Raw genomic sequence first — 72,089 nt, forward strand, 5'->3', positions numbered from 1 at the left:
ATAGCAACACTGGTGTCAAATACCATGAGGCGATCTCACAAAAGGGTGTATTTTTATAAGGTACTTTTCAATTGGTTAACACACTTACAGTCATTTTGTAATTGGTTACATTTCAATATACACTTTACATAACTCATAATGGCTTATTGGCTAATTGTCAATATGAGTCCAGCTTATCTAATTCTAACATAAATAGACTTGACAGGCATATTGGCAAGCACCCATTATCATCTCATAGTGGTTTATGCAAAGTCATTATCCTCTTAACCCCCATCTTCAGAGTAGTTATTAGGTACTTAAGACATTCAAACATTACACAATATTAATTCTGCTATTAATTCTTCCACATAGGGTAGTTAAAGGGATTTCCTTCACATTCTGAATTTTTAATACACTTAGGCCTTATTCACACATCTGCATATCATGTACGTGTGGAGTTTGCGTTTTTTGGAGCTGCATTGTGACCTAGATGATGTTATGACTTCTATTCACCAATAAATTACACTGGGGAACACGATTTTCATTGAGTTAAATTTCACACTTGTTTTTGACTAACTTTTGACATCTGAATCCAAAAATGACCCCAATTTTCTCTATTACGTCAACTTTTTAAGTTACAGTATAATCCTCCTTTTGTCCCAAAAACATACAAAATGTATATACAAAGGAAAATAAAGAAAACATTACCTGAATATACTATGTAGAGGTTTTTTTTTATTACTTGTATTACTTATTTATTACTTTAAGTCAAATTATGTATAAGTAGTAAAGTTTCTTCATTATGGTAATGAGTTTTCTCCCCAGCGCCGCCTTCTTCTTATTCTCTGCCTCTTCTCTCCTTTTCGGCCACAGGAAAATGGCTGACTGAACCCCCTGCGCATGTCCGTCGGCCATTTTCCTGTGGCCTCTTCCGTTTGGCCACAGGAAAATGTCCGACGTTCATACACAGGGAGCGCAGTTGGTCATTTTCCTGTGGCTAAACAGGAGAGAAGAGACCACACACATGTCATATGCCTGTCACCTTCTCACATCTGTAATAAAAAAATCACTACAGCTATTGTAAAGTAGTTCAATTGGTTTTGCTGTGCATTTATTCTGATACTATGTTCACATTTCAGTGTGCATCTAAAATCGCAGGATGAAAAAGTTGCGTAAGACCAACTTTTGTGTCCATGCAATTCAGTTAAAAAGAACGGACTTTTGATGGATCCCATTCCAGTTAACGGGGTCCGTCGAACTCCGCATGTGAGCAGTGTTGTAGTGGCTCGCCTATCAATTGTCCTCCAATGAACTAGAACAACAGATAGGCCACCATTAGTGTGAACCTAGTGTAAACTTGCTTTGTTAAATAATGCAACTAAAAGTCTGTGAGTGTTGTGAGCCCATCTATCTCCCTGACACTCCACATCCTGTGTAAGGGTAAATATACAACCTACATATATTACAACAGTATGAAAGGCAGACAGAGCAAATAAGGACATGCTCAACTTGCATTATCAACAAAAGCTCAGGTCAGAAAATCTTTTTGTGTTTTCCATCTTTATTAATGTTCTCCATGTATATACAGTCATCTCTTTTTCCACAGGACTATCTTCTCCTCAGCTGCCCTTTCGCAGCAGCTCTTTATCATGACCTGTCTGGTTTTCCTGTTGTGTCGGCAATCATTTTTCTCCTGTCATGCCAGTATGAACATCTGCACTGGCGGAATGGCTTGTGGCAAGCTCTGCTCAACTGTGGAATTCCTGTGGGTATTATTCAAAGCTGTTGATTCATGTGACTTCTCTTACAGCGCAGTCCATAATTCGAGCTGGTGCTAGTTTTACAGCTAACAAACTTCAATTTATCTCTTTGTCCCAGAATTGTAATGATAATACAATATCATCTTTTTTTCTTATAGTATCCATAACTGATGCATATATTAGGGACATCCTACCAAATTCCTAATTATATTAATGACATAAGTACTGTCAGAAAATCAAAAGTTGTCTGAGAGCTTAGTTACACTTTAACACACTACAGCGGGATAGAATTCCTTGTTCTCCTTTCTCATTTATTTTGATGGCTGGCAGTCTGTGCATTGCAAGTATGACCCCTGCCCTCTAGTGAGCTGGTCTAAGATTTATGTTACCCAGACCTTCTGTCAGAAAAGAGTAAATTAACCATTTAATGGCAAAAAAACCAAATAGCAGTTGGTCTGCAGCATATAGTCACATAGGCTTTCTATAGGGGAGGCAATGACACAAAAGGGGGAATAATTATTGTTATGTATGGCCTATCCTAGCACAAGGCTTGGGTGAGACTGTCAGGGGATCAACTCGCTCCACTTACTCAATCTTCAATGCGATCATAGAGCAACAAAAGCAACTTTAAAGAGGACCTTCCACCATTTTGCCCACAGGCAGTTCTATATACTGTCGGAAAGCTGACAGTGCACTGAGTTCAGCGCACTATCGGCTTTCCCGATCTGGGCCCAGTGTGAAGAGCTTACGGTCCGATACCGTAGCTCTTCTATGGTCAGAAGGGCGTTTCTGACACTTAGCCAGAGACGTCCTTCTTCACAGCACAGCCAATCGCGCTGTGCTGTGAGAGCCAGGAGGAACTCCCCCCTCCCTCCCTGATAATGCTTGTCTATGGACGAGTACTGCGAGCAGATGGAGGGGGCGTTCTTCCCGGCTCTCACAGTACAGCGCGATTGGCTGTGCTGTGAAGAAGGACGTCTCTGGCTAACTGTCAGAAACGCCCTTCTGACCATAGAAGAGCTACGGTACTGGACCGTAAGCTCTTCACACCGGGCACAGATCGGGAAAGCCGACTGTGTGCTGAATTCAGCGCACTTTCAGCTTTCCGGCAGTATATAGAACTGCCTGTGGGCAAAATGGTGAATGGTCCTCTTTAAATGTAACAATTTAATATCCAAAGGGTTCAGTGATATGTCTGTAAAGATAACAAATTACACAAAATGCAAATAGCCTTAAAATAATGGGAGCATCGTTCCTTCATAAACCTTAAACTAGTAGGTGTACCCTGATCTGCTTTCGCATAGTTTGTACAATTTAATGCCGTGCCCTCTTCCTGGGCAGATATAGGCAGAATTTCAGCCTCCCTTTGAAACTAATCAGATATTCATCTATAGAAATGTTCTGATCAGGGATGTATGGTGCTCGAAATTTGGCACTGACGTGGTGAATGGCAAGATTTTGAATATGTGGTCAAAGTTTGGGGCATCTTGGAATGGGCACTGTGTATTATTATCATAAAGCAGAAATTTGGGGATCGCTTCAAAGTGTGTCCTGGTTATGGCCATTTTAAATATTGGAGTGTTGTATAAAGTGTCTGTACTCCAACACTGTCCAAGCCTTCAGTCTCAGTTTGGATTCCTGACCTGCCCACAAAGTCAGGAAGCTAAGGCTCATATTTTTCTGGGGGAGGGTTCCACATTTGTTCCACATTTGTTCAGCAGTTTGAGAAGTTGTCTCAGCAATAGTTCTGGGGTGCCTCCTTTGGGGTTGTCCATCACTGGATGATGATGAGAAGGAATAGGAGAAATAGAGGAATGGGACATCTTCCTCTTCTCTCTCGATGGCCAGTTCAATGTCAGAGGCCAATAAGGCATATGCCTCTTCTGCTGAATATCTTCTTTGAGACAATTGGGATGTTTGGGACATTTTGGTCATGTGTGTGTTTTCACACATGTATAATAACATTGTTTATTGAACCTGAAAATTTGGGGTATATGTTATACTTCAACATGTGTGTGTATACTTGAAAAAAATGTAACCAGAAAAAATCATATCTGGTGTGCTAATGCCTCCTCTTCTGGTGGTGACTTTAGCCCTAAATCGGGGTTGAGGGTCCACTACTAGTTTTATTTTCATATCAAATATGAGATCTTTTCACTTTCATCTTTAATACTGTTTAGAGTCATGATGGCAGTAAGATCTAGGTGTCTATTCACACCTATGAGTGGCCAGCTTGCGTTTTTTCAAGGAGCTATACTTTATTATAAATAAAATTACAGACTGATTTGTGCCACTTATCCATCTGTACATTCGTGAGCTATTGCACAGACCGACCAATTGTAGCGATCAGGGGGTGGCACCACTATACGTCCCCCTGATCCTCCTCGGCACTGACTGGTGATATGTATCTGGGCTGGCAAGCTGCTATTGGCTGATCAGATTTGATTGGCCAATAGCAGCAATTGCCATGCCTGGGGAGTAAAGATTTCACCATAGACATGGACATTGTCTGCTGTAATAGGCAGAAGAAATCCTTTACTGATCCTTGTGTCTGGGGACACAGTGACCCCCAATCATTTTGCCATACTATTACAGTGCTCTGCCAGGGCAGCTGCACTGTAATAGTACAGTGCATGTCACATAGGGGTTAAAAAATGCATGCAGCTCTTAAGAAGGGTTGATGGAAAAAAGAAACACAAGTGCAACAGAAAGGCAGCAGAACTGCACTGTTGTACTTTTGCTTTAGCCCCCTTGCACATGACCATATGAATGGTCAATGTGCTATACGGGTATTTCCCAGATAGCACACTGACCCATTCATTGGTCACATGGGTGGGCCGACAGTCCGGGCTACAAAATATGGAACAGGTCCAATTCTTATCCAATTTTGCGGCTCTTCTTCCGCGACTCCTGTTCATTGAATGAAAGGGGCCGTGGAAGCACAGCGGCACATTGATGACATCCATGTGTCCCCCGTGCGCTGCCCGTGCCATTCATTAACGGCAACCGGTTGCACACGGTCGTGTGCAAGCAGCTTAAGGTTGATGCCCCACATTACAGAAAATCTGCTTTTTTTGTTGCAGATTTTGCTGCGGTTTTGTGAGCTAATGCCAGGAATAGCCTAAAAAGGAATGGGAAATATATGGGAAGTACTTATCACTTCTCCCTTTTACAAATGTTGAAAAACAGCACATGCATTACCACAAGTGAAAACCTGTTGTGTTATAGCACACTTTGGAACTGATGACTAGAGATGATATCATTTGGTCTCAGCTGCCTCTCTAATCCTCCACCGCCCCCTCGGCTTTCAACCTTTCCATTGCAAAGGTTAAAATCTGCAGTGAAATTTCCAGCATAATTCACATGCCAATGAGTTTTCTGCAGCATGGGGATCCATTAAATCCCTTTCATTATGTTGCTAATACATGGTGGCTAACTTTCCCACTGTGCTCCCAGCCAGGAGTAAATGAACAGGAGTAAATAAGAATGCTTGTTGGATAGAAAAGATGGCCTACAAGGGTCCCCATCGTGATAGGTGCCGTCTGCCCGATACTATTGATAAATTAGGGGGGTTAAAATTGTTGTTTAGATAAAAATTAAAAGCAAGTAAAACTGCTGCATCTCAATTATCACATGGTGGACGCGCATGGGACTCAAAATGTAACAACAACCTTATAGACCTGCCCCTGGTCGTCACATATAACCCCCACCTGGAGACGCTGAGAGGAATCACACGCAAATTACATCCACTACTGCAAAAAGACAACCGTCTAAAATCCATATTTCCAGACCAGCCCTCTCCTGTGCTATAGACAGCCACCAAACCTCAGGAATATGGTGATTAACAGCTCAGTGTCACCTCCAACTAACACAGGAACATTTCCATGCAGACAGAAAAGGTGCAAAACCTGCCCTCACATACTGACCACTGACAGGATAGAGATACCAAACTCTAACAGGGAATATAAAATCCTAGGTATGTTCACCTGTAACACACCTAATGTAGTGTATTTAATAATGTGCACCAAATGTTCCACTGAAAATCTCACATCGCCATACAATTAGAGAACAAAGAATGGACTTTCCTGTGTCAAAACATTTCTGCAATGAAGATCATAATATCACCAATGACATGAACATTTTGATTTTAAGAGGGAATTTTAAATCCAGAAAGAACAGACGGATTTATGAATACAAGTGCATGACCTTATTTAACACTCTGGAGAATGGGATAAACCTCTCACATGGGTTCATGGCATCCTACATAAATCACTGAACTGAGACAGCCATGAAGACACTCTGTGAACTGATAAGAACCTGGAACTGTGGAATTGTTTATGTGTATATACCAATAAGCCTCTTCCCCTCTTCCTCCTAAAATTCTATTCCTAGTGTCCTCTTGTACATAAATATGCAGCCTTCAGAAATTGTTTTTAGATATATCTGAAGAAGAAGCCAAGAGCTTCGAAATGTTATAATCTGTCATCATTATTAGTTAGCCATTAAAAAAGGTATCAACTACTGAAGACTTTCAAGTTTTTTGTTTTTTATATTTCCTACCCACTGGCTAACACGGTACAAGAACAAACATTTTCCTTCATATAAAACAATAAAAACATTCTCCAGTGCTTGAAAACACAATGGTATCTCAAGGTGTGATGTCATGAGTAAGTATGGGTATATAGCATCCATAGATGGCAGCCATTGTGCCCTGGTGTATGTATTAATATCTGTGATTTTATTTTTTCACTAAAGCTGGAGGATCAGGTATTTAAGTGCTGAACTAAACTAAATAATCTGAATTCAGAGGGTCAAGGGACATGTAAAAAAGTCCTAGTCATTTTCTAAAAGCATTTCTCTGGTCTCACAATAGGAGCAATGTTTTCCAAGATGTCTTCCGTTTTACTCGACCACTCAAAAGACGGCTTCCCAATTGGAAATTCTGCTGCCTCTTCAATTAGATCATTACAGAAACTCTGAGCGGTCATGAATTGCATGCACAAGTCTTTCTTTGCCTTTCACTACACAAAGCTAAAGCATTTGAAACCAAATTTGTCTTCATCAGTTTTGCAATGCTTGACAAGAGCATGTATTTTATCCAAATGAAAGTTTTGGTCCATAAAATGTCCATATTTTGTATCCTATGAAAAAGTTCTGTCTTTTGGTTCAATATTTCATTAGATTACTGTGATAAATTTCAAGACCACCTTATGCCAAAAATTGGATACATGTCCTAAATTATTCTGAATTCTTAGATTCAGGACCACTTCTTCTTTTGACAGATCATCATGTTGATCATTTTAAGTAATTAGTATGTGAATACTCCCACATGGTATATAGTTATCTGTCACGGAGCAAAGGTATACGTCCTTCCTCCGGGAGATCTTGAATCAACAGGGGCGCAAGAGGACGGGAAACAGCAGCAATTTATTGTAATCCACAAAGTTAGTAGCCGGCAGCGGTCACATCAACCGTAATAACAATAAGTCCACGGAAGTCACAATCCAATGATAGCTTTGGTTCCTTGGTCCTGTAACTAAATCCTGGCTCTCTGCAGAGCTGTTCACAGACTGGCTAACCCATACTAACTACATACTATATACTAACACTGTTACATCCTATATCTGTGGGTGGGGAGGGCTGAGTCACAGATCCTTCCCCCTCACCTATACCAAGGAGAGCAGACTCCCTGTCTCCTCTGGACAATGCACCGTCCAACATCTTCTTGGGGACACCGATCAGATTATCTCCACCCATTGTCCTCACTGGTCCTCACTAGTTAGAGGGATTTGCATACAATGTGCTAACACACTAGACCCTAATCAGCCAACTACACATTGATGTATACAACAGGTTAGAGAATACATTCCACACCAAATATATATTACACATTGCCTATGGTATAGACTCTAAACATCCCGCGACAACCCCTCCCCCTCTCAAAACATTTGCATGACACAATTGGCCTACACAGGTAAATTGGGGAATGCACATCAGTCTCTATAGCTCATATGTCCTCCTGCCGGGATAACCCATCTGCGTTCTGGTGTTGGCTCCCTCGGCGGTACTGAATGGTAAAGTTGTAGGGTTGAAGGGCCAGACTCCACCTCAACAGTCGTCCATTGTCCCCCGAGACTCTCTGCAGCCAAGTGAGGGGTTTGTGGTCGGTAACTACGGTGAACTCCCGACCATACAGGTACGGTTGTAGCTTCTTGAGGGCCCAAACTACTGCCAAGCATTCCTTCTCTATAGTGGCATATGCTACTTCTCAGTCCTGCAGCTTCTGGCTGAGGTAGGCAATGGGGTGCTCCTCCCTGCATTTGCTTGGCTGAGGACGGCTCCCAGACTGCGCTTTGTCCCAAAGTACAGGATTATTAGCCCCGCGGGAAGAGTCACTCACCAGTTGGGAAGTTGAGGCCGCTGGGCTGGCATCTGGCAGAAAATCCGGTCGATCCATGTTGGCTTCTCTCTGAGCTTGGCTTCGGGTCACTGCTCCCACAAAGTGGCACTGTAGATTTCCAACATCATTGCCTAACAGAACATCGGCCGGCAGCCCGCTCATCACACCAATTGTGCATTGTTTTGGTCCATAACCATAGTCGAGTTCCACGGTAGCTTTAGGAATACATCTCTGAGTACCCCCTGCCAACTCGATAGAAAGGCCAGGGCCCTCCTCTAGGGCCTCAGGTCGCACAACTCGGGGGTCCGCTACCGTTAGGAAAGCTCCCGAGTCCCGGAATCCAACAACTGTTCGGCCATCCTGGAGGACCTCCTGCAAGTGCTTCCGCTGATCGTTTGCGGGATGCGTGGCAGAGGGCTGAATCCCATAGACCCCTGGAGGTGGAACAGATGGGTCATTCATGGAGTCATCTGGAAATGGGGCCAAACTTTCTGTCCTAGGGGTGGTTCCCAGGTAGTGAATAGGCCGGGATGCCACGGTGGCCCGTGCCCCCATGTTAGCAGGGCAGCTAGCTTGCAAATGTCCAGGCCACCCGCACCCAAAACATTTGCGCTCTAGAGTTCTTCCAGCAGGTCGTTGTCTAGTGACAGGGTTGTTCAGATCTGGAGGCCGATGGGCTGGGGCAGGGGTAGAGGGGGAATTGTAATCCTGAGGCCGGACACGAAAGGTGGGTGGCTGGCTGAAGGGTGTCTGGAGGACTGTGGTAGTTTTCTGCTCCTCTGCAAACAACCTCTTCCACTGCGGCTTGATGGTCAGGCCCTCATCTGCAAGAGAAGCAGCTTGCTCAACTGTGGCTGGGTTCCGTTCCAGCACCCACTCACGGATCTCAGCGGGGCACTGGGAAAAGAACTGTTCCTTAAGTATGACTTGGAGGACCTTATCGACTGTGACAGCCCCCTCTCCTTCTAGCCAGCGCTTGCATGCTTGCTTCAACTTGTGGGCGAACATGTGGAAGGAGCTCCCCCCATTGTAAGACAAAGAGCGGAACTGAACTCGGTAGGTCTCTGGAGTGACTGCATAATACTTCTGCACCGCTCTTTTAATGGCCTCATAGTCCCGCTGATCACTAGGGTCCATGGCTCTGAGAGCTTCCGCAGCCCCATCTCGTAGGTGCCCCACCAGATACCGGACCCAATCCTTCTCTGGGACTTCCATCAGGCGGCACTGGTGTTCGACGTCCTGAAAATATCCATCAACATCCCCAGCCGCTTCATCAAAGGTCTTGAAGTGTTTATGGGACACATATGGTGGTTCTCTCACTGTTGGGCTGGGTGTCGGCGTTTGATTATAATTCCCCTTAGTTATATCAGCCATTCGTATTTCATGCGCCATTCTCTGTTTCTCCTTCTCCGTTTCCTGAGCCCTCTGTAATGCTCTACTCCTTTGCTCTGCAGTTGCTTCTAGCCCCAGCACTGCCAATTCCTCCTCATACAAAACAACCCATCTGCTCTTTTGGGTCTGTACCTGCCGCTCCCATACCTCTACTGTCTCCTGGGGGCAGCCCTCCTCACGGTCGCTTTGCAGGGTCATCTCCTCCAGTGCCTCGATCAGTTGATCTTTCGTTCTTCCCTTATAACTCAGGTTTAGTTCCCGGGCCCTTAATTGTAGACTTGCCATAGTCCAGTTCCTGTATTCTGAGGTTGTGGCTCCATTAATCGCTGGGCTGTTGTAATCCATCTCGCTGTCCACTGTTGATCCCACCGCTGCCAACCAGTTGTCACGGAGCAAAGGTATACGTCCTTCCTCCGGGAGATATCTTGAATCAACAGGGATGCAAGAGGACGGGAAACAGCAGCAATTTATTGTAATCCACAAAGTTAGTAGCCGGCAGCGGTCACATCAACCGTAATAACAATAAGTCCACGGAAGTCACAATCCAATGATAGCTTTGGTTCCTTGGTCCTGTAACTAAATCCTGGCTCTCTGCAGAGCTGTTCACAGGCTGGCTAACCCATACTAACTACATACTACTGTATATACTAACACTGTTACATCCTATATCTGTGGGTGGGGAGGGCTGAGTCACAGATCCTTCCCCCTCACCTATACCAAGGAGAGCAGACTCCCTGTCTCCTCTGGACAATGCACCGTCCAACATCTTCTTGGGGACACCGATCAGATTATCTCCACCCATTGTCCTCACTGGTCCTCACTAGTTAGAGGGATTTGCATACAATGTGCTAACACACTAGACCCTAATCAGCCAACATTGATGTATACAACAGGTTAGAGAATACATTCCACACCAAATATATATTACACATTGCCTATAGTATAGACTCTAAACATCCCGCGACATTATCCATTTATTTTTTTAGAGGCTCAGGGTAAGGGGGCATTCCCACGATGTAATGTGATGTTGATTCTGACACGTAAACTTATACCAGAATCAGCGCTGCAAAACAGAATCCCATTGACTTTAATGGGTTCCGTTTATCGCACGTAACACATTGAAATCAATGGGTTAAAAAGCCTCCCATTGATTTCAATGTGTTACGCGCACTAAATGGAACCCATTGAAGTCAGTGGGATTATGTTTTGCAGCGCTGATTCTGACACGGGTTTACGTATCAGAATCAACGCCACGTTACATCGTGTGAATGCTCCCTTATTGTTACATGTGCTGGGACTTTATTATGGGTGATTTTTTAATCATTTTTTTTAATGCTCCAGTTTATTCCAATGCTTTATTTTATTTTATGTACTGTATTGTGCTTTTATCTGTATTTGCTTGTCATCCACTGATATGTATATGTTAGTGGCTAGTACTGCCTCACTCAGGTTAATAAATATATACAATTTATAAAGTTCATTTCGTATTATCCTATAAACCCAGGCACACTCACAGGGCATGAGTTGAAAGTAAGAAAGAAGGGAGATCACAGGTGTACCAAGTGGCTTGATAAGGTGATATCCTTCACAACCTCCTTTTTATGGACCCCCAGACAGTTTATGACCCCTTTTGATGGCCCCCACAGATTTTACAACTGCCTTTTATACCTCCCACACAGTATATAACCCCTTTTTATAGCCCAGATGCAGTATAAGGCTGCATTCACACTGAGTAAACGCTGGCGTTTTTTGTCCGTTTTTTGTGTGTATTTTTTATGGCCGTAAAAAGACGTTTCCATTGATTTCTGCAGTAAAATGCTGCCGTCTTTCCGTTTACGCGTTGGTTTTTACGGCCGTGTTTTTACGGCCGTAAACTAGCGTTCACGCGACGTTACGTCGCGTAACGTCGCGTACACGTACCGCATATACGCCGCGTGTACGCGGCGTTTACGCGGCATAACGGTCGTAAAAAACGCGACCTATGAAACTAACCCATATTCATGGCCAACGCCCAAAAGGGCTGGGCTGTGGGCGTCACCAAAAGCCAGCGGCCATTTTAGGACACACAGAATCTTCCACACATCAATTGATGGGAGAAGGAGCTGCAACTGTCTGCTCATGTAAGTATTGGCTTAAAAGTTGTTGAAATGGCTTTTTTTTGGGTGGTTTTGTTGTTTTTCAACTTGCACTTATATGTACTTTGTCTTTTCTTAGTGAAGGCTAAATTTCCAAACTTTGGGTCAGAAAATTCACCTCACACTGCCTGCCTACTCATGTAAGTATAGGTTTCTATACATTTGTCTTGGGTCTAGAAATGTTTTTTTTTTTTTTGCTCTTAAACTTTATTTTTTCACTATATATTTTTTTTTCAATAGTCAAAACACCGCTAATTCCAATTTGCCCGCCATCCTCACATTGCCACACCGTGTTGCTGTCTCTTCATGTAAGTTTTTTTTTTAATTTACGCGGTATTTTTCAAAAAAATTTTTTTGGTTTTTAATTAAAATACTTGCAGTTATCGTATGTGTATTTTTGAATATGATTTTTCACACAAAATAGCAACACATTTCATGTTAAGGGTCAAAGTGTAATGTACAATAGCAGTCGATATAATGTCCCATAGTAGCCTGTTCCTTTTTTTTTTTGGGTAGACAAACAGTGATGTCACAGTACACAGATTATACACACAGTGATGTCACAGGACAGAGATAATACACACATTGTGATGTCACAGTACCTGTACCTGTCTCCTCATGTATAAAAGTCTATTTTTTTTATTTTTTGTATTTTTTTTGTATTTTTTTTTTTTTTTTGGGGGGGGGGTATGTTTTTTAAGGTTATTTTTTTAAATTTTGTATATTTTTCTTTCTTTCATAGTCCAAGGGCCCTATTGACCTATTCCACAAAACTAACCAGACAGCATCCAAATAGGACAAGTGCCAATACACACCGAGCTGTGTGTTCATGTAAGTAAACCTTTTTTTAGGGGTTTTTTGTTGGACAAATTTGGTTTTAATAATGTTAGCAGAATTCATTGCAGTTATCACATGTTGTTTTTTTATTTAATAAGATTTGGTACATAAAATAGCAACACATTTCTTGTGTACTGTACTGTGTCCTCTGCACATAGTATATGGTCCAATAGCAGTGTATATAATGTCCCATAGTAGGCCTTTTTTTTTGTTTTGGGAAAAAAAAAATTTCTAAAAAATTCATAGCACACATTTTTGTAATGGAGCTGATGCTGTGTCCCTTTGTACCTATATGCATGAGTGCTTCAAAACACATGCCATTCACTTCTATGCTAGCACATGTTAACAAAGGATGCTTTTTTCAACGTGTGCTGCCTTTTTCAACATGGAATGGCATGTTTTTTTTAGCAACTTTGTCATGCGCACACTATATATTATATATATATATATATATATATATATATATATATATATATATATATATATTGGGGTTTTTTTTGTTGGGGGGGGGGTTTATGATTTCAAGTTCTTAATTTTGTTAGTGATCCTTTCACCTTTTTTGTAAAATTTATGGGGGTCCATTCAGCTGCTGTTTGATGCGGCGCTCATGTATTCATTTTATTTCCCGCCAGTCGCGTGTTACAGGAGCATGTACGCAACCTTTCAATCCCGCGCTGCTTACGGTTGTCTGTAGCCGCCATTAAACGTTTCATAAACGTCACTGTCAATGCAGATTGTTAAGACCCCCAGCGCAAAGGCACTGTACATGCTCCTGTAACATGCCGCTCCCCATATAAATCAGGCACAAATGAGTGCAACATTTTAATATAGTTTTAATAATGGCTTTGCAAAGGACCCTTTCATACACTTTAATTACAGGTAGCATACCATTTTGTTGCAACATGTATTTCAAGGTTTGTTATTTGGATTACATGTTTTTTAAAGTGCCTAAAAGTTTTTAATCTTTGAAAACATTTTGTCATACAGATCAAAAAACATGTCAACCCGCCCAAAACAACCGGCTCCAAAGAGAAGTGGGCCCACCGCATCCCCAAGTTACCACCGCATGGACATCAATGTGAAGCGTTTCATCACATTAGTAAGTGCGATGCCTTCCTTTTTTTTTTTTTTGGTGACTAATTTTTGTTTTGGTTTGCTTGTAAACATGCAGGTTCACCAGAAGCCACGATTGTGGGATAAAGCCCACCCGCTTTATGGGGATCGCCATGCCCGTGACGCCGGGTGGTTGAAGGTTTGCGCCGAACTCTACCATGAGCAATGGGCCAGCTTCCCAGCTCGGCAAAAGACACAGATTGGTGAGTATATATCTCTGTAGGTTTCTTCAGAAAGCTTAAAAAAGGGCTTGTTCACATGGTGTCACGTGCCGCCTGATGTTGCACATGTATGCTGTGTGACCCTTTCTTTGTGTGCCGTACATGCTCCCATTCATTAGCATGGGAGGGTTGATTGTATGCGGAGCGCTAGTTTGCAGCAGGGAATAAATGCACGGCCGCAAACTAGCACCATGCATACCATCCCCGCTCCCATTCAACTGAATGCGAGCATGTAGGGCACGCAAAAGGGTCAGGCGGCGTACACGTGCCACATCACGCGGCACGTTACACCATGTCAGCGAGCCCTTAATAAAGGGTCCATTCACATGTAGTCAAGGTGTGGTTTTTTATTTTTGTTGGCCTTTTTTGGGTTAATGTGGTTTTTTTAAAGAAATTTTAGCCGTTTTGAACATTTGTAATTTAGGTTGCGGTCATCTTAATAACCCGTCCCTTAACGAAACCACAAACAGGAACCCTATTCATATCAAACTTGATGATAAAAAGGAACTGAAAGCGCCAAAAAGCCACCACAAAAATGAGTGCCCCATTACTCCATGTGAATGGACCCTTTTAAATATAATAATGTTGGTTGTGTGTTATTTTTTAATTGTTAATTTTGATTTATGATTGCAGAACATGATGTCCGCACACGGTGGAAGAGTGTGCGGGACCGGTTCATGAGAGAGCTGAGGAAGGTGGAAGCCAGTGGGGCCTCTCCTTCAAAACGCGCCAAAGTGGCGTTCCACGACGAGCTGCAGTTCCTTGTAACTGGCAGTGCCTCCCGGGAGTAAGTGTCTATATGTCTCTCTCTCTCTCTATATATATATGGTTTTTTTTATTTTTTGGTATTGCTAACATTTTGAATCCCTTTTTTGTCTACAAAACATTTAATAGAGACATACTTAATCCTATTATTTTCCTCTTTTTCATTTACAGATCTTCCGGCAACACCCCTGCCACGGGTTCCCAGGAGCCACCAGCCAGCCAAGAGGAGCTGCAGCCGGAGGAGAGAGCCCCATCGAGTCCACTGGAGGGACCCTCTCATGAACCGGAGAGGAGGGCCCGAAGTGCATCCCCTCTACCTGCCTCCACAAGGGTGGCTTCCCCAGCAGCCTCCCAGGTGTCTACACCAAGTCAGGCACCTGAAGAGGAGCTGGTGGGAGCCACCAGGCGTATGAGGCGGGAGCGTCGGGACCCTCCTCCCCCCACACCTTCCACCCAGGAGAGGCCAGGGAGTACCCTCCGGGGAAGGGCCAGCCAGGTTGACCTGGAAAGCCAGGCCCTGGCCCTTCTCCGAAGGGTCAACAGCATGGATAATGCTAGTTATTTTGCCAATGACGTGGCAGGTTTCCTCCGGCAGCTGCCACGTCATCGGCAACAACTTTTTAAGGCATATATCCATGCTGTTGGTGTCGACATTCTGGCCTCTCCTGAGCTTCCGGATCTGGCTTGCATGACAAGCCAGTTCCGGAAGCTGTGTGTTAGGGCATCTGAAGGCCACCTCTCCACTGCAGAGGAGTATGTCTCCTCCTCTGCTGATCCCGCCCATGATGGGGACACTACCCCACTTTGCCCCAGTCCCGCTTCCCTTACCCAAACTCCTCCCCATGAATAGTCTTCCTTAAATCCTTTACCCCTCCTTTTCCTTTCCCCCCACCCCAACACTTGACATTATTTATGTTGTCCCATAGTTTTTTCATGTTTTAATTATATTTGGGCCTGGTGGGTGGGGGTGGGTTGGGGATGTCTGGGTTTTGTAATTTTGTTTTGTTTATATTTTTTTGTTTTCTTTTAAAAAAAAAAAAAAATTAAAATTTTTTTGAAATCAAAAATGTTGTTTTTGTTTTTATTCACTCTCAACACTCACTTAAGGGAGCATTCACACGGCGTAACGTCCCGCGAGATTTGGCACGTATACGCCGCGTGACCCTTTGCGTGCCGTACACGCTCCCATTCATTTCAATGGGAGCGGGGAGCGTATGCGCCGCGCTAGTTTGCGGCCGTGCATTTATTCACGGCCGCAAACTAGCGTGGCGCATACGCTCCCCGCTCCCATTGAAATGAATGGGAGCGTGTACGGCACGCAAAGGGTCACGCGGCGTACACGTGCCAAATCTCGCGGGACGTTACGCCGTGTGAATGCTCCCTAAGTAAGGGGCCATTCACACGTAGGTAAACCCCTCGCCTGTATCAGATGTGTACACGGCGCCGTTTACACCAGGGCTTAAAAACAAGTACTTTGCATTCACTTCAATGGGAGCGCTAGTAGCACCAACATGACGGGGGCGATAACTAGCGCTACCATTGAAGTGACTGGGAAGTGCTTGCCAGTCCGTCGGTAATGTCGCCGTGTCCACCTGTGATACACGCTTATAGGTGTCAAATCAGTGTTCATTGGGCCATCAACTAAAACGGGTGTTTCAACATAGTGGGGGAGTGTGACACTTCACTTGTTGGTGGGGCCACATAATGTGATTAAAAAACAGGGTGTTGACTTGATGCCATTGGTGTTATGTTTTCACATTATTATGTGCCCCCACCAAAAAGCTACTGATGATGTTCACATATGGATTGACTTACGCTAGGTTCACACCTGCGTTGTGATCTCCGTTCTGTGTTTTCCATCTTCTGCATGACCAAAGACGGAAAACACAGTCCGGGTCCAGCACTGAGCTTTGCATGCAGTACCCTGAAAAACAGGTTTATGAAATGGCGACACAGAGTACTGCATGTGTGACTCTCTGTGTAGATTCCAATACTACATTTCTGCACGGCGAGCCTTCAAAAAACGCTGCCCGCGGCTAAAACACCCGCACACCTTTCTCACCCATTCAAAGGAATGGGTGATAAAGGCTCATGCAGATGTTCCGTCTCCTGCTAGGCGCAGGGACTGCTAGGCGCAGATGTGACCGAGGTGTTTAGGGGGCGTTCACACTACCGTCGGTGTCCGACATGTAGTGTCCGCTCCTAGTGTCCGCTCCAAATCTGTCACGGACACTAGGAGCGGACACTAGATGTGTCCGTGACACCTGTCATTCACTTTATAATGGGCATCGGGTGCGTTCTTTTGCACTCCGTGCCCGTCCTTTCCTGTCCGCAAGAGAAGATGTCGGACTTCTCAAGCAGACAGAGGAACCCTGCATGCAGTTGGACATCTTCTCTTGCGGACAGGAAAGGACGGGCACGGAGTGCAAAAGAACGCACCCGATGCCCATTATAAAGTGAATGACAGGTGTCACGGACACATCTAGTGTCCGCTCCTAGTGTCCGTGACAGATTTGGAGCGGACACTAGGAGCGGACACTACATGTCGGACACCGACGGTAGTGTGAACGCTCCCTTAACTGATATGACATTTATTTAAAGGGGTTGTCCCGTCACAAGGATCCTATCTATACTGCTTGTAAATGTGAATGTTCAAGACTTTTCCTAAGTACATTGCTTCAGCAAAACTGCTTTGTTTGGCCACTATCTAACTTTATTCACTTTTTTGTGGCCACAGCCCTGACCTCAGTCAAGTGATCTGTCAGCCTGCTCTCAGGGGGGAGTGGCTAAGTACACGGGAGCGAACCTGGAGGGGGGGGGGGGTAGTTTACCCTTTGGGGGACAGGTGAAGCCAGCAACATCTCTATGCTTCTGCCCTGCACGAAGACAGCAGCGGCAGAAGCGATGCTGTTCCGCTCCGGGGTCACATATGCAAAGCCAAGCGGCCAGATGCCGCCGGCCCTGCGGGCAAGCTCATACACCAGTCTAGCCTTCACAATGCTAATCCAGACCAGCAGGGTGTCGGGTCTGTATTGGCATTGTGAAGGGTAGACTGGTGTATGAGCGCGTTCACGCAGGGCAGGCGGCATGTCGCCGCTTGGCTTTGCATATGTGACCCCGGCCACCAATGACGAGACAAAGCCGGAAGACAGAAGATTTTAGAGGAACGCACGCAAGAATACCGAAACCACAGAGCGGGTCTACCTATTCAGCGCTGGTGGTCGTTTGCTGCTCTCCCCTGCAAACTGTCATTTCAAAATCCGGAAACAGTACTACAGGTGCTACTGTGTGGCCATATTGGCCAAAAACAGCTTTCTAGGGGGAGAGCATCAAACGCTCAACGCCACTTTGCTGTTTACACAAAAACCCCCCCAAAAAAAAAACACACAAGAAAGATTACAGTTTTTGTAACAAATTTTTTTAATGCCAAAACTGTAAATTTTAATAAAGGATATGTGACCAGATGAACCAGCACTGCTGCATCACACACTATAATAAACATTCATAAGCAGCACCAAAAATAACATAATTTGGGCCCTCCGAAGCTTGCACACCAAAATACATCACATACTACAGTACACAAAGAAAAAATGACACCACGATGAGGAAGGTCTTCAGTCCGGGTCAGGCTGCTCATCACTGAGGCGAGAAAAAGGCCTGGGCACGGCACCTTCGGGACTCACGAAGTAGTCAGCAAAGGCATCTCGCACCTGTACAGCTGCGTTGGCTGTCCGACCTGAGGACCGAGATGGTATGAGTGGGTGACCCAAAGCTGCCTGTGGCTCCACTCCAATGTTCGGCCTGTCATAGTCCAAAACAAAGTTGTGAAGCACACAGGCAGCTTTGATCACCAGGTCCACAGTATCGGGAGCCAACTGCAGTGCACCGGTGAAGACCCTCCACTTACTACTCATGATCCCGAAGGCGCACTCCACGAAGCGTCGTGCCCGGCTCAGCCTCATGTTGAAGACCCTCTTCCGGGCATCTAGTCTCGACTGTGGGAAAGGGTGCAGCAGGTTTTCCAAGAGGGGAAATGCCTCATCCCCCACCATGACGAACGGGACTGGATGCGTGGTACCCGGAAGCGGTCTTGGTGGAGGTAGAGTCACCTGATCTCGCAGTACTGTGCGGCCCAAAACCGATGTCAGTAGCGCACGGGAGTCCCCAGTACTACCATAGGCACCGACTTCAATAGCACGAAAACGGTACGTGGCATCAGCGACCGCCATCAGGACCACGGAAAAATACTTCTTGTAGTTGAAGAAATGTGATCCTGAGTGCGGTGGCTTATGCACACATATATGCTTACCGTCGACGGCGCCTATGCAGTTGGGGAAATTGGCCACAGACTGAAAGCCTGCTGCTGCCTGCAACCAAATCTCCTGTGTCGGACTGGGCATCGCTATGGGTTGCAAGTGCTGCCAGATCACATGGCATGTGCTCCTCACAATTCCGGATATGGTGGATATACCAACCCGGAATTGGAGGTGCAGGGATGCAAAAAAGTGTGCGTTGGTTCACCAGATTCGCAACCACAGACACAAGTAGGGCAGTGTCCTGGCTGACTGGCGCAAGAGTCCCCCCCTCTGGGTCGTCATCATGCTGCAGCAATAAAAAGAAATGGCCATAAATGTCAGTGCAAAAAGACTCCTAGCCACATCATAGAAACCAGAACCTAATCTGTATTTGTTAACGTACCTCCTCTTGTAGTGTTGCAGGATTATTAGAAATATGGGCTAGTAGGCCCAGCTGCAGCGGGGTGACCTGGCTTGGGGCAGCAATTTCTGAATTTTGGCTGTGGTCAGGATTCTGTGAGGGAAATGCAAAAATAGCTGAGCAACAGTACCAGAAAACTCCTGACAAAACATTAAGAAAAGATGTATTTATGAACGTACCTCGTGTTGGAGTGTGCGTTGGTTCACCAGATTTGCAACCACAGACACAAGTAGGGCAGTGTCCTGGCTGAGTGGCGCAAGAGTCCCCCCCTCTGGGTCGTCATCATGCTGCAGCAATATAAAGAAATGGGCATAAATGTCAGTGCAAAAAGACTCCTAGCCACGTCAGAGAAACCATTAACAAATCATTATTTGTTAACATACCTCCTCTTGTAGTGTGGCAGGATTAATAATATTATGGGCTAGTAGGCCCAGCTGCAGCGGGGTGACACCAAGTTCCGCATTTTGCCTAGTGTCAGGATGCTGGGAGAGAAATGCAAAAATAGATCAGCAACAGTACCAGCAACCTCCTGAAAAAACATTTTTAAAACACATTAATTTATGAACGTACCTCGTGTTGGAGTGTGCGTTGGTTCAGAAGATTGGGCGCTATGCCCAGCAGGAGTGCCGTGTCCAGGGTTGATGCTGCAATGGGGGGTTGGTTTGCCATTGAGAATTTAAAACCAAATGTGACCAGAGCATACACAGCTGTGTGTTGATTAAATAATGGCCTGTTCTTTTTGGGCCGGCCCAGTGGGCTTGACTGGAGTTTTTAATGAGTTGCCTTGATTTACAGCCGTTAATTTACGGAAGCGTAATGGCGGCGTATTCGCGCCCGAAAGACGCGCGCGTATACGCTGGAAGTGAAATACGGCGCGTATACGCGCCCTTCGTCTTTTTACGGCCGTAAAAAAACACACAAAAAACGGACAAAAAACGCCAGCGTTTACTCCGTGTGAATGCAGCCTATGACCCACTTTTGTATTCACCCACACAAACCCAGTTAAGGATCCCGTTTTATAGCACAATATATATTTTTTTTATATCACCCCCCTCCCCACAACCAGTATATGACCCTCCCCAGTATATGTTACGCCGCTACCTATTGTAATATTGCAATAGGTAGCGGACAATAATTTTTACTCACCTGTCCATGTTCCTGTCCAGGCTGCCCTCCGCCATCCAGTCACGGCCGCAGTGAGCGGAGAGACCACGCAGTGGCATAGCATGTCTTGCCAAATGCCAAAGCTGTAGTTGTTTCACCTAATCTTCTGCCTATAGCAGAGGACGCTGAATAGGTGGTCTGTGTGAACCAGGCACGCCTTCTTGTGAATGTCAGATTGAGCAGGACTTCTTCCCAGCCTGGCTCTTCCACTATCCCCCTCTTCCTGCCAACCCTCACTTGCCAAGGAGCAGGTGAGGTGTTGGGAGGACCACATGACCACACCCTGCCTGGAGGCGCTAGGAGGTGCAAGCTGAGTTAGCTCTAGCAGACAGAGAACCAGGAATTGCAGTAGTAAAGACTCCAAACAGGGTTACAGTTGCCGTGATACTAATCCTTCCTACTCTGCGTTTTCCTCTCCAGGTGGCTATTCTCGGCATTGTTATAGGTCTACGAGGAAGCACTGGTGTGAAGATCGTCATTGTCACAGCGTTTCCATGTGAATTAAAAGTTATTGTGGGAGTTGTCGTTTGTCACAAAGTAGTTTTTCATCCACAATGGTCTCGCCATCCTTGTCATCCAGTGGAAGTGCCTCACAGTACTCGGAAACTCGCCGCTTGTGGAGTTTTTCTGGCAGAGACAGAATGGCTTTATTGTTTCGTAATATCTGTTTCTCTTGCAGATGATATTGTCACTATTATCCTTCAACACTCTTAGGCTTGTTCTTGGACTCATACGTTATAATCTTTTGCAGCCTACTAACCTTAGCATTCTCACTGTATCCTTTGGAGCTAACTGTGACGAAGATCCTCAAGTCTCCCCTACGCCTTGAGCGTTATAGGGTTTGCTACACACCACTACTCCCCGGGGTGTACACCCTAGTTTGGAGTTTATTACTTTTTTATTGTTTCCTATAAACTGCTATGTACATTATTATGCCTATGATACCCTGCAACTCCTGCCTAATGCGCCTCAATTATTACCTGATACCCCAAGTCTTTCCAATACGATTGTCATTACACGTTATCTCAAGTTTTTCCTATGTGCAAGATTATCTCTTCTTAATGAAAAACCCCATCATCATCATGGGTGATTTCAACATCCCCATGAACTCAAACCAGTCCTCCATTTCCAATCTCCTATCCCTCACTGGTCTCTCTCAATGGTTCTTCTCTGCCTCTCAAACAAAGCAGCATCCACTGGACCTCATATTCATCCGCCTCTGCTCGCTCTCCAAACTCTCCGAACACAACTTATTAACATTCTCTTCCCTCTCCTCTGTAACAGACCTTTCAACCCCAAAATCAACACGCTCCTGCAGGAACCTTGACTACTTTGACATGTGCATGCTCTTTAACCCTCCTACCACCCTCTGACAAATTTTCATTCCAGGATGCAGATGCCACAACTGCTTTCTATAATTACACCACAACTTCAGCCCTTGACTCGGTGGCCCCTTCACACACCAACGCTTGACCGATCAACAGGCAACCCTGGCATACGATACTGACAAAAGTTGTTGCTGAGACAATGTTTTTTCAATTATTGCACAGGCTGGCTTTTTATGGAATGGCATGTAGGTTGGAGATGCCATTCCTTCCCTGCTCAGGTATAACTTTTCACCTAACCAGAGTTGACCCCAGATGCTGACCTCATTATCTGGGGGAATAACTACAAGCTTGGAATGCTCAGTAGTTATCAGAGCTTGCTGAGTGCATAGACTGTGCAAAGCCAGATTCCCCTGAGTCAACTAGGTGAGGTAACCTGTATGTAGAGAGAACAAGCCGGCATCTGACTGAAGTCTAGTAAAATATAACTTTTAATCCATTCAAAATAAAAATAAAAACATAAAGTTGAAAAAAATATTTATATATGTATATATATATATAAATATATATATATGGGAAAAGAAAGAAAAACAAAAGGACCCCCTAGAAACCGCTTGCGCATTTTGAGACACGGGGTCTCTTACTCATAGCGCTATGAGTAAGAGACCTTGTGTCTCGAAACGCGTCAGTGGTTTTTAGGGGGTCCTTTTGTTTTTCTTTCTTTTCCCCTATTTATATTTATATTTATTTTTAATGGATTAAAAGTTATATTTTACTAGACTTCAGTCAGATACCGGCTTGTTCTCTCTATATGCATTGCTTCAATTCACTCAAGTCTAGAGTAGCCTGTGGACCCTGAAGCTGTTTCTATATGGATAATCTTCAAATGATGAGCTACAGAAAACTTTTTCTATTGAGGTAACCTGTGTTTAGTTAGTGCCCAGATAGGCAGGTATATTATTTTTCATTCTGTTGCTTTGGATGTTACAAGTGTCTGTTTGACTTGGATGCAACTGTGCCCTTACCTTAAAGGGGTTGTCCCGTCACAAGGATCCTATCTATAATGCTTGTTAATGTGAATGTAAGACTTTTCCTAAATACATTGCTTCAGCAAAACTGCTTTGTTTGGCCACTATCTTACTTTATTCAATTCTTTGTGACCACAGCCCTGACCTAGCTGCTCAAGAGTTAAGTGATGTATCAGCCTGCTCTCAGGGGGAGGGAGGAGGGGCTAAGTGCACGGGAACACGCCTGGAGGGGGGGGGGGGGTAGTTTACCCTTTGGGGGAAGGGGCCGCCAATGCAGGGTTAGACGCCAGCACACGGTTAGACGCCGGCACAGGTGAAGCCAGCAACATCGCTATGCTTCTGCCCTGCATGAAGCAAGCAGCGGCAGAAGCGATGCTGCTATTCCGCGCGGGGGGGGGGGGGGGGGGGGCGGAGGAGCGGAATAACAGCATCGCTTCTGCCGCTGCTTGCTTCATGCAGGGCAGAAGCATAGCGATGTTGCTGGCTTCACCTGTGCCGGCGTCTAACACTCCCCGGCATCCGCTATAATAGAGAGTGATGCTGTTGTTCCGCTCCGCTCCGGGGTCACATATGCAAAGCCAAGCGGCGAGATGCCGCCGGCCCTGCGTGCACGCTAATACACCAGTCTAGCCTTCACAATGCGAATACAGACCCGGCACCCTGTCGGGTCTGTATTTGCATTATGAAGGCTAGACTGGTCTATGAGTGCGCACACAGGGCCGGCGGCATCTCGCCGCTTGGTTTTGCATATGTGACCCCGCCCACCAATGACGCAACAAAGCCGGAAGACAGAAGATTTCAAAGAAACGAAGACTGGTGCGTATGCGACGTGGAACAACCCCTTTAAGAATAAACAGGTTTGTTATGGACTTTGAACTGTGGGAGCCTGTGACATCTGTCATCGCTGACCCTACCCAAATGTACAGTTCTCGACAATGGGAATGCTTTAACTTACTTAAGTGATTTTCAGATTGCTCTTCATGTCAGTGAAGTTTGGTTAATATTTTTTGCATTGTCAGGGTCTGGGTTGCTAGGTGGGGTGGCATATAGATGCACAAGTCCAGTTTCTTTAGTCCAAAACAAAGGTAGAGTTTTATTTTCACTCAAAAAGGTAGTGCAGCAACAAAAGGAAACAATACAAAAATAAATACCTGCCCGGCTAAGCTCTAACTAAACATAGAATAGGTTACCTCACCCAGAATAACAGAAATCCAAAAGCCAGTGGAATCATTCAGGACACAGCTCCAAAAATATGACCTCTCTGTTGACTCTCCAGTCAAGATCAGCCCGAAAGTCTGCTGCTAGAGCTGACTTCTTAAGCCTCCCTTGATGAGCAGACTCTCTGCAGCTGAGTCGCTGCCCGAACATCCCCAAAGTGTGGACTGGAGGGGGGTGGAATGACAGGTCCCACTACCAACCTACCTGCCAATCCTAAAAATCCAGCCCAGTAACCAGAACTCTGAAATAACCCTCAGCAGACAATAGTTATCTGCTGAGAAACGTTCTTTCTGGAGTTTTCTCATCTCACCCACCTTAGAAGTCTGGGTGGGATGTACACCCCCTCCATTACCTGACCAGCCATCAGCTTACAGCATACAAAACCATATTTTGGAACTTTGTTAACCTTTTAAGCATTTAATGGGAATTACAACAATTCCCACAATAGGCTGATATGTCATCTCATTCATCCTGCTAGAAGCAGAATAGCAACAACTGGAAACACAGGCAGACCCAGGGTCATTGAGCAGTACCACCAAAGAGGAATTTTCATTAGGCTTTTGCTATAGTTCAAGCACACTCATTTAATATAGAAAAAAGATCCAGCACCTCCCGACGTCTTAAAAACTTCCAATCTTTATTTTCAATTATTGGTAAGGGAAGCCTTCTGGATTCTTACCCTGGGTACTAGATATCCACTTGGACTCAATATCCGTTCTGATTTGTCATACATTTATTAAGTAAAATAGAACTAATTACCAGTGAACTGGTTGCGATATAATGAGTTAAAAAATAATATACCATGGAATAGTTCATACTAACAATGTAATATAATGAAATACAAATAACTGTTAGAGATAAAAGATATTACAGAATAGACGGCATTGATGAATAGGAGTATTGATGAATAGGAGTATATGATGGATTGGTCCGGTCATGTGACCATATATCACATGATTAGAGAACTTCTTTTATACGTACCTTATGGGTATCAGGTTATGTGACTTGAAGCGATGAAACATGGGAAGTCAGGTGATCCCAGAATGAGGTATTGTGGGAGGTCACATGAATGGAGGACATATCAATGCTGGAGATGAAGAAAATTAAACAAGGTAATTCTATAGGAGGTTTTGTAGTTGGTAGAATTTCGGAATGGTAATAATTGTATGCGATATATTAGGAATGTTATTTAAGTATATATAATACTGAGCGATGAATCGCATGACGGGTATGTTTAGGAAAGATAGGAATCTCATAATGTGTACGGGACAACAGTGGGAGAATATAAAATATATGATTAATAACTGAAGTGGTTTTGATACGGCTGACTATTGGAATACATATGTATGGTGGATGATATTGTTATACATGAAACATATGTTATGTTTAAAAGAGGAATGTGTATGTATATTTAAGGGTTAATTGTTCTTATGGGAGGAGTTTTTTAGGTTTGGGTGTCTTTATAAAGGAAGTTGGAAATCATTGGGGTATGCCATGAGGAAGGGACCAGACGTGTCCCGAAATGCGTAGCCATATTTCACCCTATGATAGTTGCCATGTTTCCATTTTAATGTATTGAAAATAAAGATTGGAAGTTTTTAAGACGACGGGAGGTGCTGGATCTTTTTTCTATATTGGGATACCTTGCAGCCGGATGAGTCCACCAGCTTCCGTGCACACCGACACAGGATTCAAGGACATTGAATGGGGTGAGCTGAAAAACTTAAAATTTTTTTCTCGTGTACACTCATTTAATGTATTTCCTCATTTTTCATGGATAGGAGGTTCACACTTTAGGAGACTGTGATGTACGGGGGATTCAGAAGCTCTGGTTTCTTTCCAAAAACAGTCTTTATTGTAGCATACAGGATTGGTGTACAGTTTTGTGCTGCGCAGCTGCTAAGCATATCAAAACAAAGTAAAATAAAATCCTACGCCTCTCCGGCGGCTAACTAAACAAGATATTCCCTCACTAACCAGGGGGTCAGCCTACAGCTGGCCTCCTAATAAACAGCATTTCCACCTAAACAAGAGGTACACATACCCGGAACATTAGCAGCGTCCTCTTTGGCAGAGCTTTCTCACAGACTGGTTGACTGTGTCAGTGTTTCAGTCTCTCTCTCGCCTCTCTCCAATTAAACAGCACACCTGTGCCACTTACAAACCCCTGCTGGTCTGTTTTTAAGTCTGGAGTGGATTGCCCTGCAGGACTGGCCCGAACTTTTACTCCAGTCCAGGACCTAAAAGTTAAATGCCTGCGCATACTGCAACAATCTGGGGGAAATACAGCGGTTTTCCAAGACTATACCTTCCTTTACTTCACAGAGACCAATACTTTTTATTGTGTTTTATTGCAGCAGCCAGGCTGCTGGACCCTTGGATGCGCAAAAAAGAATGTTCACAAATTAATTAGCATATATGAGAAACATAGGCAACTTGGGTTTATAATGGATGATACCAATAAAATCCTGACAAACCTTCATACAACATTGATTTAGTGAGAATAATGTGAATGCAGAACATGAGCAGTTTTGTTTTTACTGAATAGCTAATTCTGGTGTTCCAGGTAGACGTTTTAGTTTTAATTTTAATGTTTAAAGATGTAATATTTTTGAATTGCAAATCGAATAATCTATTTAGAAATACTATCTGAATTAATTATATCTGAATATATTTTATCTTCACAGATGTGGTGTGATGGGGCAGGTTGCTTCAAACACCTTTTGTTTCACTTCTCTATTGGCATATAGGCCACTTTCATCTTGCCAGGTGTTTCTTCCATGCCTCCTGTAGTCTGCTGTGTCTGTAAACTGGGAATGGCATTTCTTGAAGGCAGAAGAATAGTCTGGAGTTTTGTGTATAGTCTGTTGTGAAATACAGAAACATAATTTAAAGTCAGCATAGTTATATTTAAGAAAATATTAGTATTATATATTCTTATAATGTTCAGGAGGCAAAGTTACAGAAGGATCCATGTTGAGAGATTAAAGGGGTTGTCCCTATCTATACTGATAGTTTATATAAATTTTGCTAAATATATTGCTTTCGAAATGCTGCTTTGTTTGCCTGCTATGTAGATTTATTCCTCTCAATGTTTACACAGCGTTGCTATAACCATGGACCTATAGGACAAGTGACGTCACTCACTCACTGATCTTGCAGGCAGGACAATTGGTTCAGCTAATTGCAGTTTGCTAATAAATCCCAGTCTGTTATCTATCTATGTAAATACACAGACTGAGTTTGTTCTGTACAAGCATCTGCATATTATCTGATCTGCATAAGTGTTATGAGACTTCTCAGGTTGCTTCAGCAAGCTGGGAGGAGGGTGGGGAAGAAATACAGGAAGTCAGAAGAAGAGACTGTAGGCCGACTGCTGGAACACGGAGATGGAAAAACCCCTTTGAAACTTGTTGTTCCAGACTCTCCACTGACATTACCTGTCTACCATTATGCGCTTGGGTGTTCTGCTAAGTGATTATATTAGTCCCATTTTGATCGGAGGAAGTGCTCTAGAATCTGAACTCTACAAGAGCCTTTCATAATAAAAGCAATTTTCATCCATTTTCAAAAACTTTTTAGTTTATCTTCTCTTGTATGAGAATTCATTGATGTTGCAAAGAATACGTATATGAAGAAATTCAAACTTTAATGGTCTATCTATATAATATACTATAAAATACTGAAATAGCATGCATACTTTAAAGAAGAACTATTAAAGGGGTCTTCAGGAATGGGAATAACATAAATATAATGTCATTATAAAGAAATTTCTAAATGCCTTTAATTAGCTATTAACTTATTTTCCCTAAGGCACCTCTATCTGTGTCCTAAGAAATTAGAGAGAGTTGAATCAAGACATACAGCCGTCTTCTGACTAGAGTGTCACAGTACCCCAGTTAGTTGGGAATCGCTGCTCACATAGACAGAGCTGAAGAGATGTGCAGAGACAAGATGCTGACTTGTAACGGTGGATGAGTGGTAGCACTGGTGTTTGTCCCTACTCAACTCTTCAGATATGTTTGTGTGAAGCTGCATCCCATAGCTGAAACAGTATGTGGGTTTTGATATATTTACAGGCCTGTTGTTCACGTAATTGTCCTCTGTTAGGCTGTGTTACCCCCTGGTGAGAAAAAGTCCCAACTGAGTAACCCCAAAGTAGCAAGCCCTTATAAATGAGTTATAACAGTTACAATGTCTCACAAGAGAGAGTGCACCCTCACATTTTTTGCAATTATATCATTATATATTTTCCTGGGACAACACTGAAGATATGACACTTTGATGCAATTTGAAGTAGCCAGTGTACAGCTTGCAGAAACTGTAAATTTGTTGAATCATGAAAATTACTCAATTCCCAGCCAGTAATGTCTAAATCTCTGGCCACAAATTGTACCACAAGTGTCATTACTTTGTGTAGCCACCATTATTTTCCAGCACTGAATTAACCCTCTAGGGCATGGAGTTCTCTAAAGCATCACAGGTTGACACTGAGTCCTCTTCCACTCGTCCATGACAAGATCACAGAGCTGGTCGATGTTATAGATCTTGCGTTCCTTCGCCTTCTATTTGAGGATGCCCCACAGATGCTCAATAGTGTTTAGGTCTGAAGACTTTCTTGGCCAGAAACTTTTACTCTCAGTTTCTTTAACAAGGCAGTGATCGTCTTGGATGTGTGTTTGGGGTCGTTATAATGTTGGAATACTGCCCTGTGACCCAGTTTACAAAGGGGAAGGGGATCATGTTCTGCTTCATTATGTCACAGTATATGTTGGCATTCAAGGTTCTCTCAATAAACTGTAGTTCCCCACAGCCAGCAGCACCCCTCACTCATGCAGCCCTAAACCTTGTCACTTCCACCACCATGCTTGAATGTAGGAAAGACAAACTTGTCTGTAATCTTTACCTGTTTGCTGCTAAACAAGATTGACACCATCTGAATGACATAACTTTATCTTGGTCTCATCAGACCACATCACATGGTTCCAGCAATTCATGTCAATAGTCTGCTTGTTTTCAGCAAACTTGTTGAAGGCTTTCTTGTGAATCATCTTTAGAAGAGGCCTCCTTCTGAGATGAAAGCCATGCAGACCAATTTCATGTGGTGTGTGGCGTATTGTCTGAGCACTGGCAGGCTGACTCTCCACCCCTATAACCTCTGCAGCAATATTGGCAGCACTCATACTTCTATTTCGCAAGGACAACCTCTGGATATGACACTGAACACGGGCACTCAACTTCTTTGGTCGATCATAGCGAGGCCTGTTTCAAGTGGAACCTGTCTTGTTAAAATGCTATAAAATGCTGCAGCTCAGTTTCCGGCGGTTGGCACTCTTCTTATAGCCTAGGCCATCCCATTATTCAGACCCTAAGAGTTCTTTGTCATGAGGTGCAATTTTGAAATTCCAGTGACCAGTATAAGAGAGCGTGAGAGCAATAACACCAAATTTAAGACATGTGCTTAGAGGTTTCCCCACTAACAAATCACATGACATCGGGGAGAGAAAATGGCATATTTGGCAAAATGTGTCCACGTGTAGATGGCAGAAAGCCTGAATTAAGGAATGTTTCTAATTTAGCATATAAGTTAAAGTGAACTTCACAGATTAAGGTTTTCAGTAAAACCACAGCTTCAAGTACTAAGAGAAATGAATGCCATCTCATTGACTTTCTATAAAAGTTACTAGGCTATTTAACTAGAGACTCTTGGCTTGGTAACAGATCAGATCATATTTAGCCACCACAAGGCAAATACAGCATTGGAACACATAACTTGGAGTATAGACATTCAGGACTCCATTCAATTAAATGGGGACTGCTGGAGATAGCCCAATGCTTAGTCGGCTATCTCCAGCGGTCATCATTCAATTGAAAGAAGCAGCACGCCCTGGTCATAACTGGGGTACAATACACCCCGGTTCTTGAGATCTGTGGGGGTTTCAGTGGTGGGACAGAAACCCATCAGCAAATTACCCCCTAACCTTTCGACAGGAAGTAACTAATTGTATCTAGAATACGCGGTAAAGCTTAAAAACCGAATACTTACCCAGACAACATGGAGTGCTCCGAAAAATATTTTGTTAGAGATTATTTATAGTAGCTTGTCTAAAGAGCGAAATATGAAATCTGAGCCCGACAGTCTCTGTGGTCCAGACAGCGTGCCAAATCAAATCTTGTAAGTGAACATAATACATATACAAATTGTGCTGTGTTCTGAAAAGATGATATTTGCCTAGAAGTTGCTAGGAAATAAATATGAATAATCATCTAGTTTCATGTTATGGGGATAATGTTCCTCCTTAAGGAGAAACCACCTATTAGGTGTGTGGAGACTTATACAGCCATAGTCGCTCCACTGCAAGGGAACAAGGGAGGACTATGCAAATCTGTCTCCCAATATGTAAATAGAGAGACAGTGCCCTATAGAGGGCAGCATAACAGAGGCGCTGTCTCCCTGTTTACATCTTGGGAGACAGATTTGCATATTCCTCTCATCTAGTTTCATGTAACATTAGTATTAAGCACGTGCTTTTCTCAGTTGCATCTTGTTGCAGTTTATTCTTCATTTGTCCAATGTGCTACTCCATTTATTCCTTATCAGTTTCTAATACTCAAAAACATGGGACACTTAGGCTAAGTTTACACTGGACAACTACACTGCTAATGTTCTATCAACAACTGAGTTTTCTTAATCCCATAAAAACTGCCCAAATTGGGGTGGGTTTTGTAAGTCCATTCCTTCTGAAACAGACAATTTCTTTTAACCTATGCACTGCAAAAGTAGAAAGCCACAATGAAAGCCCACGGCATAAACACGTAGCACATGTCAATTTGCCTTTTGTTCAATGTTAGTGTGTGGATGAGATTTTATTGAATCCACTCTACTGCTACTGTATATCATAGCAGATTTTCTACCGGTGAAATTGCTGCAGATAACCCTAACTATATCCTGCGTGGACCTTTACTCACAGGACATATATGCGGCATATTTTTCTTTTTTTTTTTTTTAGCTATGACTGGCACCAGCAAAAACTACACCAAATTGTTCAGTTTTTGATGCAGATTTCATGCATAATATCGCAGATTTCAAATGGAGAAATGCATCCTAAATTGACAAAACACAGATCCATTATTAATAACAGGTCAATTTCCAGCGCAGATTTTGTTAAAATTTCTTCAATTTTGCTGCTATTGTAAATCCTGAAATTTTCTGCCTGTAATTCCACGGTGGAAAATCTGCATTTATGTCTCATGTGTACATACCCTGAGGTCTACTACAAACTGTATACACTGAACTGTACTTTAAACACTATGGTAGCAGTATTTATAGCTGATCACCATTTGCATCAGTAGTAGTAAGCTCAGGCCAAGACTGGATCTAAAACAAATCTTTCCATACTGATTCACACTACTGACCAAATATTGACAGAGTTAAAGTGAAGTGACCATAATCTACAATTTGTAGAGAACCGTGTCTTTGAATTTGTTTAACCATCTCAGCATATAAATACCTAATGAAAAAACAATGGTACTTACAGGTGGTGTCGAATACTGAAAAGGGGCCACATAGTCAACACCATAAGTTGTATCCAAATGCCTAAAAGAAAGGTAGATTGAAAATGAGATCATCTGGTACAAAATTATATCATGATTTTTCTGGAAATCATATGCTTTAAGTGAGAAGAAATTGGGTGTATAGAATCTGGGATATACTACTCTTTATGCAGCGTATAAGGCTAGAGTAAGGGTCTACATTGCTTTTGTATTTCCATTTTAGCAGGATTAGGATACTGATGGGACAATCTCCTTGGAGGGACAAAAGTTTAAAGTTTTTCTCTATAATATTTTAATGCCATGTTATTTCTTCCTTTACATACAATCCCTTCCTTATTTATATCCAGTTCACCTGGATGGGATTATCTTGTTTAATAGATTGTCAATTTCTGTAATACAGGATATCCACAAGTCGATATTTGTATTATTATTTTGATACAATGCAGTGTTCTGATTTAATGCTTATCCTTAGTCACATATGCTGTGGACATTTATAAATATTTTTTATTTGCAGATATTAAAAAGATATATATGACTACAGATGAGTGAGTACTATTTGAAACGGCAGTTTCGAATAGCACGCACCCATAGGAATAAATGGAAGCGGCCAGCACGCAGACTTTGCCGGCGGTCGGCCGCTTAACCCCCTGCGTCCATTCATTCAAACGGGATATTCGAATAGTACTCGCTCATCTCTATATATGACTGGTTCGCATGAAAGATATCTGCAGCTTGGAGAACTTGACTGCTACACTGAACAATACAGTGGAGGCGTTTCAATCCATATGGGATCCATGGAATGCTTGTTGTATCTGATAGTTCTCCCCCCCCCCCCCTTCTCCTTTACTGTTCTATGACAACTGTTCTTCCAGAGTTTTCCGTCTTTTTTCTTTCTATCTTTGATCTTTTTGCATACAAAAGTCCATTATGTTTCATTGTCTTTATATTCTGTAAAATCTCAAAAATTAGTTAAAAAAAAAAAAAACGTTTCTATGACTTGTAATTGAGAATTAATCTGTCTTGCCTGTAACTTTTTATAGGAAACTCTGCATTAATTAATTTTAATGCTTATCATGAGGTTTTTTTGTTTGTTTTAATGAAATTAAGCATTAATTATAATTAAAATGATAATTATTTCAAAAGATTTTCATGCTATTGTTATATGCCAAAAAATATCAAGTTACGGTAATATATTACCGTATATACTCGAGTATAAGCCGACTCGAATACAAGCCGACTCCCCTAATTTTACCACAAAAAACTGGGAAAACTTATTGGCTCGAGTATAAGCCGAGGGGGGAAATGCAGCAGCTACTGGAAAATTTCAAAAATTAAAATGGTTTGGGTGCAGTAGTTCCTGGGTGCTGGGGAAGGGGAGGGGGTGTTTTGGTTGTCTGGTCTGCCCCTTCCCTGAGCTTGAGGACTGAGTTTTTTTCCCCCCCACTTGGAGTTCAGACAGGCTGAATATAGGGTATCTGCAGTGCTCCTATTAACCCCTTTCCAACGGAATAGGAGCACTGCAGATACCCTATATTTAGCCTGGCTATAGTCAGACTGAATTCCAAGTGGGGGAAAAAAACCAGTCTCATGGAAGGGGCAGTTAGACAACTTTTTTTTCCAGCTACGGCGTTTACCGTACAGGAAAAATATTTTTATAGATTGGTAGAGCGGGTGTTTTCAGACACAGGCATACTTAGCGTGTATGTGTTTCACAGTATTCGTTTTATATGTGTTCTAGGGAAAGGGGGGGGGGATTTGAATTTTTTATACTTTATTTTTCTATTTTTTACTTTTTTGAAATTTTTTTTTTTGCATTTATTAGACACCCTAGGGGTCTTGAATCCCAGGGGGTCTGGTCACTAATGCAATGCATTACAATGCTAATGTATTGCAATACATTGCAAAAATCGTCATTTCTTTTGTAGGCTGCATAGAGCAGACTGCAAAAGAAAAGCACTGCAGCCGGGGAGCCTTTTACAGAGGCACTGAGGGAGATCCCCGGACGCCGGAGCTGAAGGGGGATCCCCAGCAGGAACGCGGACCTGAAGGAAGACCTCGGCCACCGAACCTGAAGGGTAACTGTGGCCGGCCACCGGCAAAAGCGCTGAGGGGAATCCCCAGCAGACTCGGCTGCCTGGATTTCCCCTCAGCACTTCTGCCGGCCACAGTTCCCCTTCAGATCCGACAGCCGAGGTCTTCCTTCAGGTACGCGCTCCTGCCGGGGATCCCCCTTCAGCTCCGGCGGCCGGGGATCTCCCTCACGCTTCAGGGCCGCATTTGAGAGAGCGGTCGCATCCGCTCTCTCCTCTCTCCAGTGGCATGGCGGCGTGTCTTCCGCTTCCCCTCAGCGGAGGGCATCTCCACTGTAACTCCGCCATTACCACTGTAAGAGTTACAGTGGAGGTGCCGATTCTAATGGCAACCGCTCTGGAGCAGAGCGGTCGCCATTATAGCTACAGACTACAGCTACCGTAGTTACAGATCCGGCATCCAGACACCGGGGCGGGTGCCGGGCCCGCAGCATCGCCATGGCGATGCTGTTCATTTCAAACTACAGAAGTACTTACGGTACTTCTGCTAGAAGGCCCCGGTACTTCTGCCAGGAGCGTGGGGCGATGCTGCGGCCCGGCACCAGCCCCCGTGTCTGTATGACGGGTCTGTAAGTACGGTATTACAGTAATGACCCGAATATAAGCCGAGGCGGACTTTTTCAGCACAAAAACTGTGCTGAAAAACTTGGCTTATACTCGAGTATATATGGTAATAGAATATTTTGATAGCATGAACCTATACAATAAAAAACTCATCAGCAACCATAAACAACCTACTTCACTAGCCGTTATAGGATGCAGACAACTGTAGCAGTCATGACATGGCACCTATTGCATTTCTGTGAGTAAAACTGTGGTTTTCAGTTGTGCGTCAAAGTCTCAGCTTGGTCAATGGGTTCCTTTGGGATCTGTTTGTGTATGTCATTTTTAGGATTTGTTACTATCAGTCTTCTGGTCCTGTTACGGATGTCAACACAGCATAACACTGTTAACAATATACTCTTTACTGCTTATTACCATCCACATGACAAAAGTACAAAACCATGTGCTTTAGAATAAGCCATAAACAATAAAAGATTGCAAGTAGCCAATGAATTACTGCAACAATACTGAGATCAGATTATCATCTTACTATCATCTTACTTACTGTAATCTTACTATAATTTCATTTAAAGACAGATAATGTTTGTTAAAGAAAAGAATATGAGGAACTGTAAGAAAAGCAACTTCAAATGATGATGTAATCTTTAATAACAGATTTCAAAACTTACATTTTGTTATGATCTTTACTATGCATTGGCAATACAGCTCCAAATCCACTTTTTGGAAGTCCATTCTGCCTACAAGGATACAGACATTACATGTTTAACCTGGTGTCAGCTATGGACGAGTATTACGATACCTATAGGGACTGCATAACTCAAAACTAAAACCAATTAAAGTGGACACTTTCTGGTAAAATGTTGTAATCTATGGTGTTCCATAGGAATCAACATGGTGGCAGTCACATGATTTATGTACATGACTGCTTCCCAGGATGTCACAGATTGTGTAATTGTTTGAGCAGGCACCATATGTCACTGGGCTATTGCCCAAGTGCATGTACAGAAGCAGATGTAACTGGGAAACCCCCACCACCCTGCTGTCTATGGGCACAAAGGCTACAGCCAGCCATTGTTTATTCCACCCCTTCATGGTCAACTGGGGCCTGGGGGTGAAAAGGTAGACGTAAAAGTAAACATTTTCTGTGACATAACATTTTACAGTGTTTTATAAATGTTACCAGGACGTGTCTAAATGTTTTAAAGGCTAATCCACCTTATTATCACAGACAGGATTTCAGTAGTAAAACTTAGATTATAAAGTGAAGGAAAATAGAAGAGGATCCACCACTGACAACATGTGTAGGACATGCTTTACTGGATCCCCAATCTAATGGTCTCTGCTTTCTTGTCCCTCTTGACAAACAGAACATGACCATTCAGCCAAATCAGTGGCCGGAGCAGTGGCTGATTGAGAGGTGTCAACAATGTTTTCAGAAGGATCAGAAAGAATAGACCAGTCAGGGACCTGATGATGTGTTGCATTGGTGAGATTAGTATAATTTACATGTTTGTACACCAATCCGGGGGAGTTCACACTACTGTTACTAGTCCGTTGCTGTCTTCCCTCGTAGGATGACAGCAACGAACATTAAACTGTCACAGAGAACGGTCACCCAATTAAAAATCTGATACCTCTAAATAGAGGTGCTACCATCTCCCTGTATCTTGTTCCATTTACTGTATTGCTGATGTTTAATTTTACACCTTTTCCCATAAACGGATAATTTGTGGCTTTTTAAAAAAAATGTCATCACTTTTCAACTTGGCTCACAGCCATAATTTAGTAAAATCAAACACGTAGCACTTACAGGACATCAAGCGGGCTAATTTTTGTATAAAACCATTATTTTTTCCATTATACCTCCATGTGTGTATGAAACAAACACAGGCAAGCACCTTTCTCCAAAAACAGTAATTTTTTGAGCATTTTAAAGGGCCTCTATCAGCAAAATGTTGCTGTATGAGCCCCACATATGCATGAATAGCCTTTAAAAAGGCTATTCAGGCACCGCTAATCTTATTTTAAACCCCCGTCCCGTTTTAAAATAAAACTACAAAAACATATATGTAAATCATACCTGAACGTGCACGGTGGGCGGTCGTGCACGATCTGACGTCACCTTCTGGCACGCTTACCTCTTCTTTCTTCTTGCAGTGATGCCCGCTGGTCCTGGCTCTTCCGGAGGGAAGCACTACTACGCAGGCACAGGATTTGAAGCCATCATGCTGGAAGAAGAGGACGCTGAAGGCGTGGAAGAGCCAGGACCAGCGGACGTCTCTGCAAGAAGATAGAAGAGGTAGGCGTGCCAGAAGATGACGCCGGATTGTGCACAACCGCCCACCATGCATGTTCAGCTATGATTTACATATATGTTTTTATAGTTTTATTTTAAAACGGGACGGGGGTTTAAAATAAGATTAGCGGTGCCTGAATAGCCTTTTTAAGGGCTATTCACGCATATGTGGGGCTCATACAGCAAAATTTTGCTGATGGAGCACATTTAAATGTTAAAATAGGTACAAATGAGTGACAGGACTGAGTTTGTATCCACTGCTTACCATATGTTTTTCCATAGACTTACATGTCACTTTCACTTTGACATAACTTCATGTGTGTTTGACTTAGAGCTAGAAATTGGAAAAATATAATAGATAGTACATAACACTGCCAGGAATCTAGGTTTTAAGTCCATTTAAGTTGTGGTTGACAATGAACTTGTTGAACTCAAACCGAATCTTGAGAGGTTTGCTTATCTTAACTATAATCAATTATTTAAACTATAGAGCTACGTTTACGCAGCTCTTATTTTAAACCTGCTAAGTATATACTTATATACCCACTAATACAGTATATGCCACATTCTCCCCACACAAAACTTCTCACAAACCCTGCCAAAGCTGCAATTGGCTTTAATGAATCTCAACTGCGAGTTCCTGATTGTGCCCATTAATTTAAACCAGCAGAAGGCTCATGTGAAAAAAAAAAAGCTATGAAATTCCAGCAAGTAAATTCATCCAAGCAGGTATTCAATTGAAGAAATCTGAGCAGCTAATTCATAAAGGAAATGTGGGTAAAAAATATGCAAATCTATTTTCCAGGATGTAATTAGGAGAACAGTGCACTCTATACGCCAGCCTCTAGAGGGCAGCCTCCTTAACATTATGCATAACTCAGTTAAAAAGTCCATTTAATCATGATGCGGATTTAATTGCCAAATTAGTATTTCTATCCCAAAAGGAACAGATTCCCAGCTATGGACAGCGCTGTGTCGGCCTATTGGGCCATCCTCAGCATAGCGTAGGGATACTGATTTGGCAGAGTGAGAGACTATAGACCAGGGTCAGGGGACAATCGTACACATCAGGGAGAGTGTTTGCCTACATAGGCAGTACGGAGACTTACAAGTCATTCCTGCTCCGCTAGGGATTCTGGGTAAAAAATATGCAAATCTATTCTCCAGGATGTAATTAGGAGAACAGTGCACTCTGTACGCCGCCCTCTAGAGGGCAGCATCCTTAACATCATGCATGACTCAGTTAAAAAGTCTATTTAATCATAATGTGGATTTAATTGCCAAATTAGTATTTCTATCCTAGTATTAGTATCATCCTATTTCTATTCTAGTATTAGAAATACTAACACTAATTTGCAATGTGGACACGACTGCAAACTGCCACCAATACTAACTGCAGACACTACAATAGGACCTCTCCTGATTTGCCAGTCATGTGATCAGCCTTTCCGTATACTTGCTCTATGTATGATAGATGCTGTGCAGGGCTACCAGATGGGCGAAGGGTGAGGGAAGCAGGCTGTATGTAGGCAGGAAACATTAAAAAGGTTGTCCAGGATAAAAAAAATTTCATATTAGGCCAGTGAAGGTGAAAAAAAACCCCAAAGAAACACAACATATCTGAACTAACAACGTGGTCCAGTCCTGCTGCCCTGCTGTCTGTTTTGCTGGAAGTTCCCGAAGCACAGTGACGTCCTGTGTCCCTTTCCTGAGGCCACTGATTGGCCTCAGGGGTCACATGCAATGGGGACTTTTGCCTGGAAGAAAACAATGGAGCAGCAGAAACCAGAGCACCTGGTAGAGTTGAGTATGTGTGTTTTTTTGTCATCTTCCCCAGCCTAATTAAAAAAAAATTAAATTTTTCCAGGACAACATCTTTAACCACTTCTGGACCGCCCGTAGACTTTATACGTCCGGATAGTTGTTGCCTAGTTCTGACAGGACGTACCTGTATGTCCAGTCAGAACACAGTAGCTGCACAGAGATCGTGCAACGACTGAAGCTGGGAGCCAGCTGTAACTTCAGCCAGAGCTCCCAGAGAGATGGCAGGGAAGATTTATTACCTCCCCTGCCTTCTCGATCGCTGTGTATACAGCGGTCAATGAGCACTGTATACACGGCTATGGGCGCAGCCATAATTCAGCCACCCTCTGACCCGGGGGTCACGTGATCCGCCGGGAGCAGCGTCTTGCAAGAGCTGCTGGGTCCTACAGGACTCAGATCAGCTCAGTAAGCTGTGTATACAGTGCGTAGGAGGCTGTATTTCTCCTGCATCCGGGGTTAAATGTAGCAGCCACAGTTATAGGAGAAATCAGCCTCCAGTACAAAAAAATAAGTGATCAGATGTCCCCAAAGGTCTCTTATCACCTTATGGGGACACAATCTGAAAAAAAATAAAATAAAAATATAATAAAAAAGTTTTTAAAAAAATGTAAATAAAGTAATAATAATTTTTTTTTAATAATACGCTAATAAAATGCCGTTATTAAAGGTTATAGCCCCATCCCCGACGACACCACACAAAATAAAAATTACCGTAACGGAGAGGAAAAACTATATTATAAAGTTTTTCAGTGACAATGAGTGTTATTAAATAAAAAAAATAATAACAATAAATTGAAAACCAAACACAATTTCCCTCCTATTATGTTTATATTTTCCCGGATATAAAAAAAAAAATAAACACATTTGAAAATAAAAACAACATAAAAATAAAGCCCTATGTGTCCCTGAAAAAAGACGCAAAAATTAGTTGACTGAGACATACAGGAAAAAATGTTACAGCCCCCAAAACCGCACATCCTATTAATATTATAAATGTGAAAGTTTGTGAGTTTGTGGGTTTGTGTGTTTGGATGTTTGCATGTTCGGATGTTTGTTCCTCAATCACGGAAAAACCGCTCCACTGATTTGGCTGAAATTTTCCACAAACATAGTTAATACACCCGATTAAACAATAAGCTACTTTTCGTCACAATAGCACACATACATTTTTCCCAGGACCCCACAAAACCCAAACTCACACCACCATCTCTGCAATCTCACACACTTTGGACCATAGCAAGCCACAAAATGCATATTGCCCTCTACAGCCTAGCCCCTAACCCCACACAATCACATATACATATACTTTACCACTTTGCCCCTCACCTTAACGATACTCCAGGAGGTTCTCTTTAACGCTCCGGAGCAGCCATGTTTGCTGACCCCCACCACTCTGACAATCCGCGACAACGCCCACCCATGTCACTACCCCTAGGCGGTCTAATAAATGCAAAAAAAAAAGTTTTAAAAAAAGTAAAAAAAATATAAAAAAAATAAATAAAAAGGATTAAAAATTCAAATCACCCCCCTTTCCCTAGAACACATATAAAAGTAGTTAAATACTGTGAAACACATACACATTAGGTATCCCCACGTCCGAAATCGCCCGCTCTACAAAGATATACAAATATTTTTCCTGTTTGGTAAAAGCCATAGCGGGAAAAATGGTCAAAAGTGCCAAACCGCCATTTTTTCACTGTTTTGATTCTGATAAAAAATTGAATAAAAAGTGATCAAAGCAATAGCAATTCCCCAAAATGGTAGAACTAAAAAGTACACCCGGTCCCGCAAAAAAAGATGCCCTATACATCCCCGTACACGCACGTATAAAAAAGTTACGGCTGTCAGAATATGGCGACTTTTCAAAAAATAATTTTTTAACACAGTTTGGGATTTTTTTAAGGGGCAAAATGTAAATAAAACCATATAAATTTGGTATCCCCAGAGTCGTAACGAAACACAGAATACAGGGGACATGTCATTTTGGTTGCACAGTGAATGCCGTTTAACCAAAGCCCGTAAGAAAGTCGCAGAACTGCATTTTTTCTTCAAATCCACCCCATTCAGAATTTTTTCCCTGCTTCCCAGTACATTATATAGAATAAATAATGGTGGCATCATGAAGAAAAATTTGTCCCAGGAAAAAATAAGACCTCATATGGCTCTGGGAGCGGAGAAATAAAAAAGTTATGGGGTTTAGAAGGAGGGGAGTCAAAAACGAAAATCAAAAAATGCCATTGGCGGGAAAGGGTTAACTTCAAATAATTCTGTCCCAAAGTCACTATGTACAGTTTCTCACAACACCGTATATATAGCAGCTCTAATACAAATTAACTTCAACACAAAAGTCTCACGTATTTTCTGAATTACAGCAACAACAAGATACAAAGTTACATTTCATATCCCATACCATATACACACTACGAAAACCTTACCCGCGCCTGTATATACCCACTTCTACAATCACCGCAGACGAAGTCGCGGGTAACAGCTAGTACAAAATAAACCTAAAATGTGTCTGGTCCTGGACCACAAATTGGCCCTGTACTGAAGTGGTTAAAGGAAAAGTTGGAGGTAGCAAAGCTGTGTTTGTGTGTGTGTGGAGGTAGCAGGGCTGTGTGTAGTGGAGAACATGAAGGTGCCAATGGTGTGTGTGAGGGAAGAAAAAGCAGTGGGGAACCACTGCAGTAAAGTGTAGAGAAAGTTACCTTTTAAGATTCAGAGTATCAAGGTTGTCCTCATTGACCATTTGTTTGCAAACTTCTCTGACTTCAAAGTCACCTTTAAGATGAATCTGTGACAGCTGATGTCCAGTTGTAGTATTCCAGTGCTTAAAAATGAATTAAAAAAAAAAAAAAATAGATATTACAACAAATGCATGCTAGGTGAGGTCTTTTTATGTTTATTTGTACTTTTGGGCACTTTCACATGATAAGAGTTTGCTTATTATTTTTATTTAGTGTTTATAAAACAAAATCTAGAGATGATCCAACATATTTCCATTTTTGGTTTATTTAGTTATTTTCCTTACTTATATAGCACCAACATATTCCACAACACTTTACAGATATTGTCAGTCACTGTCCCAAGTAAGGCTCACAATCTACATTCCATATTAGTAGGTCTATGGAGCATGGTAAGAAACAGGAGTACCCAGAGTCAACCCACACAAACACAGGGAGAACATACAATCTCTGTGAAGATGTTGTCCTTGGCAGGATTCAATCCCAGGCTCCAGCGCTGCAAGGCAACAGTGCTAACCACTGAATTACTTACACGATTCAAAGTACTGGCCTATATATGTAAATGTAAGAGTGGCCTTATTATTACTTCTAAATTTGAAAAAATAAAAGAACTACTTTGATGAAATGTATAGATTGCGAATTCACCCGCTCCTCAAGTTGAAACGGAAGTATAATTCGGTTAAGTAGGCAATGATATAAATGTAATTCCAGGGACACTTTTGTACCTCTCTTACTTTGACACTCTTAGCATTCCATAGCACCAAAACAATGTAACTTATTACTGTCCTGTTATTGCTTACTGTTTAAAGAGGACCTTTCACCGATTTGGGCACAGGCAGTTCTATATACTGCTGGAAAGCAGAGAGTGTGCTGAATTCAGAGCACTGTCAGCTTTCCCAATCTGTGCCCCGGGTGAAGAGCTAGCGGTACCGTAGCTCTTTACAGTCAGAAAGGCGTTCCTGACAGTCAGTCAGGTACGCCCTTCTGCCCAGCAGCGCCTATAGCGCTGTACAGTGTGAGCGGGGAGGACAGCCCCTCCCTCTGCTCACAGTGCTCGTCCATAGATGAGTATTATCAGGCGGGGAGGGGGCGTTCATCCCCGCTCACACTGTACAGCGCTATAGGCACTGCTTTGAAGAAGAACGTTCCTGACTGACTGTCAGGAACGCCCTTCTGACTGTAAAGAGCTACGGTAGAACTGCCTGTGCCCTGGAGCATGAAAGGGCCTCTTTAAAAGGGTTTTCTAGGCAAACATTTTTTTTTTGTCCATTAGTGCCTTTAATGGGGATCCTGGGATCCATATATTTCAAGCAGCAGTGTACTTCCTAAAGTCCAAGGATACACCAGTATGCAGCAGAAAATACAAAATCAGACTAAAAGCACTGTTGCAGCATATAAAACGTACGTTTATTTGTTAATAAAAAAACGGATCCTTACAGAGATACCTTGAATTACAATTGTCACCACAGCCAGTGTAAAGATAAGTAATATAGTAGATGAAAATAGGAACAGTCTTACCAATATCTGTAGACGGGATATTCACAGTGGGGGTGCATCATGAGGGAAAATAAAAATCCTATATTCACCCTCCAATGCTTTCCCTCAAAGCCCAAAAGTGCTCCCGCCCTTACAAGGGCAATACCAAACTGACCCTCCAAAGTGACCCTAAGTGTCCCTACGCGTTTCCTGGTACAGTAATGCACCATTCATAAGGGGACTTTCTGAACTCACTTGTCTGACATATATGGTCAAAAGACTTTCTAATATATAATCAAAAAACTGTTCAGTGGAAAAAAACAGTATAAAAAAACCCACAATGGAGGAAAAAATGACTACCTAACTCTCCATGCAGTGACAGAGTTAGCAGAGTAAAAATTATCGACAGCTGCAAAATGTGTGTCAAAATGTGTGTCAAAATGTCTTGGTGTGTCACCTGTGATACACGTGTCATAAGTAACAGTACTGTGCAGAGGGTTGGGGGGCTGGGAGCCCAACTTGGTTTAGGGTCCCATCAGGAAGTTCATCTACTGCCTTGTCAGCCAGTCTGGGCCTGGCTGCAGTTATTCCCAGGTGCTGCACAAAAATATAGTATTACACAACATCCATTTAACCAAGTAGTAGGATAAATCATACATGCAATATGTCCAATTCACAAAAACTTTTAATAGATAATAAAGTGGGTAGATATGAAAAGAAAAGAAAATCATGTCAAAATGTCAAACTCAACTCTATACAGATAAAGTCTAATTGAGTTTGTCAGATGTTTAGAGAGAAGGATAAACATGACAAAGCATTGTTGTGTCAATCCACAAAGATCATTCTAGTAGCTTATACAGAATGTAGTTACTGTATAGTGATTTTACTGTTAGTTTTGCACAATGATAGAGAATATACATCAGTAGGATTCACTGTCTGGCATCAGGCCTTACTCTCACAGTTTATTATTGATGAACATGATGACTCTGCATTGACAAGCAGAAAATCATTTATAAGCTTGCTGATTTGAGTACCAAAGCCAATTTAATCTGCTGCGGACGTAATTTTCTGCTGAGCATAAGTGATCGCTCACATTGACAGTTTAATCCTGATACAGTCATTTATTTCTTCAGCAAATACCTGAGTTGGGTTCTTAGTTTGGAAGGCTTGCCATCAGCCTGAGGCTTTAATTCTAATACATGCATGAGACAATGAAAGTACCATAAAGGGAAATTAAACCTGAACGAGAAACCCAACAGTCGAGTCTTGTCTTCCTGGATGCTGAAACCACTGTATTTAATAAGAACAGAAACCACGGTGCCATAGGCATATTCCTGTATACCATCTATATGGCCAGAATCCAAAAGCAGAACATAACTATCTAAGAATATTTTATGTTGAATTAACAGTAGCAAAATGAGTCCATTCCCTTAGACAGTAAATATGTGGACTGTAATATTGTTTTAAGACTGCAATCTTAAAAGGGCTCATGCCAATTCCAACACTTATCCCCTATACAGGAGATAAGCATCTGATCACTGGGGGTCCAACCAGAACAGGGTATTAGAAAGTCACCTTGAAATATTTTTCACTTCTATGGAGCTGTCAAGAGACTGCTGCTTCATTCAATTAGCAGAAAAAACATCAGGTACTGGCTCCCATCGAAATAAATAGGAGGCTTATTTTAGCACATTTGAGGCAGATTTTGAGGTAGATTCCACCTCGAAATCAGCATCAAATTCCTATGTGTGAACATCCCCCTATCCTGACTCTAGCTAAATGCCCCCCAACTATTTTTCCTGCTCAGTAAGGGAGCGATCACACTACAGTCGGTGTCCGACAGCTAGTGTCCGCTGCTAATGTCCGTTCAAAATCTTGTGCGGCCATTAACATCGGACACTAGCTGTGTCCGTGACATTTTGCATTGATTTAAATGGACATCGGGTGCGACTTTTCAAGCGGACAGCAAAAACCTACATGTCGAGTTTTGCTGTCCGCTTGAAAAGTTGGATATCTTTGGGAACAGACAGTTAAGGACACCCATGGACAGTAAAAGAACGCACCCGATGTCCATTTAAATCAATGCAAAATGTCACGGACACAGCTAGTGTCCGATGCTAATGTCCGCACAAGATTTTGAACGGACATTAGCAGCGGACACTAGCTGTCGGACACCGATGGTAGTGTGAACGCCCCCTAAGCACCTTACCAGAATAGCCTTACCGGCTGTGTTTTCAACCAGTGATATCTCTGAAAATAATCCTGATAGTACTGCAATCTTAGTGTCACATGAAAGAAGAGAAGCGTCTTTTGAGAGTTTATCTGAATTATAATATCCCAGATGTAACTGTTCGAAGTGACCCCCCCCCCCTCACTTTCTCTACATGTTACACAGTGGGTACTCCTGTACACAGTAACATTTGGTGAGAGGCAGAAACAGCTCTAAATACAGAAACAAAGGGAAGAGTGAAAAAAGTAGGATTTCACAGAACGTATCCAAAAATATTACAAAATTTATTTATGACACAAATACTCCCAGAAAATCAAAAGTTGTCCGACAGTTTTGTTACACTTTATGTGCTGTGGAATATGTTGGTGCTATAAAAACTTATTAAAATATTATATTATTCATATTGAGCAAAATATCTGCATTTTTGTTAGAAATTAATTGATAATGGAAGAAATGTATTGCTTTACACTCCAGATTTTTCACTAGGTTTAGACTGTGCTAGAGAAGGCAGCACAGGATAAAAGACACAGATGCCTGTAAACCTTTTTGGCATGTAGTATTAGTGCACCCTCTAGTGTCAATGAGAAAGAATAAAGCCAAACTTCAGGCACATTGAACTCAAGTATAAGTGTGATTTTTTTTTTTTTTTAATTACATTGTGGCAGCTTATACAGGATTTTGTGATTATCTTCATTTTGCAGTTCCCTGTAAATGCTACTTATGTTCATTTCAGAATATATCATTCATTATTCAGTACTTTCCCAATTTTAAATACTGCCTCTCCATTATTTTGGACACACAATACACAAAGTGTAAGGACATTGCTAGAACAGCAATTCCCCAGTAGGTGCTGGTGAACCCTGGGGGGACGGACACAATAGACATTTTTCTCTAAGCTGAAACCCCCTGCTGTCCCTTCCTGCGTGCCGGATCTTTTGTAAGCAATAACAACTGGTCAACGGGCCGTTCCTATACATGTGACAACACAGAAAGCAGACAAGACAAACAACAACAAACAGAGGTCAGCTAGCCAAGGGTCCGGTAATAGTCAAGCAACGCAGTACTGAATCAAAATCCAAGAGAGTAGTCACAAGGGAAGCCAAGGGTCAGAGATCAGTAGTATAATATTAGAAGAAAAAAGAACTTAGCAGGGACAAGGTCTAAGAACAGAGTCTCAATAGCCAGCAAGACTGTGTGGGCTGATGCCCTGTATATAGGAAGCCCAATACCCGCCTTAGGATTGATTGGAAGACAGGCTGTCAATCGCACAGGCAAGGCTAGAATTAACCATTTGATGAACAGAGGGAAACAAGGTGTAGGAGATGGGTGTGGTGGAAATTCAATTACAGAGATAGAGCAGTGTTCACACAATGCAACGAAAAACACTAAGCAACAAATCAAAGTGAACATGTCTCCTGCGCCGTGTGCAAGTGGAGGGTGGTGCAGAAAGCTGAAAAGGCCCAGACATTACACACCCAGTTTTTTTTTTTATACAGAGACAACTATGCTTTTATATATTTTATAACAAATTTACAATCCACAATAATTATTTATATTTTAATAGAAATTAAATGGTTAGAGTTCCGAATAAATACTCTAGAGACATTCTGCGGCCAATAGGTCACATTAGGATAAAAGAAGGCACTATAGAGATCCGTGCTGTAGCTTTTCTATGATGGATACCAACAGAGCACCACAAACCCCACTGGCTCACAATGAGATTTACTATAGTTCCATCAAGATAACACCGTATGTGGTACAATCTGACAGAATTAGCAATTTATGCTATAATTCATACATTAAACTCTACCCTCCAGCAGCCATTTTTCAATTTTCCTTTTTAACACCTCTCCTTCCAAAAGCCATTACTTTTTTTATTTTTCCGTTCACAGAGCCATAATAGTGCTTAATTTTTGCAGGACAAATTGTACTTCGTAATGGTACTATTCAATATTCTGCTAATATGAAATGTCACCTATATTTTATGGGTCGGTAAAAATTCCAAAACTGAAAAACGAGAAAAAAAATAAATAAAAAAAATTATTGGCGATATCATATTCTGACATCGATAATTTTTAAAACATATTTTCATATACAGGGCTTCATGAGTGTCTTTGTTTCGGGGAAAGATGTACTATTTATTTACAACATTTGGGAGAAAATGTATTGTTTTGATCACGTTTTATTCAAATTTTTATGGGAATTGAAACAGCAAAAAAAGACTGTTCAGTACTTTTGAATTTTTTTATAGTTTTTTTAATATATTTGTAGACAGGACATTTTCAGACACGGGGAAACCTAATGTGTGTGTTTTACTTTACTTATTTTTATGTGTGATATGATCTAAGGAAAAGGGAGTGATTTAACCTTTTAATTTATACATAAATATATATTTTTTACTTTCATTTTTAAACCCTCTAAGGGTCTTGAACCCAAAAGGGTCTATCACTTATATAGGGACATTTTCTGATTATCCGGTGATGATCTGTTTTCCCATTTCTGGAAACTAAACTTCACTGTTACATCCCCCCCATTATACTTATTCTCCACGCTTCTTTCTGTGAGATGGCTCCTCCTTCTTTACCAATTCTGTCTGTGCATGCTCTTCTCCAAGTGCTGCTCTGTAAGCTGTGCTGATAATCCACCTCTACTGCGCATCTACGTGTAAAGTAGAGGTGGATCATCGCTGCAGAGAAAAGAGCAGTGCTTGGAGAAGAGCACACACAGACAGAATCGGTAAAGAAGGAGGAGCTGTCTCATAAGAAGCGTGGAGGGAAAGAATATTATATGGGTCGGGGGTTGGGCTCAGTAGGTAGGGAAGGGCAGGACAGCTAGAGACAGGGAAGTGGTGTATGAGAGGGAAGGAGAGAGGAAGGGGGGGGTGAGAGAGGTTAGTGTGGAAGTTACTTAGCAGGAGGCTGAACCAAATAAACAAATGCAGGAGATACCAGGAGCTCCCAGAGACATCCAGAGGTCATTCAAAACACAGCTAAAGGTATATGGGTGCATTCATTAACCCATTAATAGAACTAACATATTTAAAACAAAAAAAAACATTTTTGGCTCGGAAAACCCCTTAAATGCCTGCGGTCAGTGTGGGAAGGAATTAAAGAGATATTCTCATTTTAGCTAATGTGAGTGAGTGAAGGGTGTGGTCTGGGAAGACAGGTACATTCCAGCCAGGCACCTAAAGGGTGTATGGTAAAGGTTCACACGAGGGAGGTCAGCTGACCAATCAGGTCCTAATAACAGTCTGAGTGTGAAGACTAGCAGAGTGGCGCCACACTAACAGAGCTGATCTCTCCAAACCTACAGAGCAGGTACTGTGCCACCTGTTGTTGTTGCCAAGGTGGGAGACTGGTAGCCAGTCTCCTGTATAGTCAGGGAAAAGTATTCCTATGTTTAAGTCAGTTCTCAGCCGAGAAGGGTTTTGTTTGTATTTGTGCCTTTGCAAAGGCATGTGAACTTGTGTGCAACCCAGTGTCTGTGTCCCTGTTTCCTGCACTGCTACAAGCATCTACCTGAGCGAATCCCCACACTAAGCTTGACCAATATAGGAATATGAGGCTGATTCCTCACACCACTAAATTGAGAGTTATGGAAACTGCTGAGGTTCCATGCCATTTCCACAACTCCCAAAGAGGTAAATTGGAGTTACAAAAGAAATAGCATAACAGATTGAGCTACGCTATTTCCAGAATTTAGGGGAGGGGGTACAGAAACAGCATAGCTTGCTGTGCTTTTTCAGTAATCCATATTTACCTCTATTGGAGTTGCATAAAAAAAGTAGAACTACTGTGGTTGAGGCTATTTCCATCTCAACCATGAAAGACTAATGGAAACACCCATTTAACTGTAACTACAGAAATCTAGGAACTGCTCTCCAAATAAGGGAAAATCAAATGAATAATTGTAAAATGTCCATGCTGGTACATAAATAACACTTACTTCATTGGCAACATCTCCAAATCTTCTATAAGCAGAGCGAAGCAAATTCTTCTTGCCTAATGGAGCTTCATTCACATCATAATCTTTAGGATCAGCCTCACGACTCTGATGCCTATGCACAAATAAATAAACAAAGGTGATAAAGTTCATCTTATTTTTGTAAAAAAAAAATAGATAAGTAAATAAATACAATTTTGTTTTAAAACAGATCCTGGTCACTACCATGAAATGTCAAGTTTGTTAGAAATGATGTAGCTTTTCAGAAAAGATCAGGCACTGCAATAAATAAGTGTAATGTTCAAACCTCAGAAGGGGCCACATTTACAGAGAAGGGGAGTATATGGAGTGTATATCTGTGACCTTGTGGCAGGGCTATGGATAGCTGGCAGGCTACTAAAATGGCTGCTATTAGCTACTTAGTATTTCACATGTCCACCTAAAAGACAAAAGAGTTTGCCAGTAGAACTATCCAACACATGAATGAAACATAAAAGAAGCTATGGTGTCTGAGCAAAAATGTCTCTTGGGTACAAGAGCTATTGGATAGCAATTGTCTAATTCTGTTGTTCCCTGGGAAAGGACCGCTGCCATAGAAGTTTTGCAGGAGCTTTCTCCCATCTCCTTGTACAGTACACAAGCACTGACCATGTGTTTTTTGGGGAGTCAGGAATTCAGCTAGCAGCTCTAAAGTGCATGGGCTGTTTATGACGCTCTACAACTCTCTTATAATATGTGGATTAGGTCTGACCACAGCCAGTAGATGGATCTAAGCTGCTGCTGCTGCAATTCCAGGCTCTCCTGCACGTCTAGGCTTTCCTAGTCTCCATGAAAGATTAGAAGTTACATTATGTCTAGCACCAGGACATGTTGTTTTATTTAACTTTTCAGGATAATGTGCTATGTGTGTGTACATGAAGAGTAACTTTATTTTTGGCCATTATCTGATACATGCAATTCTAGCAGTTTCCGTGTTTTTGTGTGTGGCAGGTTTGTTTTAATAAAATTTATTCTGCATTAAGGCCCAGTTCACATCTGCGTTTGGGTTTCCGTTCGGGGAGTAGCAGCACTTTTCTCTCTGCATGTTTCGTGGGGAAACCACACGGACCCCACTATAGTCTATGGGGTTTGCAGGTTTCCTTTAAGTAAACGCTTTTAAATGCGTATCGGTTTCTGTTTGGGGGGTCCCCAAGCATACCCCCGAATGGAAACCTGAACGCAGATGTGAACTGGGCCTAAACCTGAATGGCAATTATCTTTACAAATGTTTTCAGCAGGTCATTACGATTGGCAATATCATGTTTATTTTGGTTTATGTTTATATTGGTTTATGTTTTTCAATTTTTACTAAATAAAATGCTGTTTTGTTTAAGAAAAAACAAAAAACCCACAACAATTTGCGTGATTGAATGGGGATCATGTTCAGACACCCAGAATTTTTTATTTTTAAGTTGGTTATGTAAAAATCTGTAATTTGTATTGGCACGATTTTTTGATTACTGTTCATTGTTTTGTTTTTTTTGGGGAGGAGGTAACAATTTAACAAAAAAAATAATCACTGTTGCATGGCTTTTTTTTTAAATAATGGAGTTCACTGTATGGAATAAATAGCATTATACTTTTCTGGCATGTCCTAACAGGGCCCCAGATATAACAGCCTACAGGCTGATAGGCCTTATGGCAACTCCTCTGCACAACATGATCTGGTCTTGGGGAGTCCAAGGGGCTCCACCTGTAGGATTCAGTGGCATTTTTTTGCAACCAGTTTTAATTTAAAGGGGTTGTCCCATAACAAGGATCCTATCTATACTGCTAGTTTAATTGGATATAAGACTTTTTCTAAAGACATTGCTTTATCAAAATTGCTTTGTTTGGCCACTATCTTACTTTATTCACTTCATTGTTTGCATGCGTTTCTATGACCAGGGGGGCCCATGCTGAGCTTATCTGCTCAGTCCCCAAGTGACTAGCTGCCTGCTCTCAGGGGGGAGGTAGGGGCTGAGTGCTGGGAACAGCTCTGAGCTGTGTATGTCTCTGCCACAGATAAGCTCCTCAGATAGGGGAGGTGGGAGGTGAAAGGTCTGGTATTTCTGAGCTCTTATCTCCTGCTCTTCCACTTATCAGTCGGTTTAATTGAATTTGGCTGAGATGGGGAGTCCGGTACCTCTGTATGTATTACAAACTGACTCAAATCCAGCTCTGCTACAACAGCTTCTACATCAGCTTCATACTGTGGTAATTCATTTACAACCAATCCCTCATTACTGACTGCCAACATAGCAGATAGCAGAGCAAGTGAAACCCCGCCCACCAACGTGCCGAGAAATCCAGGAAGTGAAGAGAGCACAGAGCCTGCAGGTTGGTGAACAAGTGTGATGGGAATACCCCTTTAACGTTTGTTCACATGGCAGTATTCTGCTCAGTATATTAATGCCTAAACCAGGCATGACCTACATACAGTATATTACTAATAAAAAAAAAATTAAAAATTATAAATATATATTTGAATATCATTGTTAAAGTATTAATTTATTCCAGACAACCCCTTTTAATTTCTATGGGGTTGTTGCAAAAAACCCCAACTTTGTCTGACTTTGCACAACACGGCTCCCATAGATGGCAATTGGGTCACATGCTACAGCAACTCAGCAGCTGGATTTGCTGTCTGTACATACTTTGCATACTGTACAGATATTTTTATTTGTTTACTTGTGTAGCAAATTCATTTGTATTTTACAGTATATATATTAACAAAATCGTAGACGCATGCTTGTCACAGCAAAATCACATTGCTGAGAATAATATGGCTGTGTGACCCTAGACTTATTGTCCAACAACCGATAAAGACTCACTGGAGATAAAGACTCCATGGCGATAAGGCTGGGCAGGACTATTTCTTATTTCTCTGATTACAAACTTCTCTTACCAGCCGGACACCTTGGTGCGCTTATCATAGTGCATGTGACTGGAGCGAAGGTACAAGGAGCCTTTAGTTTCCAGCAGGTCCCCTCTGAAAGAGTCGTCTACTACGTACATGGCCATGGCTTGGAGCCGCTCACTGTACTGTACAGGGACTATACAGCGCGCGCTCTAGTGTCCCTCCGCGTCTTCTCTCCTGTAATATAGTGCCGGTCTCTTTCCTCTCTTTGCTCTCCTCTATAACGCGAAATACAGTTATATTTACCGAAAAATTACATGAAATATCGTCCATACGACTAGCATAGCGAACAAGCGTCATATCTGAAGCGGCTCTCTGTACTCGCTGCCATGGTAACAGGGACGCTAAGGGCGCTGCGCATTCAGGATCAATCCGCGGTTTGGAGACTGGTGTGTACAGGGAGGCGGTGCCGGGTCACTAGTGTAGGGCTCTGTCTACACCTGCTGCTGCTGCTGCTGAATCCTCCTCATTAATAAAGACAGGATGTATTACTATAGAAATGCTTGCGTCTAGAATGGAGTTGCTCCTGGTAGGTCCTCCCTCCAGCAACTCCAATCTAGTCACCTCACTAGTGAACGGGCTAGAATGGAGTTACTCTAGGGAGGACCTACCAGGAGCAACTCCAATCTAGACAATTCACTAGTGAGGTGACTAGAATGGAGCTGCTGGAGGCAGGAACTACTAGAATCAACTCCAATGTAGACTGTTCAGTACTGAAGTGACTAGAATGGAGTTGCTAATAGGAGCTGCCGCCAGAAACTCCAATCTAGTCACCTCACTACAGGAGCAGCTACGGTAGAGTGGAGTGTCTATAGGAAGGAGCCAGAACTGGCCAAGAGAGACATTGTATATGTATATGATTATCAATAAGAATACAGGAAATACACATTCCTCAACATAGATACATCCTGTGAAAGTTTGTGGGTTTGTGTGTTTGAATGTTTGTTACTCAATCACGCAAAACCCGCTCGTCCGATTTGGCTGAAAGTTTCCACAAACATAGTTAATACACCTGATTGCGCAATAGGCTACTTTTCGTCACAATAGCGCACATACGTTTGTGCCAGGACCCCCACAAAACCCAAAGTCACACCACCATCTCTGCAATCTCACATACTTTGGACCATAGCAAGCCACAAAATTCATATTGCCCTCTACAGCCTAGCCCCTAACCCCACACAATCTCATATACATATACTTTACCACTTTGCCCCTCACCTTAACGATACTCCAGGAGGCTCTCTTTAACGCTCTGGAGCAGCCATGTTTGCCAACCCCCACCACTCTGACAATCCGCGACACCACCCACCCATGTCAATACCCCTAGGAGGTCTAATAAATGCAAAAAAAAAAGTTTAAAAAAAAGTTAAAAAAATATAAAAACAAATTAAAAAGGATTAAAAATTCAAATCACCCCCCTTTCCCTAGAACACATATAAAAGTAGTTAAAAACTGTGAAACACATACATGTTAGGTATCCCCGCGTCCGAAATCGCCCGCTCTACAAAGCTATACAAATATTTTTCCTGTTCGGTAAACGCCGTAGCGGGAAAAATGGTCAAAAGTGCCAAACTGCCGTTTTTTTCACTGTTTTGATTCTGATAAAAATTTGAATAAAAAGTGATCAAAGCAATAACATTTCCCGAAAATGGTAGAACTAAAAAGTACACCCGACCCCGCAAAAAAAGACGCCCTATACATCCCCGTACACGGACGTATAAAAAAGTTACGGCTGTCGGAATATGATGACTTTAAAAAAAAAAAAAAAAAAAAAAAAATTTTTAACAGTTTTGGATTTTTTTAAAGGGTCAAAAAGTAAATAAAACCATATAAATTTGGTATCCCCAGCATCGTAACGAAACACAGAATACAGGGGACATGTCATTTTGGTTGCACAGTGAACGCTGTAAAAAATAATGGGGCGGGTGTATTGGGATAAATATAACAGTCCATGGAGTCTCATCTTCCTCTGGTTTGGTGACAGCTGGACACGTATTGGGCAGCGATCTCCACAGTGGCCTCTTCTTCTCCCAGTAGGATGTAGAGTTTCCTCTTCTCGTCTGCAGATATGAAGTCTGGGATGTGGGCAGAGAGTCTTTGGTAGTAGACGGCCCTCATATCTGAGTATTTGGTGCAGTGTAGCAGGAAGTGGGTCTCGTCTTCTAGGACCCCCTGGTCACAGTGCTGGCACAGTCTCTTCTCCCGTGGCTTGTACGTCTGTCTGTATCGCCCCGTCTCTATCTCTAGGTTGTGGGCGCTCAGTCTGTATCGGCTCAGGGTCTGTCTGTGCTTGGGGTGGAGTATTCTCTCCAGGTAGGTGGCCATGGTGTAGTCCCTTTGTAGGGATTGGTACACGGTGAGTTTCTTGGAGTTATTTATTTCGTTTCTCCATTCTTCAATGTACCGCTCTCTGTTTGCCTCTGTGGTCGCCTTTATTTCGGCCTTGGTTATCATCTGTTGGAGTTTTTGGTTTGGTGGTTGGCTGCTGTTTGGTTGTTGAATGTCTGGTTTGCTCAGGTGGCTTAGCCATGCCTGGAAAGCTAGCGCCCTCTTCTGTATGGTGAGCCATAGGGGGAGTCTGCCTAGCTCTGCCCTGCAGGCTATGTTGGTGGTGTTGCGATGGACATGTAGCAGGTATTTGCAGAACTCCAGGTGGAAGTTCTCTGTTGGGCTGGAATCCCACCTTGACTGGTCTGGGTAGGTGGCTGGGCCCCAAACCTCACTGCCATAGAGAAGGATCGGGGAGATGACAGCGTCAAATATCTTCATCCAGACCCTCACCGGTGGTTTGAGGTGGTACAGTTGTCTTCTGATGGCGTAGAAGGTTCTGCAGGCTTTTGCTTTCAGGGTTTCTATTGCTGCTTTGAAGCTTCCTGATTGGCTGAGCTCCAGCCCCAGGTAGGTGTAGCTGTTGGTTTTCTCCAGTGTGGAGCCGTTCAGTGTGAATTGTGAGGTGGTGGAGGGTTTATTGTGGCCCTTCTTCTGGTATACCATGACTTTGGTCTTCTTCTGGTTGATGGGTAGGGCCCATGTGGTGCTGAATTTTTCCAGCACTGACAGGCTTTCTTGGAGGTCTTTCTCGGTGGGGGCCAGGAGTAGGAGGTCATCGGCGTATAGCAGGAACTTCACCTCTCAATTGTTCAGGGTGAGGCCTGGGGTTGGTGAGGCCTCCAGGGCTGTAGCCAGTTCATTGATATAGATGTTGAAGAGCGTTGGGCTCAGGCTACAGCCTTGTCTGACCCCTCGGGCCTGTTGGAAGTATGCGGTCCTTTTCCCATTCACCTTCACACTGCACTGGTTTCCGGTGTAGGAGCTCTTGATGACGTCGTACGTTCTTCCTCCTATTCCACTCTCTAGGAGTTTTAGAAGTAGGCCTGGGTGCCATACTGAATCAAACGCCTTCTTAAAGTCCACGAAGCAGGCGAATATCTTGCCTCTTCTGGTGTTGTGGACGTGCGTCTTGATGAGGCTGTGCAGGGTGTAGATATGGTCTGTGGTGCGGTGGTTTGGCATGAACCCTGCTTGGCTCTTGCTGAGGACCCCGTGTTGTGTGAGGAAGGTGAGGATTCTGTTATTGATGATGCTGTTGAACAGTTTCCCTAGCGTGCTGCTGACGCAGATCCCTCTGTAGTTGTTGGGGTCATATTGGTCCCCATTCTTGTAGATGGGGGTTATGAGCCCTTTGTTCCAGTCTTCGGGGAAGTGTCCAGCATTGAGCACGAGGGTGAATAGCTTTGCCAGTGCCGCGTGTATTGCTGGAGAGCTGTATTTGATCATCTCTGGTAGGATGCCGTCAGGGCCACTGGCCTTTTTGCCTTTCAGCACGGCAATTCTTTCCTGTATATCTTTTATGGTGATTGGCGAGTCCAGAGGGTTCTGGAAGTCTTTGATGACTTTCTCCATGTCCCTCAGTTTGGTGATTATCTGTTGCTGTTCTGGAGTTAGTTCTTCTTCTGGGATGTTTTTGTAGAGACCTCTGAAGTAGTTGAGCCAGATATTGCCATTTTGGATGTGGAGAGAGTTTTTCTTGGGCTTTGTGCCCATGTGGTGCCAGGTCTCCCAGAATGAGCTGTCCTGGAGGGAGTCCTCTAGTTGCTCAATTTTGTGGGAGAGGTATCTCTGTTTCTTCTCTCTGAGGGTGCCCTTGTATTGCTTGCATAGATTGCTGTAGGCTTCCCTCACCTCCTTGTTGTTGGGGTCCCTGTGTTTTTGGTTGGAGGCTGTTCTTAGGGTATGGCGTAGTGCTTTGCAGTCGCTGTCGAACCATTTGTGGGACTGTTTGTTGGTTTGTCTTATGGGTTTGGTTCGTTTCAGGCCTGCTAGTTTTGCTGTGGTCTGTAGGATGTACTTGAGATCCTTCACAGCTCTGGTGACTCCCTGTTGGTCTGGCTGATAGTTGTTTGTATGGAAGTTTGTGAGCAGTGTCTTGATTTCGGGTCGGTTGGTTGCGTTGCTATATTCTATGGCCTGGTGGTTGGCCCATTTGAAATGTCTTGGTAGGTTGTAGAGGCCGGACTGTTGGGGCTCATGTATGGGTGTTTTGTTCCTGGTTCTCATGTATAGTAGGATCTGGTTGTGGTCTGATAGATGGGAGTCAGGTGCGATTGTGAAGTCTTCAATGTCTGACAGGTCTGCGTCTGTAATGGCATAGTCCACCACGCTGTTGCCCACTTGAGAGTTTAGTGTGAAGCGTCCTCTGGGATCGCCTGTGGTACGTCCGTTTATTATGTACAGTCCTAGGCTTCGGCACATGTTCAGCAGTTGTCTCCCACTCTTGTTGACAATTCTGTCTTGGCTGTTTCTTCTTGTCTGTGTGGGTTCTGGGTGGTGGATCTCACTACCGTGCGTATGTGGGTTGTCGTCAGGAGGCAGGTAGTCTAACTCTGTGCCTGTCCTTGCATTCAGGTCTCCGCATATTAGTACTCTGCCTTTGGGTTGGAAGTGGACAGCTTCCCTTTGTAGGACCTCGTAAGTGTCGGGGTCGTGGTAGGGGGACCCTGGTGGGGGCATATATACTGCACAGAGATAGATGTCCTGCTGGCCGCTGAGGATGGAGCTGCTTATTTTTATCCATATGTGATTAGTTCCACGTTTGGTAGCTTTTACGTGTTCTTTGAGCTCCTCCTTGTACCATATTAGTATGCCTCCTGAGTGGCGGCCATGTTTGGTGGTCTTATTTTTCTGGGCGGGCACTGAGAGTTCCTTGTAGCCCATGGGTGTTAGGGACTCGTCATCTGCCCGGGTCCATGTCTCTAGGAGGATTTGAATGTCTATGTTTTTTAGTCTGTCTATGAAGTCTGGATCTTTTGATTTAGATCCAAAGGCTGAGGCGTTCAGCCCTTGTATGTTCCAACTACTGATAGTTAGTGATTTCATCTTCAGTGTGTAAACCTTGTAATGAGCTGTCCTGCAGAGGACGGGCTGGGTTCTTGGTTGGTTGCAGTGTGGCCAGGTATTGGTTTATGTGCATTGCTGTTGTGGCCATTGTAGTGACCGCATGCTCTATTCTCTTTATTGTCTCTATGTTGGTGCTCTGGGTTGCTCTGGTTGGCTTTTTCTTGATAGGTGGCATCTTTGGGGGTTCTGTCTTGGATATTGGCGGTTGTCGGGTATTATTTCCATGGTTCTTTGTCTTGTTTGTTGTCTAGGCCCGGGGGCTCTGTTGAGCACTAAGTCTTTGAATTCCTTCGCTAGGAGGCTGACGCCATGTTTATTGAGGTGTTTGTCATCATATAGGTGACGCTTATCTATGGAGGGGTGTTGTGCCAGGGTGATGCCTGATGTTTGTCTGTTTCTGGTCGCCAGCTCTTTGTTGATCCCCATGATGGTAGCTTCAGAGATGTCTTCTCGTGGGAGCAGAGATGACAGGATGATACTACTGTCTGGGAACTGTTGCTTTGCTTTCTCTGCTAGTTGGACCAGTTGGCCCGCTGTCTGTTGGGGCTGGTCAGAGAGATCTTCTGTGCCTGTGTGTATGACAATGTGTTTCGGGGTAGTGAAGAAAGGCTTGCAAATGACGGTATTGGCTTTTTCAATGGTTGGGCTGTGGATTTTCTTGACTCTTTGCCGTGGGAAGAGCTTTCTTGTATTAATGTACTTGCCATTGGAGTCTATGATCAGGACTATATCTGGGTTTGAGGTTTTTGTTATAGTTTTCGTTGTTTGGGTTCTCTCTGGCTCTATGTCTGGGGTGATGGGCAGTTCTGGGCTTTCTTGTGATGTTTGAGGCATTTCTGGCTTATTGATACCTTGATCAGAGTCTGTTGTGTTTTCCTCCCCCTCTTCCTTAGATCTTATCTCTTGTGCCTGTAGTTTCAGGCCTGATACCTCTTCCTTTAGTTCTGTGATTTCTTGTAGGCACTGCGTCATTTTATCCCACAGCTTGACATTCTCTTGCTGGCAGGCTGCTATCTCTTGTTTTAGATTTGTAATTTCCTGGATAAGTTTGTGGATGGCTTTTGTGTCGCCATTTGTGCTGGACAGTTCGTTGACATTACAGTTTCTGTTATAATTGTGTTTATAGATAGTAAAATCTCTCTCCAGCCGGGATACAGTCTCTGTGAGGGACTCTACTGAGAGGTGTGAGGAGTCGGGGGAGGGCTTGCTGGCTTGTGTACTGGCAGTGTTGGGGGATGTCATGGGTAATTCACCTGAGTCAGTGGGTGATCCTGTGTCTGTGCCCCTTTTTAGTTGTGCCTGATTCTTGATTTCTGGGAATTTTTCTATATATTGGTGAAGCCTATCTTCTCTTCCTTGAATCATTAAAGTCCCATTATTAAAAATGGTTGTTGTGAGAATCACTTCGCCGGCCCCTTGTGGGTTTTTTATTCTGATTGTTATTTTGCCTGTATCCGCCTCTTCTGTTGTTGTACTCTTGTAGCAGTCACATATTGCATGTTGCCAGTCTCTTATGTAATCGGTGTGCATAATGAGGTTAGTCATTCTTTGGTTTGATGTGTAATCAGCAAACAGGGTCTCAGCATGGGCTTTGAGGAGATCTTTCTTTGCATTTTTCTTTTCATTGGCACTCATGTTATCAGGGTATGTAATCTGTAGAGTGGCCTGCCCCCCGCTGTGTACAGAGACAGTGCTCTAAGCATAACAGTCAATGTCCTCATTCTCTGTGGCCATTTTCACACCTTCTGGGATGCCTGACCCCCTGCTGTGCTGGGACCTTGTCCTAGGTTCTATGGAGCTCATACTAGGTTCATCTAAGAATTCCATATTATAATCTCCCAGGTTCCCAAAATCAGAATGAGAGATCAGAGCCAGAATCAGTATGAGAGATCAGAGCCAGAATCAGTATGAGAGGACAGAGCAAGAATCAGTATGAGAGGACAAAGCAAGAATCAGTATGAGAGGTCAGAGCCAGAATCAGTCTGAGAGGTCAGACACAGAATCAGTCTGAGAGGTGAGAGCCGGAATCAGTCTGAGAGGTCAGACACAGAATCAGTCTGAGAGGTCAGAGCCGGAATCAGTCTGAGAGGTCAGAGCCAGAATCAGTCTGAGAGGTCAGAGCCAGAATCAGTCTGAGAGGTCAGAGCCAGAAGTAGTATTAGACGTCAGAGCCAGAATCAGTCTGAGAGGTCAGAGCCGGAATCAGTCTGAGAGGTCAGAGCCGGAATCAGTCTGAGAGGTCAGAGCGAGAATCAGTCTGAGAGGTCAGAGCGAGAATCAGTCTGAGAGGTCAGAGCGAGAATCAGTCTGAGAGATCAGAGCCAGAATCAGTATGAGAGGTCAGAGCCAGAATCAGTATGAGAGGTCAGAGCCAGAATCAGTATGAGAGGTCAGAGCCAGAATCAGTCTGAGAGGTCAGAGCCAGAATCAGTCTGAGAGATCAGAGCCAGAATCAGTATGAGAGGTCAGAGCCAGAATCAGTATGAGAGGTCAGAGCCAGAATCAGTCTGAGAGGTCAGAGCCAGAATCAGTCTGAGAGGTCAGAGCCAGAATTAGTCTGAGAGGTCAGAGCCAGAATCAGTCTGAGAGGTCAGAGCCAGAATCAGTCTGAGAGGTCAGAGCCAGAATCAGTCTGAGAGGTCAGAGCCAGAATCAGTCTGAGAGGTCAGAGCCAGAATCAGTCTGAGAGGTCAGAGCCAGAATCAGTCTGAGAGGTCAGAGCCAGAATCAGTCTGAGAGGTCAGAGCCAGAATCAGTCTGAGAGGTCAGAGCCAGAATCAGTCTGAGAGGTCAGAGCCAGAATCAGTCTGAGAGGTCAGAGCCAGAATCAGTCTGAGAGGTCAGAGCCAGAATCAGTCTGAGAGGTCAGAGCCAGAATCAGTCTGAGAGGTCAGAGCCAGAATCAGTCTGAGAGGTCAGAACCAGAATCAGTATGAGAGGTCAGAGCCAGAATTAGACTGAGAGGTCAGAGCCAGAATTAGTATGAGAGGTCAGAGCCAGAATTAGTATGAGAGGTCAGAGCCAGAATCAGTGTGAGAGGGGAGAGCCATAATCAGAATGAGAGATCAGAGCCAGAATCGGTCTGAGAGGTCAGAGCCAGAATCAGTCTGAGAGGTCAGAGCCAGAATCAGTCTGAGAGGTCAGAGCCAGAATCAATATGAGAGATCAGAGCCAGAATCAGTATGAGAGGTCAGAGCCAGAATCAGTATGAGAGGTCAGAGCCAGAATCGGTCTGAGAATTCAGAGCCAAAATCAGTCTGAGAAGTCAGAGCCAGAAGTAGTATTAGACGTCAGAGCCAGAATCAGTCTGAGAGGTCAGAGCGAGAATCAGTCTGAGAGGTCAGAGCGAAAATCAGTCTGAGAGGTCAGAGCCAGAATCAGTATGAGAGGTCAGAGCCAGAATCAATATGAGAGGTCAGAGCCAGAATCAGTATGAGAGGTCAGAGCCAGAATCAGTATGAGAGGTCAGAGCCAGAATCAGTATGAGAGGTCAGAGCCAGAATCAGTATGAGAGGTCAGAGCCAGAATCAGTATGAGAGGTCAGAGCCAGAATCAGACTGAGAGGTCAGAGCCAGAATTAGTATGAGAGGTCAGAGCCAAAATCAGTATTAGAGATCAGAGCCAAAATCAGTCTGAGAGGTCAGAGCAAGAATCAGTATGAGAGGTCAGAGCCAGAATCAGTCTGAGAGGTCAGACACAGAATCAGTCTGAGAGGTGAGAGCAATAATCAGTATGAGAGGTCAGAGCCAGAAACAGAAAAAAAAGGTCAGAACCAAAATCAGTATGAGAGGTCAGAGCCAGAAATAGTATGAAACATCATAGGCAGAAGCAGTCTGAGAGGTCAGAGCCAGAATCAGTATGAGAGGTCAGAGCCAGAATCAGTATGAGAGGTCAGAGCCAGAATCAGTATGAGAGGTCAGAGCCAGAATCAGTATGAGAGGTCAGAGCCAGAATCAGTATGAGAGATCAGAGCCAGAATCAGTATGAGAGGACAGAGCAAGAATCAGTCTGAGAGGTCAGAGCGAGAATCAGACTGAGAGGTCAGAGCCAGAATCAGACTGAGAGGTCAGAGCCAGAATCAGACTGAGGGGTCAGAGCCAGAATCAGACTGAGAGGTCAGAGCCAGAATTAGTATGAGAGGTCAGAGCCAGAATCAGTATGAGAGGTCAGAGCCAGAAACAGAAAAAAAAGGTCAGAACCAAAATCAGTATGAGAGGTCAGAGCCAGAAATAGTATGAAACATCATAGGCAGAAGCAGTCTGAGAGGTCAGATCCAGAATCAGTATGAGAGGTCAGAGCCAGAATTAGTATGAGAGGTCAGAGCCAGAATTAGTATGAGAGGTCAGAGCCAGAATCAGTATGAGAGGTCAGAGCCAGAATCAGTATGAGAGGTCAGAGCCAGAATCAGTATGAGAGGACAGAGCAAGAATCAGTCTGAGAGGTCAGAGCGAGAATCAGTCTGAGAGGTCAGAGCCAGAATCAGACTGAGAGGTCAGAGCCAGAATCAGACTGAGGGGTCAGAGCCAGAATCAGACTGAGAGGTCAGAGCCAGAATTAGTATGAGAGGTCAGAGCCAGAATCAGTATGAGAGGTCAGAGCCAGAAACAGAAAAAAAAGGTCAGAACCAAAATCAGTATGAGAGGTCAGAGCCAGAAATAGTATGAAACATCATAGGCAGAAGCAGTCTGAGAGGTCAGATCCAGAATCAGTATGAGAGGTCAGAGCCAGAATCAGTATGAGAGGTCAGAGCCAGAATCAGTATGAGAGGTCAGAGCCAGAATCAGTATGAGAGGTCAGAGCCAGAATCAGTATGAGAGGTCAGAGCCAGAATCAGTATGAGAGGACAGAGCAAGAATCAGTCTGAGAGGTCAGAGCGAGAATCAGTCTGAGAGGTCAGAGCCAGAATCAGACTGAGAGGTCAGAGCCAGAATCAGACTGAGGGGTCAGAGCCAGAATCAGACTGAGAGGTCAGAGCCAGAATTAGTATGAGAGGTCAGAGCCAGAATCGGTCTGAGAGGTCAGAGCCAGAATCAGTATGAGAGGTCAGAGCCAGAAACAGAAAAAAAAGGTCAGAACCAAAATCAGTATGAGAGGTCAGAGCCAGAAATAGTATGAAACATCATAGGCAGAAGCAGTCTGAGAGGTCAGATCCAGAATCAGTATGAGAGGTCAGAGCCAGAATCAGTATGAGAGGTCAGAGCCAGAATCAGTATGAGAGGTCAGAGCCAGAATCAGTATGAGAGGTCAGAGCCAGAATCCGTATGAGAGATCAGAGCCAGAATCAGTATGAGAGGTCAGAGCCAGAATCAGTATGAGAGGTCAGAGCCAGAATCAGTATGAGAGGTCAGAGCCAGAATAAGTCAGAGAGTCAGAGCCAGAATCAGTCTTAGAGGTCAGAGCCAGAATCCGTATGAGAGGTCAGAGCCAGAAGCAGTATGAGAGGTCAGAGCCAGAAGCAGTCTGAGAGGTCAGAGCAAGAATCAGTATGAGAGGTCAGAGCCAGAATCAGACTGAGAGGTCAGAGCCGGAATCAGTCTGAGGTAAGAGCCAGAATCAGTATGAGAGGTCAGAGCCAGAATCTGTCTGAGAGGTCAGAGCCAGAATCAGTCTGAGAGGACAGAGCCAGAATCAGTATGAGAGGTCAGAGCCAAGATCAGTCTGAGAGGTCAGAGCCAGAATCAGTATGAGACGTCAGAGCTAGAAGCAGTCTGAGAGGTCAGAGCCAGAATCAGTATGAGAGATCAGAGCCAGAATCATTCTGAGAGGTCAGAGCCAGAAGCAGTATGAAAGGTCAGAACCGGAATCAGTATGAGAGGTCTGAGCCAGAATCGGTATGAGAGGTCAGAGCCAGATTCATTCTGAGATATATATACGCGCGCATATATATGCGCTCGCAAATACAGGGTGTCCAAAAAAAAACGCGCGTGCACATGGGCGCGGGTGTCCCATATATATATACGTGAACATATACAGGGTCTCGCATATATATGCGCGCGCATATACAGGGTGTTTCATATATATGCGCGCGCATGTACAGTTTTGCCGCAGAGAGCACAAAATGCTCACCGGCGCTCACAGCCAGACACTTTTCAAACCCATTGCTGCCAAGAACTAATTTACATACCGGTATTTCTAAGGAACGGCACGGCGGAGAACGCAACCGTTCGCCACACTCCGCTGATGTTCAAGAAGACTCAGGATTGTTAAACAGCTAGAATCCTATATCGGACAAAAATGGGACATTGTTCCACTCCCAGATCTCCAACAATTGCGCTCCTCATTTCAATCTTTTTACAGACTGTTAAAAAAAAAAAAGAGGGGATTCTACACGATAGTAGACATGGCCCTGCCCCAACTTTTTTCAAATGTTTTGCTGCCAGCAGTTTCTGAATTACCGGCAACGTTTGCTGTAAGCCCTGGAAGCTGCTGAGCGGAACAGCTAGTGAGCTGGGCAAGGCTCCGTCAATGATGGGCGACCTGATGGCCAAACAGTACCACCAGTGGTAAACAAGAAAACGCTAATCTAGTGTATAGATAGTATAAAGATCCTTCCTTAGTCACCCCCTCCCCCATACACAGATTGGTACTGAGGAAAGTGACAGGCCGACCCAGCACTCAGGGCTCAGGAGGACAGACAGAAATATGGCGGGTGCCATATTAAACAACCGTTGGTTGCTGCCTGTCCTCCTTAGGGCATACTTCCCAACTTTTGAAAAGTCGAAAGAGGGCCCAAATGTGCGGTGTGCACAGTGCACCGCTGCAAATTTAGCTCCGCCTACTTTTATGTTGACTCCGCCCATTCTCATTCATTTTTCACGTGCTTCCACACAGTATAATCCTCCTACAGTCACCCGTAAATTATATGTCCCCCCTCTATCTCTCCCCCAGTTTCATATACACCCTTTATCTGCCCCCAGTTTCATGTCCCCTCCATTTCTGCCCCCCAGATTCATGTCCCTCCATCTCTGCCCCCCAGATTCATGTCCCTCCATCTCTGCCCCCCAGATTCATGTCCCTCCATCTCTGCCCCCAGATTCATGTCCCTCCATCTCTGCCCCCAGATTCATGTCCCCTCCATCCCTGCCCCCAGATTCATGTCCCCTCCATCTCTGCCCTTAGATTCATGTCCCCTCCATCTCTGCCCCAGATTCATGTCCCTCCATCTCTGCCCTTAGATTCATGTCCCCTCCATCTCTGCCCCAGATTCATGTCCCCCTCCATCTCTGCTCCCATATTCATGTCCCCCCTCTATCTCTCCCCCAGTTTCATATACACCCTTCATCTGCCCCCAGTTTCATGTCCCCTCCATCTCTGCCCCAGATTCATATCCCCCATCTCTGCCCCCCAGATTCATGTCCCCCATCTCTGCCCCCAGATTCATGTCCCCTCCATCTCTGCCCCCAGATTCATGTCCCTGCATCTCTGCCCCCAGATTCATGTCCCCTCCATCTTTTCCCCCAGATTCATGTCCCTCCATCTCTGCCCCCAGATTCATGTCCCCTCCATCTCTGCCCCCAGATTCATGTCCCCCCTCTATCTCTCCCCCAGTTTCATATACACCCTTCATCTGCCCCCAGTTTCATGTCCCCTCCATCTCTGCCCCAGATTCATATCCCCCATCTCTGCCCCCCAGATTCATGTCCCCCATCTCTGCCCCCAGATTCATGTCCCCTCCATCTCTGCCCCCAGATTCATGTCCCCTCCATCTCTGCCCCCAGATTCATGTCCCTGCATCTCTGCCCCCAGATTCATGTCCCCTCCATCTTTTCCCCCAGATTCATGTCCCTCCATCTCTGCCCCCAGATTCATGTCCCCTCCATCTCTGCCCCCAGATTCATGTCCCCCCTCCATCTCTGCTCCCATATTCATGTCCCCCCTCCATCTGTGATCCCAGATTCATATCCTCTCCATCTCTGCCCTCAGATTCATGTCCCCCTCCATCTCTGCCCCCAGATTCATGTCCCTCCATCTCTGCCCCCAGATTCATGTCCCCTCTATCTCTGCCCCCAGATTCATATCCTCTCCATCTCTGCCCCCAGATTCATGTCCTCTTCATCTCTTCCCCCAGATTCATGTCCCCTCTATCTCTGCCCCCAGATTCATGTCCCCTCCATCTCTGCCCCCAGATTTATGTCCCCTCTATCTCTGCCCCCAGATTCATGTCCTCTCCATCTCTGCCCCCAGATTCATGTCCCTCCATCTCTGCCCCCAGATTCATGTCCCCTCCATCTCTGCCCCCAGATTCATGTCCCCTCCATCTCTTCCCCCAGATTCATGTCCTCTCCATCTCTGCCCCCATATTCATGTCCCCCCTCCATCTCTACCCCCAGATTCATGTCCCGCCTCCATCTCTGCCCCCAGATTCATGTCCCTCCATCTCTGCCCCCAGTGTCATGCCGTCCCCTCCTTCATCTGCCCCCAGTTTCACGTTCCACCTCAGTGTACACATTAAACTTACCTTCTCCTTGCTCCCCCGCCGCTGTCTTCGCGCCTCTCTCTCTCTCGCACACAGTTGTAGGCGCGATGTGACGTCATCACATCGCGTCTACACAGCGACTAGTGTAGACACAGTGGCAAAGCAAGGAGCTGAACTGTGACAGCTCCTTGCTTTAGTCGCGTCTGTATTCAACTCAGATCTGCACGGCCATTAATTCTGGCTGAGCGGGGCGGCGGCAATAGGTGAGTGGCCGCCCACACACGCACGCTATTGGGAACAGTGATTACCGGTAGTTACTTTTTTCAAATAAAATGGAAAAATGTCTAACTTTCACCTTCTGATATGTGTTCTGTGTTCTATTGTGTATAAAATATTAGTTATATGTTTGACATTAGAAGTTATATGACATTTCCATATCATTACCTTCTTGTTTTCTTTACATTTTGCATAACAAAAATTTTTGGATTATTTTGAGTTGTAGTTTAGTAAACTAGTTTACTTCCTTTGCTAGGAAACAGTTTTTCCCTCGCAATCCTCTAACAAAGTTGTAGCCAGGCAAAATCTGTACACATTTATATTGCCACTGCATATATAAGTAGTAGGTGCCATACAAGGTTCACGCTGCATATAAAAAGCACATTCCAAAATGTGTCTGTAATGCGTGTTATCTCCTTTTCTTTATACCACCTAGCACTTTTCTAGATGATATAAAAAATGGTGATACAGTTGTAAATTTAAAAACATAAAAAAAGAAAAAAGTATTTAAATAGGTTGTTTTTAACTTGAAAACATTCAGAAATACTGCTCTAGCATACATATTACAAAGGTGCAACATCTAGTCAGGACAGGCGTGGATAAGAAGTGACACAGAGCCTTGGCCCAACTTCACATGGCTAAACCTATGTGTCTTGTACCCTGGTAATTCACTTAGTTCTTCGGTTTGTGAAATTACTGTATATATCTGATCTGGACGTGATGTAAAGATAAGACCATACAGAGCAGCATAATAACTCCACCATGGCTACATTGAGAATTTGGGGTAAAACTGTCTGAAGTTAAGGCCCCATATAGCAGGCCGCAGCAAAAAATAAACCACGGCAGCAACACATTGCAGTTTTTTCTTTACCGTTTTTCACAGAAAGTCTGAAGAGGCTTCATAGAAAGTCTGCAGGGTATAACTTTATTCAGCCAGATGACTAGAAAAACGTACCATATTTGAAACTGTGAAGGCATAGTCATCGGACATGCAGAAGTTGCAATTACCAAGTCAAAGTCCAATTGAAATGCTTTGTGAACCTAAGAGAGCTGTTCAGAAACATATAGCCACAACCTAAAAAAACTGGAGCAATGTTATAAAGAAGAATGAGCCAAAATTCCTCGGACGGATGTAAGAGACTGATGAATCATACAGAACATGATCACTTCAAGATATTGCTGCTAAAGGTGGTTCTCCAAGCTATTGATTCATGGGGTGTACTTTCTCAAAGACAGATTTTCTATTTCGGCTTCATTTTAGTAAAATAAATAATAATCTTCTAAGGACTAAAAGTTATTTTTACTATGTTCTGTTATGTAAAACCAAAAATTATGTAAAAACCCTAACATTTGAAAAGGCTATACTTTTTCTGCATAATATTTAACGTGTGTAAGCAAAACTGTGCATGTAAATGTGAGTAATGTGTGTGAGGTGTGCATATATCTGTGTACTGCATATACTTGTGTATCTTGTTGCATCTTGTTTAAAGAGGACCTTTCACCACTTTTGGGCACAGGCAGTGTTATATACTGCTGGAAAGCTGACAGTGCGCTGAATTCAGCGCACTGTCGGCTTTCCCGATCCGTGCCCGGTGTGAAGAGCTTACGGTCCGGTACCGTAGCTCTTCTATGGTCAGAAGGGCGTTTCTGACCATTAGCCAGGAACGTCCTTCAGCCTCGCGGCGCCTATCGCGCTGTACTGTGGAGCGGGGAGGAACTCCCCCTCCCGCTCCTGATAATACTCGTCTATGGACGAGCTGTGTGAGCAGAGGGAGGGGGCGTTCCTCCTCGCTCCACAGCACAGCGCGATAGGCGCCGCGAGGCAGAAGGACGTTCCTGGCTAATGGTCAGAAACGCCCTTCTGACCATAGAGCACTACGGTACCGGCACCGTAAGCTCTTTACACCGGGCACGGATCGGGAAAGCCGACAGTGCGCTGAATTCAGCGCACTGTCAGCTTTCCAGCAGTATATAACACTGCCTGTGCCCAAAAGTGGTGAAAGGTCCTCTTTAACTGAAGTCTATCATTGGTATTTTTTTTTTAATTTTAACTAATGCTATCTTCATGTAGTTTTTAGAAAGGCTATTGTAGGCATACCTTTAGTTTTAATTATGTTGCCAGACTTTTAACCAGAAAGCTGGTTTCTTCTCATGCAAATTAGTGTTCACAGAGCACAGAGGGAGTCATTGGCCTGGACGTGCATCACCGCCCCTTTCTTCATTGTAGTTGACGCCTTCTCCTTTTCTTTCTTCTTACATGAGCAGGCATACTGCACCTGCTCGTGTAAGAAGAAATCCAAGATGGAACATGTACTCTATGCTTCGCCCGCCAAAGTGGCAGAGTGTACAGCGCATGCTCTGTGCACCATCTTGGATTTCTTTCTTACGGTATACCTGCGTACTGGCGTGATGATCATTACTACTATTCGACCACCCCTAAACAGTGCTCACAAGGAGAAATAGTTGCAGTGGATGGTTGATGAATGGCCACCATGTCCCAACAAGGCTGTGACGTTAGCAAGGAGGTGGCGGAGCCATGTTTTGGAATCATTGAGCTGGTTCCCCTTTTAGTGTCCCTGAAGGTGTGAAAATGACTTCTGCAAAGTATATAGAGCCATTTGAAAAAATAACTTATTTACTAAATTGATATCAGCAGCACATCTCAATAAAGTTGAGACTATATAAAAAAGCATGGATGACTAGATATTGACCCATCTGCAGAAAATCTGCAGCTAAAAATTATGAAATAATTTCAGAAAAATGTTCCTCGACATAAAATAAAAGACTTTAAATTTCCCACTATTTGCAATACATAACAATAATACCATCAGAAAATTCAAAGCTGGGACAAGGTCGATGATCAATACTGTATGTTCATGAAGTACAGGCACTCAGGTGGCACTGCATTAAAAATATTCATGAATCAGTAATGCAAATCACTGCATAGGCTGATAAATTGTTAGGGAATTGCTTAGATGAAAATTCCCCAGAAGCTGCTGGAGGAAGGGGCACAAGAGACAGTGAGCCCTAAGCTGAAGCCCCCCACTGTCACTTGCTCTTGCCAGGCCCTATCCTATGTAATAGGCAGAAACTCGAAGACGATCCCTTCCTATATATGTGACACACAAAAACGCAGACAAGATGAACAACAACAAAGGCAGGTCAGCCAGCCAGGGTTCGGTAACAGTAGAGCAATGCAGTGCCAAATTGAAGTCCAAAAGAATAGTCAGCAGGGAAAGCCAGAGGTCAAGGATAAGAATAAAAGTAAATTAACAGCAAGAGAAGCCAGCAAGCACGAGGCAATAACAGGCACCAGTGTGAATGTGAGCCAAGACTAAATAGAGAAGAAGAACCCGCCCTGAAACTGATAGGAAGACAGGCTGTCAAAAGCAGGCAAGACAAAATTTAACCACTTAATGGACAGAGGCAACAAGGGCAGAAGACGGGTGTAGTGCAAATACAATCACAGAACTAGAGCCGTATTCACACAGTGCAACTAAAAACTTTAAGTAAATTATCAAACTGCACACGCCTCCTGTGCCGCAGCACACGAGCAGAGGGTGGCGCAGAAACCCTAACAGGCAAAGATGTTACATAAATATTATTGAATTACAATATTCATAGCATGTAAGGGTTAATTCTATATACTGCTGACAACACATTTCTATCTTAGTGTACATGGGCTTTTCTGGGATGAGTTGTATTGGTGTTGTCCATATAGGATGGTAAAGAATTAGTAAATTATTTGATACACCTCCTACTATGGATATAAATGATTGACACGTCAAACCTGTCTGTCTTACTCTTGGACTAACAGTTACAGCATGTTGGGGGTTGAGACATGTCATATGAAGAGGCACCACACAGATGCACATCCAAAGGCCAAATGAAGTTTCAGGCTGAGAAATTCCATACTACAAAGGAAAGCTAACTATGGACTTCTTCAATTACAAGATTGGCTGATTATACTGTGTTATTCCTGTATCTATTTTCCATTGAGACCAATAAATTTCCATGTATTTCTAAGAAGCCAGTATTACCTTATAGGCCATGTGTGATTAAGAATTATATGAAATACTTCATCACCAAAATATACCATATTTTACATAGGCTCAAAAGTACTTTCAGAAATCATTGTCCATAACTACAATCCACAAATGCATATTAAAGCTGTATCATGCACAGAAGAAGCCATATATTAACACATTCCAGAAACACTGCCATCTTCTTGGTCAAAGGTCATTTAAAAAGGACTGGGGCAAAATGGAAAACAGTTCTGTGGTAAGATGAATCAAAATGTGAAATTCTTTATGAAAACCTGCGGATTCAAGAGGAGAGGGACATCCATCTTGTCACCACTATACAGTTCAAAAGCCTGCAAATCTGATGGTATGGGTTGGTATTAATGCCTATGAAATGGAAAGTGTACACATCTTGAAACATTCTATTAATGCTGAGCAGTATATAGAAGTTTTAGAACAACATATCCTTCCATCCAAACAATAATTCTTTTAGGGAAAGCTTTGTACATATCAGCAAGATGCTAAACCAAATATTGCATCTATCACAACAGCATGGCATCGCATGATAAGAGTCCACGTGCTGAACTTGCCTGTCTGCAGTCCAGATTGTGCACCAAAAGACACTTGGCAATTGATGGACTGTACGACCAAACAATGTTAAGCAGCTAGACATGAGACAAGAATGGGACAACATTCATCTCTCATAACTTCAGCACTTTGTATCCTCACTTCCCCAATAAATAATAAACTGAAAGCTGGACTTTGACCTTGATTTGTTGCTATAGGCATAAAAGACAGACTTACTGCTAGACAGATGTGATAATATAGGTAACTGTTAGTTGAAGATATTGTAATGTGACCCTATTGCATATGTTGTAGGTTCACAGTAATAGCTTCCAAATGCAAATACCACACCTGGAATCGACTCTAGACATTTTACCTACTTAATTTATGATGGATTTTACACGGGAATAGGCCATGCAACCCATGAAATAACTTCTGAGATAATTGTCCAGTTACTTCTGGTTCCTTGAAAAAGAGGCTGCTACATACTACAGAGCTGTAAATCCTAAACCCTTCCTCCAATTAGGATGTGCATACCCTCACTTTAAGCCTATGTTGATTATATAACTGTATTTTTAATTTGTTTTGGTAAACGGCTAAAATGACAAAACTGGTGTCACTGTCCAAATATTTCTGGACATACCTGTATAATGTCCTATTGTGGCCTGGATGCTGTAAAATATACCATAGTAGCCCTCCACAAAGTATAATGTGCCAGAGTAGCCTCCACATTAACAAAATTTAAAAAATCCAAATACATAAGTATTTTCTAACAATTTCAGATTAGGCCCAATCTACACTTTGTTGGGGTTCAGCACCTACAAACTAGTATTATACCTGGAAGACTCGTCAGACATGATAGGTCATCAGTACGTAATCTGTGGATGTCCATCACTCAGATTACAGTGGATTGGCAGTATGTTTAGCACCATTCCTATTTAAGTAATAGTAGAGGTGCTGTGCTGCACTGCCCCAGAGCCACTACTAAGCAGGGGAAAGCATTGCTGCACCACTGATGTTACTCACGCTGCCCATCCACTAGTAGCTTCCTGCATCCAGAGGCTGCTGCAACAGCTGAGCTGTGCAAGGTCTGGGTATTGGACTCCCAAAAATCGGGTCCTGATAACCTATCCTGTGTGAAAAAAATCAATTTAGGGCCAGAAATCCCCAGTAATGTTTGACTTATTAACTAAATTGTTCACTGTCATACTGTCTGCTAAAAAGGATTAAAAAAACAAACGCACAAAAGAAGGTTCCACCGAGATTTGAACTCAGATCGCTGGATTCAAAGTCCAGAGTGCTAACCATTACACCATGGAACCTCTTAAAACAAAGTGTCTTATTACAATGTTACAGACTAATAATATATTTGAATACCTAGCTCACTATTAAGGGGAGTAGAAAAACAGGAAAAACAAGACAGAAATAATTATAGCTCTGGACATAGTTGTTGATTAATATGAAACTTGCAATAAAATTAGGACACATTAAGCAAAATGCATTGCAAATTAAATACTTTAACTCTTCTCCAACATCAACCGTAATAGTACAGCGGATGTCGAGTATTTATGACAGCTGCTCAGGAGCTGAGTGGTCGTCACAGCCGCGGGGTCTCTGCTGTATTATATAGCAGAGACCAAGCACTAATGCCCACAGTCAGTGCCTGAAATGATCGCGGGCATTAAACCCCTTTCTCCCTT

The 72,089-nt window shown here is 43.3% G+C and overlaps 1 protein-coding gene and 1 non-coding gene across 2 annotated transcripts; both read right to left on the reverse strand.

Moving 5' to 3' along the window:
- Positions 1-26,724: 26,724 nt before the first annotated feature.
- Positions 26,725-51,818, reverse strand: CFAP95 (cilia and flagella associated protein 95). The gene is made up of 6 exons (XM_075263564.1): positions 51,703-51,818; positions 48,780-48,891; positions 41,090-41,211; positions 34,930-34,998; positions 31,590-31,650; positions 26,725-26,917 (listed from the first exon to the last, which is right to left on the reverse strand). Exons 1-6 carry the CDS (start codon positions 51,816-51,818, stop codon positions 26,735-26,737), a joined length of 663 nt encoding a protein of 220 aa, XP_075119665.1. The 3' UTR covers positions 26,725-26,734.
- A 19,821-nt stretch (positions 51,819-71,639) lies between these two features.
- On the reverse strand, positions 71,640-71,711 carry TRNAQ-UUG (transfer RNA glutamine (anticodon UUG)). The gene has a single exon. It is a non-coding gene; the product is annotated as a tRNA-Gln (tRNA).
- Positions 71,712-72,089: the final 378 nt, after the last annotated feature.

Source organism: Leptodactylus fuscus, chromosome 1 (assembly GCF_031893055.1).
Source record: "Leptodactylus fuscus isolate aLepFus1 chromosome 1, aLepFus1.hap2, whole genome shotgun sequence".
NCBI lineage: Eukaryota > Metazoa > Chordata > Amphibia > Anura > Leptodactylidae > Leptodactylus > Leptodactylus fuscus.

Coding starts and splice junctions, on each gene's coding strand:
- CFAP95 (XM_075263564.1), bottom strand. CDS start 51,818: ATGGCCATGTACGTAGTAGACGACTCTTTCAGAGGGGACCTGCTGGAA. Junction 34,999..41,089: donor GATACTCTGAATCTTAAAAG/GTAACTTTCTCT, acceptor GTATCCTTGTAG/GCAGAATGGACTTCCAAAAA. Junction 26,918..31,589: donor TTCAGTATTCGACACCACCT/GTAAGTACCATT, acceptor ATTTCACAACAG/ACTATACACAAAACTCCAGA.